General features: G+C 38.6%; 1 protein-coding gene and 3 pseudogenes across 1 annotated transcript; 2 read left to right on the forward strand and 2 right to left on the reverse strand.

The window, feature by feature from the left end:
- The window catches only part of LOC127669298 (zinc finger protein 431-like), a 5,844-nt pseudogene extending 184 nt beyond the window's left edge, over nt 1–5,660 (forward strand).
- Nucleotides 5,661–5,671: 11 nt separating this feature from the next.
- On the forward strand, nt 5,672–7,248 carry LOC127669299 (frataxin, mitochondrial-like; annotated as a pseudogene).
- Nucleotides 7,249–37,681: 30,433 nt separating this feature from the next.
- Nucleotides 37,682–39,175, reverse strand: LOC127669300 (frataxin, mitochondrial-like; annotated as a pseudogene).
- A 2,508-nt stretch (nt 39,176–41,683) lies between these two features.
- On the reverse strand, nt 41,684–48,939 carry LOC127670023 (zinc finger protein 431-like). The gene is made up of 3 exons (XM_052164315.1): nt 48,930–48,939; nt 41,953–42,072; nt 41,684–41,748 (listed from the first exon to the last, which is right to left on the reverse strand). The coding sequence occupies exons 1-3, from the start codon at nt 48,937–48,939 to the stop codon at nt 41,684–41,686; spliced, it is 195 nt and encodes a 64-aa protein (XP_052020275.1).
- Nucleotides 48,940–69,530: the final 20,591 nt, after the last annotated feature.

Here is a 69,530-nt window from a genome sequence, read left to right on the forward strand (position 1 = left end):
CTACCTAGTTCCATACCCAATACCAATCCTATAATTCTTGTTTTAGCAACTGTGTAATATTTATAAGTCTGTCTTTGTATCTTTTATAAACAGTGACACCATGTATGTTGTGTGATTTTATTAATTATATTATATTGCTGTTCTTATGAAAAATGATAGACCTCTACCTAATTTCATCTTCTGAAAATTTACTATATCATGTCATGTGTTCCTTTTTAAAAGCCCCTTCAAGACCTGAGATGCTTTTGTTTAGAAGATTTAATCACAACAGGAGAGAAGTAAGTTCGAACAAAAAAGTTACTAAAACAGGGATTTTTGCTGCCAGACAGAACCTGGAAGTATTCTTTCTCTTTTGGAAGAATGTCAAAAATATCAAGAATTGAGATGGCAAAGAGCATAGAGAACACTGAGCTGTTCTTTTTTTTTGTTTTGTTTTGTTTTGGTTTTTTTTGTTTTTGTTTTTGTTTTTTTGTTGTTGTTGTTTTTGTTGTTTTTTCAAGACAAGGTTTCTCTGTATAGCCCTGGCTGTCCTGGAACTCACTCTGTAGACCAGGCTGGCCTGGAACACAAAAATCCGCCTGCCATTGCCTCCCAGAGTGCTGGGATTACAGGCCTGCGCCACCATCGTCCAACTTGAGCTGTTCTTTTAGGACCTGTAACTTGAAAGTGATGCAGACATCGGAAGCTAAGGTTGTAGGATGTCAGTGAAAATAGACTTCATAAAAAATTTCTAGATATTTTGTGACAAAATGATTCTTATTACACCCATATCCTGAGAAATTAAGTAAGACAGAATTAAAAAATAGTGGACTAATTTCTTAGATGCAATAATAAATCTGTTTAATTGTTATTATTAGTGACTCATTCAGGATTACAGTGAAAAGAAGCAACAAGTGCAGAATCAAATACAAACTCTAATTTTTCAGATAAACAGCACTAGGTAGTTTCAGATGACACTTGGAAATGGCCTAAAACGTGTCCTAAGAGTAACACTTCCTCCTGCTAACCTTTAAATTAGTAGAATGAGTAAGCAAAGGGAATTCGAGTCCCAGATAGAAACTTCATATAAAATGTATTGCAACTATGGTCCTAGTGTGTGCTATATTCCAACCCAATTTGGAAGCTGAACTTTGCAAGGTCATCCATGTTGTACTGGTTCTGGAAACAAGAAAGATGCAAAATTCAAAGTCATATATTTTTTTTTCCTCTATGGTTTTTGTTCAGCATTGTTCTAGCTATCTATGTTTGGCAGAGTCAGAACCCCAGTTTAAGAAAAAAAAACAACTGTGAGTTCCTTGCATGAAGGTTTGAGTATGAAGCCTGAGTTGCATTTTAGGAACACAATATGTTGAAATACTAAGCTATGAGAGATCTGCCATGGAGAGATGGATATAGGAAATGGATTTACCTAAACTAATAGAAGTATGTGCGGTTACAGGCATAGGGCCATCTAAACCCTTTGAAACTGAAGCCCCATTGACTGAGACAGAGCCACAGGATTTGGTGTTTGGGCTCCTTGGTCCAGTCTTCTCTCACTGTGTACGTATTCCTCTCTATTGAAATTGGAAAGGGTATTCTTTACAATTTGCAATTGTATGCTGGGAAGATATCACTTCTTTTCAGATTTTACAATGGCAGTGGAGAGATTACTGTGTCAGAAGAGACTTTGGACAATTGGACCATGTACAAGCTGTTGCAGACTATTAGGATCATTGAAGTTAAACTAAATGAATTTTCATCTGCGATGACCATGAGCCTATAGTAGCCAGAGGCAAAATGTAGTTGGTTGAATGAAGAAGCTTCTGCATAGATGATGTCTTTGAACTTTTGTGTCTTTCTTTAAGGACCTCACAGAAACTTTTCTAGGAGCCTTTTTACATTTCTTATTGGGAATGGGATTTGGGTATCTGTAGACTCAACCCATTTTCTGGTTGTGTGTGTGTGTGTGTGTGTGTGTGTGTGTGTGTCTACTGTGTTCTGATTGAAACTGACTAGTCAGCTTTTTTCTCATGCTGTCATCTCTTCATGACATGATAGACTCTATCCCTAAATCACATAAGAAACAGTAGAAGCAGTTGCTATTCAGTGCTAAGCTATTTTGTTATCCTGATGTTTTTACCTTTTTTGGTTTTGTTATTTCTGAAGTTGAAGTTTCAATGACTTTTTCTATCTTTTTAATTCATTTGATTGATTTTGGCAGGGAAATTAGGGTCTTATTATATTCCTCTGGCTGTCCTGAAACTCATTGCATCAGTCAGGATGATATCCAACTCAATGAGATAACTCCTACATCTGCCTCCAGAATTCTGAGATCAAAAACATGAGCTAATACACCCACCTTGCCCATTATTTTTTCCTAGTTAGTAATTGTTCATACATTTTCTCTGATGTGTGTTCAGTACAGTTTACTTCTCTCTCTCTCTCTCTCTCTCTCTCTCTCTCTCTCTCTCTCTCTCTCTCTCTCCTCTGTCTTTCTGTCTCTGTGTGTGTGTGTGTGTGTGTGTATTTGTCTGTCTCTCTTTGTCTCTCTGTTAGTTGGCATTTCTCTTGCAAGCCTATATACTATTCCAATGACACAGAAATGACAGGGGTGAACATTATTATTCAGTTTCCTTCTGAAATAATTTTTGCAATTACATTAATACTTCTGTGTCAAAAAATCAGTGGGGCAGGACCAGAATTATATAAATATATTGACAGTGAGGCATACATTTAAAGTGATATTGGCATCGTGATTTGTATTATACACCTGTATGGGATATTTTAGAATGCAGTGACCTATGATGATGTGTGTGTAAACTTCACTCCGGAAGAGTGGACTTTACTGGATCCTTCACAGAAGAGTCTCTACAGAGATGTAATGCTGGAGACCTACAGGAATCTCACTGCTATAGGTAAGACAGTGAATTTCCTTTCACCTTTTAAAATAAAAGGACAATTGTTTCTTTGATATCATTGCTGTTCTGTGATTTCAATTGAGAATGGCGAATAATGAGGTAAATTAATCAGGTATGGGTCTAAGGTTCACTGGAGATACTAACTTAAATTTTCCCCAATTTCCAATAATCTGTTATAAATTTTCTGTTACTATATTTTAGGCTACAGTTGGAAAGATGACAATATCAAAGACTATTTTCAAAGTTCTAGAAGACATGGAAGGTAATCTTCGTGTGCAAGTTGGTTTGAATATGCCTCTGAAGCAATTTTAATGTTCCTTTGAAGTTTTAAAGAACAGCAACAATATAAAAAAGCACAGCTTTAAGTATATCAAAGATTATTAAATTCTCACAAAACCAAGTCCCTCAATTTGAGGTATCTGATTTGTATTTCCAGTGCATTGTTGTAAGGAGGATATAATCAATGCCTTAATCAATACTAGCATTTGTGTCATAGCCCCATTCGATTATGCTATAGAAATGGTTATCAGTTTAATCCCATACCAGTTTGATATTGCAAAATGTATATGCATTGAATAGGTGATAAGTATATGTGGAAAGCCTTCTAATAGGTAAATACCCTGTAGTAAAGCTGGTGCTACTTATATACTTGTAGTGACATTGCTAACTTTAAGTGAGAAGGAGATAGTTTATGAAAGACAAGAATGTTGTTTTGGAGAAATCTCAATCCCTTGCCTCAGGTCTATGATGAAGACAGTGTCAACCTTTGTAAAATGCAATGTGGAACCCTTTCTTTTTCTTCTTCTAATAGAATAGGTATATTCTAAGTAACAATTAGTATAAGCGTTGTGAGCATAGGGATATTGAAAGAAGCAATGTACTCCTCTCTCTCTTAGTACAATTAGAGGATATGTAGTAGTCCCCACATTGAGTAGAGTTTTTTAATGCGATGCTAGTTACACTTATTTGGTTTTCCAATTTCATAGGGTTCGTCCACAAACTCACACTGCAGAAAATCCCTACAATACCAGGAATGTGGAAATTCTTCTATTTGTCCTGGTTCACATTGTAAATGCAGTATACAAATATATTGTATACTACACTAAAGGGAAATTTATGAATGTTCTCAGTGTGGTAAAGTTCTGAGCTTTTGTAATTTTCTTCAATAGGTGAAAAATTTCATCTAGATAAAGGATGCTATAAATGTGAGCAATATAATAAATTCAAAACAACCCATAACATAGGGGAATGCCATGAATGTAAACAAAGTGATTCCTCCTTACCATTAGACTAAATTGTAAAATTAATTTGTATAGATTGAAAGACCCATTAGTGTAATTAATGTGGTAAACCGTTTTCATGTGCCAATTGTCTTTGCAGGCATGAAAGAAGTCATAGTGGAAAGAAACCCTATGCATGTAACCAATGTGGTAAAGCCTTTTCATGTCATCATAGTCTCCAAATACATAAAAGAAGCCATACCGGAGAGAAACTCTATGAATGTAATCATTGTAATAAAGGCTTTCCATATCCCAGTGCTCTCCGAATACATAAAAGGATACACAGTGGAGAGAAACCCTATGAATGTAAACAGTGTGGTAAAGCCTTTGCATGTCATAGTTCTCTTCAAAGGCATGAAAGAATACATACTGGTGAGAAACCTTATGAATGTAGCCAATGTGGTAAAACCTTTACACATTATGATAGTCTCCAAATACATAAAAGAACTCACAGTGGAGAAAAACCATATGGGTGTAATCAATGTGGTAAAGACTTTGTAAGTCAGAGTTGTCTCCTAGAACATAAAAGAACACATACTGGAGAGAAACCCTATGAATGTAACCAATGTGGTAAAGCCTTTGCATGTTCCAAGAGTCTCCAAATACATCAAAGAGCACACACTGGAGAGAAACCCTATGAATGTAACCAATGTGGTAAAGCCTTTGCATATCACAGTGTTCTCCGAACTCATAAAAGAACACACACTGGAGAGAAACCCTATGAATGTAACCAATGTGGTAAAGCTTTTACATATTACAGTGGTCTCCAAATACATAAAAGAACACACACTGGAGAGAAGCCCTATGAATGTAAGCAATGCGGTAAAGCCTTTGCATGTAGCAGTCATTTTCAAAGGCATAAAAGAATTCATACTGGAGAGAAACCCTATAATTGTAATCAGTGTGGTAAAGCCTTTGCAAGTAAAAGTAATCTCCAAATTCATAAAAGAGCACACACTAGAGAGAAACCCCATGGATATAATCAATGCTAAAAAGACTTTGTAAGTCCGAGTCATCTCTTAGAACATAAAAGAATACATACTGGAAAGAAACCCTATGAATGTACCAAATATGGTAAAGCCTTTCCATATTACAGTGGTCTCCGAGTATATAAAAGAACACACCCTGGAAGGAGACCCTCTGAATGTGATTAATGTAGTAAAGCCTTTGCACATCATAATAGTCTCCAAATATATAAAAGAACACATAGTGGAAAGAAACCCTGTGAATACAACCAATGTGGTAAAGCATTTCTATATTTCAGTGGTCTCCAAATACATAAAAGAATACACAAACAGGAGACAAACTATATGAATGTAATCAGTGCAATAAAGTCTTTGTACATCAGAATTACCTTCTCCTATATAAAAGAACACATACTGGAGAGAAATCCAATGAGTGTTATCAATGTGATAAAGCTTTTCTACGACTGAGACAGCTAGAATGTAAAACAATACATACATACCAGAGAGAAACCCTATGAGTGTAACGAATATGGTAAAATCTTTGCATGTCATTATCATCTTTGGAAACATGAATGAATTCATACTACAAGAAGCTGTATGAATGTATTTGATATGATGAACTTTTGTACAATTACATACTTGTCATCATGAAAGAATTCAAACTGGAACGAAATTCTATGAATATGAGCAATGTGCTAAGGCCTTTGTGTTATGGGCCACTGAAATTCAACACTATTCAATGACCAGGTCAATATAAATGTCAAGAACTTATTTCAATGAAGCTACTACTGACTAATCAGGGCACATGATCAAATTCAGCAGCTGAACTGTGCCACAAACACTCCTGTCGCTGAACCAGAATATTAAAAAAAAAAAAAAAAACAACAAAAAACAACTTTTTAGCCTGAAAATCAAAAACATCTGTACTATTATGTATATATTTTTTCATCTCTCAGGATTTAGGAATAAGGGATGTCCTTATGTAGCTAATCTATGTCCACTGATGCAGAATATAGGTTTTGCAGCCTAACCAATAATATCTATTTGTTCTTTTGTATTTAGGAACAGTCATTATATTTTGAGAAATAACAGACAAATAGCATAAGCTGTGATTAGGAAGAGTCATGTTTAGGGGAACAAAAGATAAAAAGTAGAAGCTGGTCTGGTATTTGGAAGTCTCCATCTCCTCTAGACCCTGGAGAGATAAACTTAGCCTTACCCTATGATGGCATGGAGACTGATAAAAAAGAGGCAATACCTAAGACAAGTTTCTTTTGCTTCTTCCTAATGTTTGTATATTATAGTCATCTTCAATAACATAAAAGGATACATATTAAGGAAGAACCCTATAAATGTAATCAATATCATAATCCTCCTTCACTATAGTTACCTACAAATACATAAAAGAACACACACTTGTGAGAAACAGTATGAATGTAACCAATGTGGTAAAGTCTTTCCACAACATAGTCATCTCCTAATCTATAAAAGAATACACAGAGAGCTGCCACCTAACAGGAGCAGCATGTGTGTGCTGCAGGCTTTTTGCCATGTTTGTGTAGTGGATCCACCTGGCTCAAGCAGGAGGGAGCTGATTGAGGCTGTGGTCACGGCCAACGCAGCCTGCCCCCCTTCACAAAGTCCATTTGATCCTCCGCTACCTGAGTCAGACTCTGAACAACAAAAACCAGACAGTCTGCATGGTGCATTTGAGGAACTCAAGATGTTGGACAATAGAAGCACTCTAAAAGAGATAGCTCATCAAAGACTCATAGAAGAGATGCTGAATGCCCTGGCAGTTCTTTGAAGCCCTTGCAAACAAACCCTATCCCCTGGAGGACTATGATGTCTCCTTTGAGGGTGGCATGCTCACCATTAAGCTGAGCGGGGACCTAGGAAACTCCATAATCAACAAGCAGAACCCAAAGAAGCAAATCCAGCTATCTTCTCCCTCCAGTAGCCCCAAACACTATGACTGGACTGGGAAAAACTGGGTGTAGTCCCATAGCAGTGTGTCTGCATGAGCTGCTGGCCAGGTTGCTGACTGAAGCATTAAGCACCAAATTGGACTTGTCTTCATTGGCCTATTCTGGAAAAGGCACTTGAATGCATGCCAAATTTAAAGATGTGAAAAAGTATCAGGCAAAGACCTAGCCTCCTTCTGTAACTGATTGTCCGGTTTCCCATGCCTGCTTCTGAAGACAGTCACACTGTGTGTGACAGCCTGTGAAAAAAGTACATTACCTCACCTTCTCCCAAAAATGCACACTGGAGAGAAATTCTAAGAATGTAACCAGTGTGTTAAAGACTTAGCATTTCTTAGTGGTCTACAAATACTTAAAAGAACACATACTATTTAGAAACTCTACAAATGTAGTCAATGTGATAAAGCCTTTTAAAACACAACACACATATCTATGAATTCATAAAAGTACACATACTGAACATGTGTGCCTACAGATCAGCAATGTAGGAAAGCCTTTGTATGTACCGGTAGTCATTAAAATTATGACAAAAAAGCCATACTCCAGGGAAACACCATGAATGTAGTCAGTGTGGTAAAGGTTTGCACTTCATGGTAACTTTATACAAGAGTAAAACCTTTAGCATGTAATCAGTCTGTTAAAGACTCTGTATATCACAATAGCCTTTGAAGACCTGAGAGAACTAAATGGAATCTATAAATATAAAGGCTTTGGTAAGATCATTAGCCAACATACTGATTTTCACTTATACAAGATTATGCTGGGATAAGCATGTGACAAGTGTCTATAATCTATTCAACCATTATGATGTTCCTCCTTATTTTGTTTCTACTTGCAAGCTCGTATAGACAAAAGCCCTGTAAATTTAATGAATAAGGTATATTTTTATATACCTTTTATATTTCACAATTCTCTTCAATTACATGAAAAACATCATCTAGGTATAAAGCTTTATGGATGTGTATTAGTGCCTTATCTTTTGCTGTAAAATAGAATATCAAAAGCAACTTATAAAGCAGTTTAATTTGATGCATGTTTCCAGAGGGATATGGGATCAGGGTGACAATGGCAATGTAAAAAATGTCACATGTCAGCTAAAACAGGAAGTTCTGAGCTCATCTCAGCAAGCTGAAGCATGAAGCAGAGAGTGGAAACTAGAAATGGTGTGTTGATGTAAAACTCTCAAGCCCATTCCCAGTGACATATTTACTTCAGCAGGGCAATATTTCTTAAATCTCTCCAATGGAAACCAGCAACTGAGGAGGACTGATTTTTCTGACTTGAAGCCTACATGCTTCCTGTCTCTTATCTTACATGAACCAATACATGATGAAGAAAAACTCAGTAGGTAAGCTTTCAGGTGCCTTAACACCTGAGTTACTGGAATGAATCCTTACAGAAGAAAAACATCATGGGATGTCATTGTGTCTCTGTGTGTGTATGTATGTGTACATTAATGCTGGTTTCCATGAATGTTGAACACTTTGATATTCTTGTAGGAGGAATTCAAGGAAGTTGTTAAAAGCCTGACTTGGTCCTGGGTATGAAATTATCTTAACTGCTCAGCCAGGTCTCTAGTCTTGTAAATATTTTAAAGACTTTATATGTCTTCATGATGTCAGGACATTCAGGAAAGAACTCATACAGGAGAAAAACCCTATTCTTGTAAACAATTTGATACAGGCTTTAGATCTCATAGTTGTCTTCAATTTCAAGAAAAAAAATCAAACGTGTTTTAAAACTTTTCATATTAGTTTTGAAGGAAGTGAATAATTTACCATATTCATTCAAGTGTAATGGAAGAGATCTCAGATTCTTGTGCTGTTCTGTATGGCCGTGAAAGGGACAGCTTAACATGGTTCCCACCCATGGAGCAGGGCTAGCAGGGTGTTGACCTCCACAAGTGTTGACAGTTGCTGTGGACCTAGGGCTTATTTGTATAATGATGTACATAATTTACTTCATGTTTCTCCTTTTGGAAATATTTTCCCTCCCAAGGTTACTGGGTAATGTTCTTCCTGCCAAGGATATTGACTACATGATAATTAGAAACAGCATGAGTCCAGGGAACAAGGGTGTGTATATGTTCCTCAGCAAAAATGCTAAATGCTGTGACCTTCAAGGCAGCTGTTAAGGATGTGGGAAAGAAATTTGCAAATGCAAACTCAAAAATATATAATTTCTTTTTTTTAATTATTTTTCCTTTATTGATATATATATATTTTATTTACATTTCAAATGTTTTCCCCTTTTCTGAGTCCCCACTTCCCGCAAGACCCATAAGCCCTCTTCCCTCCCCCTGTTCCTCCATCTACCCCTTCCCACTTTCCTGTTCTGGTATTCCCCTATACTGTTGCATTGAGTCTTTTCAGAACCAGGGGCCACTCCTCCATTATTTTTGGACATCATTTAATATGTGGATTATGTCTTGGGTATTCAAAGTTTCTAAGCTAATATCCACTTATCAGTGAGTACATACCATGATTTATCTTTTGAGACTGTGTTACCACACTTAGTATGATGTTCTCCAAAATATATGATTTCATAACTATGGAAAATATAAAAATTCAGTGTAATTGTATGAGGGGCTTCATAGAGCTAAAATAACAAAGACAACTACAATAATAATGAGCTTCTCAGAGAGATATAAAAGTAGGGTAGTTCCTGAGTTTAAGGGCAGCCTGGAACAGAGAGAGGTTTGGCACAGATTCGGTGAGAATGGTAATTTCAGGATGGGATCCCACACAGGTAGCTAATTGTCTCTGCTTACAAAGTTAGGCAGATCTTTGAATTCAGTTGCTATGTTAAAAAATGTACTTGATGTCATTTCTAAGAATCAAGGGGATAAGATCATAAGACAGTGATTTGTTGGATAATCAAAAGGGAATCTCGGGTGGACTATGGAGTTTATATGAAAATAAAAGACTAATTTGGTTTGCAAAAACTGAGTTGTCTGGTGATTTTCACAAAGCTCTCTCAAGCAGAACACTTTTTGGATGTGGTGGTGTATGAGTGTGCATATGGTATAGACCAAGTGTTATAATCTACAAAACACTATAGCTTCTACCCATGATTGACTTTCAATTTGAAGCCCTGTCTCCTAAGGGAATTATTTAGAAATGCTAGATAATATAGTAGCAATGGGGTTCATTTAAGGAAAAATAAATGTGTGTGTGTGTGTGTGTGTGTGTGTGTGTGTGTGTGCATGTGTGTAATGTTATTATGAGTTTTTAGTGCCATGACACATATCTGCAGGAAGAGAGGTTTGTGGGGTCTATTTGGACATCTTTATATGATAATCAATATTAGGTTGCCAGCTTTGCACACCACAGATAGTTCCCAGTGAGCTATCTCTCTCATGATACTAGAATAAGATTAGTTGAAACATTACAATATCAGTAAACATTGTGTTCTTCTCAGAATGTAAACATTGTCATCTAAGAATGGAGAAAACAAGATAATTGAAATAATAAATCCTATTTGTAAATGAAAATGGTATGTTGCTATCTTTTGGAGGGAATGTGTTTGCTTATTGTTAAGAGTAAACAACTGTTCATAACAATTGCTCAGAACCAGAAATGAATGCCAGAGAATTGTCACAGTAAAGGGTAAAGTTTGTTGTTTCTAAGCCTGATGACCTGAGTTTAATGTCTGGGAGACCCATATTACTCCTACAGATGTTTCTCTTCTTTTCAGATTATAACACTTGGCCTGTACCATATGCACACTCACACACCACCACATCCAAAAAGTAACTTTTAAACCCAAAAAAGGGCCAGTGAGATCACTTGAACCAAATCACTTCCTGGGATTCATTTGTAGAACTCACAAAGGCAAAATAGATACTAGACACCAGTAAGTTGTCCTCTACCTGTTGCATGCACACCATAACACAGGTATATGTATACAAACACATTTCAAATATTTTAATTGTATAATATTAACAAAGTAATAACCCAATTAATGAGAATACATAAATTGATTTGCCAGATTAAATTATTATAGAATTTCAAGATGTACTGCTATTCTTCAAAACAATGAAGGTTCCTTTGTGAATGTATCTTTTCATTCTCCAATTCAAAAGATAGGTTATTTTAAAAATACATCTCAGCTAGCCTTAAAGGTATGTTTCTGTAGTCCTAACACCTGAAAGACAGACTTGACTATGTGAAGATATCCTATCTCAAAAGTATTCTAAAAATGAAGAGTTTATCTTAAATTATGAAAAAATTTCTAATATAATCTGACTGGACTCTGACTGACTCAAAGGTAACATTTTGTTATCTTTTGTCACGTTAGAAAACTGTATTAATGCCGGGCAGTGGTAGCACATGTCTGTGATCCCAGCACTCTGAGAGGCAGAGGCAGGCAGATTTCTGAGTTCGAGGCCAGCCCGGTCTACAGAGTGAGTTCCAGGACAGCCAGGGCTATACAGAGAAACCCTGTCTCGACAAAACCAAAGCCAAAAAGAAAACTGTATTAATAATAAGAATAAGCAGTGTGTAGAGACCATTTACAGAGGTGCATAAAACTATTGAATCCTTCGACAAATGTCTAGCAGGGCCTACATCATCTTCAAGTGATAGGAGACAGAATAGTAATGGAACATCTTCATCCTTTGCATTATAAGCAGATGTATGAGAGCTGCAGGTTTAGTTGTAATGCTCACATTGCATACCCAAGTTTGGTTCCTAGAACCCACATCAGATGATGCAGGTTTGCCCGTATTCTCAATTCTAGGACAACTCATGCATTTTTCTGACCGCTTAGAGCACCAGTTATGCAAATGGTGAAAAGGCACATGCATTTTGATTTCCTATTGTAAAAAGGGTTTTCTTTGTGTATGTCATGTAAAAAAAAAATTGAAATCCATTTAACTTAGGCAGATAAAGTTGTACACTGTGTATACCAAGTGCATTCCTGGTATCAGAATAAGCCAGAAGAGTGTCTTATCCCCCATGATTGGACTTATAGACAGTTTTGAACTTTTTTAGGTGCTGGAAATCAAAGATAAGCCCTGTGGATAAGGAGCCAATGCTCTTCTGGACTGAACCCTCTATTCATTACCATGAGCACTGTCACTAATAGCACTAATAGTTGCTCCAATGTTCATCATTTCCTCAGCCCTGATAACTCAGAAGAAATAGAAGTTATAGCCTCAAAAAAGTAACTTTAATTTGGTGGTTAAAGTCGTTTTACAGCCCAAATCTCCACAAAATAGAGAAGAAAGGAGAAAAAGTGAGAGAAACTGATGATACAAATCTCTAAATAAAGAGTGGTTGCCCACTTGGATGTTGTAAATAGCAGCAGTGGGAACTTACAAGTACACATGCATATGTACTTCTGCTGGAGGTTATGCCTATTTTAAGAAGTTAAACGATATTGCAGGCATGAATACCAACATCTCTGAAGGGGATTGTATATTTTTATTCTAAATAGTTAAAATACAGGACAGTCTAAACTCTTAACCTATCAAAATTATTTATAAGACTAAAGTATCTTTTACTCTTAACAATTTACTTTGCTTTTTATAATTCATAACGTCCATTTTCTTCTATAAGCATTAAGCTGAGTAAATAAAGTAATTGACAGCATATAATATATATTCTAAACTTTTTTTTTGCATTGGTACATTTTTTTATTCGATATATGTTTTATTTACATTTCAAATGATTTCCCCTTTTCTAGTCCCCCACTCCCCGAAGGTCCCGTAAGCCCCCTTCTCTCCCCCTGTCCTCCCACCCACCCCTTGCCACTTCCACGTTCTGGTTTTGCCGAATACTGCTTCACTGAGTCTTTCTAGAACAAGGGGCCACTCCTCCTTTCTTCTTGTACCTCATTTGATGTGTGGATTATGTTTTGGGTATTCCAGTTTTCTAGGTTAATATCCACTTATTAATGAGTGCATACCATGATTCCCCTTTTGAGTCTGGTTTACCTCACTTAGTATGATGTTCTCTAGCTCCATCCATTTGCGTAAGAATTTCATGAATTCATTGTTTCTAACGGCTGAATAGTACTGCATTGTGTACATATACCGCATTTTTTGCATCCACTCTTCTGTTGAGGGATACCTGGGTTCTTTCCAGCATCTGGCAATTATAAATAGGGCTGCTATGAACATAGTAGAGCATGTATCCTTATTAAAAGGTGGGGAATCCTCTGGGTATATGCCCAGGAGTGGTATAGCAGGATCTTCTGGAAGTGAGGTGCCCAGTTTTCTGAGGAACCGCCAGACTGATTTCCAGAGTGGTTGTACCAATTTGCAACCCCACCAGCAGTGGAGGAGTGTTTCTCTTTCTCCACACCCTCTCCAACACCTGCTGTCTCCTGAATTTTTAATCTTAGCCATTCTGACTGGTGTAAGGTGAAATCTCAGGGTTGTTTTGATTTGCATTTCCCTAATGACTAATGAAGTTGAGCATTTTTTATGATACTTCTCCGCCATCCAAAGTTCTTCAGGTGAGAATTCTTTGTTTAACTCTGTACCCCATTTTTTAATAGGGTTGTTTGGTTTTCTGGAGTCTAACTTCTTGAGTTCTTTATATATATTGGATATTAGCACTCTATCTGATGTAGGATTGGTGAAGATCTTTTCCCAATTTGTTGGTTGCCGATTTGTCCTCTTGATGGTGTCCTTTGCCTTACAGAAACTTTGTAAATTTATGAGGTCCCATTTGTCAATTCTTGATGTTAGAGCATACACTATTGGTGTTCTGTTCAGAAACTTTCTCCCTGTACCGATGTCCTCAAGGGTCTTCCCCAGTTTCTTTTCTATTAGCTTCAGAGTGTCTGACTTTTTGTGGAGGTCCTTGATCCATTTGGATTTGAGCTTAGTACAAGGAGACAAGGATGGATCAATTCGCATTCTTCTGCATGCTGACCTCCAGATGAACCAGCACCATTTGTTGAAAAGGCTATCTTTTTTCCATTGGATGTTTTCAGCCTCTTTGTCGAGGATCAAGTGGCTATAGGTGTGTGGGTTCATTTCTGGATCTTCAATCCTGTTCCATTAATCCTCCTGCCTGTCACTGTACCAATACCATGCAATTTTTAACACTATTGCTCTATAGTATTGCTTGAGGTCAGGGATACTGATTCCCCCAGAATTTCTTTTGTTGCTGAGAATAGTTTTAGCTATCCTGGGTTTTTTGTTATTCCAGATGAATTTGATAATTGCTCTTTCTAACTCTGTGAAGAATTGAGTTGGGATTTTGATGGGTATTGCATTGAATCTGTATATTGCTTTTGGCAAAATGGCCATTTTAACTATATTGATTCTACCGATCCATGAGCATGGGACGTTTTCCCATTTTTTGAGGTCTTCTTCCATTTCCTTCTTCAGAGTCTTGAAGTTCTTGTCATACAGATCTTTCACATGTTTGGTAAGAGTCACCCCAAGATACTTTATACTGTTTGTGGCTGTTGTGAAGGGGGTCATTTCCCTAATTTCTTTCTCAGCCTGCTTATCCTTTGAGTATAGGAAGGCCACTGATTTGCTTGAGTTGATTTTATAACCTGCCACTTTGCTGAAGTTGTTTATCAGCTATAGGAGTTCTCTAGTGGAGTTTTTTGGGTCACTTAGGTAGACTATCATGTCATTTGCAAATAATGATAGTTTGACTTCTTCCTTTCCAATTTGTATCCCTTTGACCTCCTTATGTTGTCGAATTGCCTGAGCTAGTACCTCAAGTACAATATTGAAAAGATAAGGAGAAAGGGGGCAGCCTTGTCTAGTCTCTGATTTTAGTGGGATTGCTTCAAGTTTCTCTCCATTTAGTTAGATGCTGGCTACCGGTTTGCTGTATATTGCTTTTACTATGTTTAGGTATGGGCCTTGAATTCCTGTTCTTTCCAAGACTTTAAGTATGAAAGGATGCTGAATTTTGTCAAATGCTTTTTCAGCATCCAATGAAATGACCATGTGGTTTTTTCTTTGAGTTTGTTTATGTAGTGGATTGCATTGATGTATTTCCATATATTGAACCAACCCTGCATTCCCGGGATAAAGCCTACTTGATCATGGTGGATGATCGTTTTGATGTGTTCTTGGATTCGGTTGGCAAGAATTTTATTGAGTATTTTTGCATCGATGTTCATAAGGGAAATTGGTCTGAAGTTCTCTTTCTTTGTTGGATCTTTGTGTGGTTTTGGTATCAATGTAATTGTGGCTTCGTTGAAGGAATTGGGTAGTGTTCCTTCTGTTTCTATTTTGTGGAATAGTTTGAAGAGTATTGGTGTTAACTCTTCTTTGAAGGTCTGATAGAATTCTGCACTGAAACCATCTGGTTCTGTGCTTTTTTTGGTTGGAAGACTTTCTGTGACTCCTTCTATTACTTTAGGCATTATGGGACTGTTTAGATAGATGATCTATTTGGTCCTGATTTAATTTTGGTATTTGGTATCTGTCAAGGAAATTGTCCATTTCCTCCAGATTCTCCAGTTGTGTTGAGTACAGGCTCTTGTAGTAGTATCTGATGATTTTTTGGATTTCCTCAGTTTCCGTTGTTATATCTCCCTTTTCATTTCTAAGTTTGTTAATTTGGATACTTTCTCTGTGCCCTTTGGTCAGTCTGGCTAAGGGTTTATCTATCTTGTTGATTTTCTCAAAGAACCAGCTCCTGGTTTTGTTGAATTTTTGTATGGTTCTCTTTGTTTCTACTAGATTGATTTCAGCCCTGAGTTTGATAATTTCCTGCCTTCTACTCCTCCTGGGGAAATAGCTTCTTTTTGTTCCAGGGCTTTCAGGTGTGTCATTAAGCTGGTAATGTATGCTCTCTCCATTTTCTTTTTGGAGGCACTCAGGGCTATGAGTTTTCCTCTTAGCACTGCTTTCATTGTGTCCCATAGATTTGGGTATGTTGTGTCTTCATTTTCATTGTGTTCTAAAAAGTCTTTAATTTCTTTCTTTATTTCTTCCTTGACCAAGGTATCATTGAGTAGAATATTGTTCAGTTTCCACGTGTATGTGGGTTTTCTGTTGTTTTTGTTGCTATTGAAGACCACTTTTACTCCATAGTGATCCGATAGGAGGCATGGGATGAGTTCAATCTTCTTATATTTGTTGAGGTCTGTCTTGTGACCAATTAAATGGTCGATTTTGGAGAAGGTACCATGAGGTGCTGAGAAAAAGGTATATTCTTTTGCTTTAGGATAGAATGTTCTATATATATCTGTTAAATCTAATTGGTCCAAAGCTTCAATGAGTTTCATTGTGTCGCTGTTTAGTTTCTGTTTTCCTGATCGGTCCATTGAGGAAAGTGCAGTGTTGAAGTCACCCACAATTATTGTGTTAGGTGCAATGTGTGCTTTGAGCTTTAATAAAGTTTCTTTTACGAAAGAGGGTTCCCTTGCATTTGGAGCCTACATGTTCAAGATTGAGAGTTCTTCTTGTTGTATTTTTCCTTTGACCAGCAAGAAGTGTCCCTCAGAGTCTCTTTTGATGATTTTGGGTTGAAAGTCAATTTTATCTGATATTAAAATAGCTACTCCAGCTTGTTTCCTGAGACCATTTGCTTGTAAAATTGTCTTCCAGCCTTTTACTCTAAGGTAGTGTTTGTCTTTGACCCTGAGGTGTGTTTCCTGTAAGCAGCAAAATGTAGGGTCCTGTTTACGTATCCAGTCAGTTAGTCTATGTCTTTTTATTGGGGCATTGAGTCCATTGATGTTAAGAGATATTAAGGAATAGTGATTGTTACTTCCTGTCATTTTTGACGTTATTTTTTAAATTTGAATGCTTAACTTCTTTTGGGTTTGATGAAAGGTTACTATCTTGCTTTTTCCAGGGTGAAGTTTCCCTCCTTGTATTTGTATTTTCCTCCTATTATCCTTTGTAGGGTGGGTTTGTGGATAGATATTGGGTAAACTTGGTTTTGTCATGGAATATCTTAGTTTCTCCATCTATGGTGATTGATAGTTTTGCTGGATATAGTAGTTTTGGCTGGCATTTGTTTTCTCTTAGAGTCTGCATGAGATCTGCCCAGGATCTTCTAGCCTTCATAGTCTCAGGTGAAAAGTCTGCTGTGATTCTGATAGGTCTTCCTTTATATGTTACTTGGCCTTTTTCTCTTACTGCCTTTAATATTCTTTCTTTGTTTAGTACATTTGGTGTTTTGATTATTATGTGACGGGAAATATTTCTGTTCTGGTCCAGTCTGTTTGGAGTTCTGTAAGCTTCTTGTATATTCATGGGCATCTCTCTCTTTAGGTTAGGGAAGTTTTCTTCCATAATTTTATTGAAGATATTTGCTGGCCCTTTAAGTTATAAATGTTCACTCTCATCTATGCCTATAATCCTTAGGTTTGGTCTTCTCATTGTGTCCTGGATTTCGTGGATATTTTGAGTTACAAGCTTTTTGCATTTTGCATTTTCTTTAACTGTTCAGTCCATAGTTTCTATGGTATCTTTAGCATCTGAGATTCTTTCTTCGATCTCTTGTATTTTGTTGTTGATATTTGCATCTCTGTCCCCTGATTTCTTCCCAAGGCTTTCTATCTCCAAAGTTGTCTCCCTTTGAGTTTTCTTAGTTGTTTCTACTTCTGATTTTAGATCCTGGATGGTTTTGCTTAGCTCCTTCACTTGCTTGTTTGTGCTTTTCTGTAATTCTTTAAGAGATTTTTGTGTTTCCTCTTTCATGACCTCAGCCTGTTGACCAAAGGTCTCCTGTATTTCTTTAAATGTTTTTTGCGTTTCCTCATTATTGACTTTTGCATTCTCCTGGATTTCTTTCAATGATTTTTGTGTTTGCCTTGCAAGGGCTTCTAACTTTTGATCCATTTTCTCCTGAATTTCTTTAAGTATGTCCTTCATGTGTTCCTGTACCAGCATCATGACCAGTGATTTTAAATCCAAATCTTGTTTTACTGGTGTGATGGGGTATCCTGGACATGCTGGTAAAGGGGAATTGGGTTCAGATGTTGCCATATTGCCTTGATTTCTGTTAGTGACGTTCCTTCGTTTGCCTTTTGCCATCTAGTTCTCACTGGTGTTAGTTGGTCTTGTCAATGCTGGACTCACCAGTGCAAGCTGCCCCTTCCAGGTGGCCTCTGGTACACAGCTTACCTCCTGCACTGCCTGGAGACAGGGTGCTGTTGCCCAGGTTGTTCAGATCCCGAAGCAGCCACCTGAAGGCTCCTTCTGTGGCCTGCTGGATTCACCGGAGCACACAGACTTCTCCCCGCTGGCTGCCCGGAAGCCCCTCTTGCCTCTTGCAAGACCTGGAGATGTGGTGTTGCCACGCAGGCTGATCTGGATCCGGAAGCGGAGAGATCTGAGGGATCCAGCCAGAGGCCTCAGGACTGGAACCTAAGCACCATGCCACAGGAGCAAGCTGTGCTGTGAGCTCCCAGACTGCCTCTGGGTGCACACCAGGTCTCCCGCACTTCCTAGAGACCGAGTGCTGTGGCCCAGGCTGTTCAGATACCAAAGCAGGCACCTGAAGGCTCCTGCTGAGGCCAGCTAGATTCACCTGAGCACACCGACTTCTCCCTGCTGGCCGCCTGGAAGTCCCTCTTGCCTCTTGCAGGACCCAGAGATGAGCGGGTCTTTCTTTAGTGACAGAATCCGGAGGTGGAGGTGCCAGAAGATGAGAAAGATAGGAAAAATAGGAGGTAGAAAGTATGAAAGCTGTAATTGGGAGGTCTTGCACAAGGTATGTCTTATGCCAAGTAAACTTCTTAAGAAAAGCATCTTGTGTAGGGGGAGAGAGAACTGAAATAGGGGAAGGATCTCTGGAGCAAGTTAGAAACCTAGAAAAATGTAAATTTCAAGAAACATATGAAGGTGACTCTATTCTCCTAACAATGGAGATTATAGATCCTGAAATGTATTGCCCTGTACTTCAGTAAGACTTGCAATCAAAGGACTGTGACACCAGTCCAGCCACAAAGCCATAGACCAACAATTTCTCCTGCCAACAAGATATGCATGGGAAAAGTTGGAACAGAAATTGATAGAATGCCCAACCAAAAGACTGGCCCAGCTTGAAACCCATGCCATGAGAGAGAGCCTACCCTTTATACTATTAGTGATATTCTGCTATTCTTCCAGACAGGTGCTTAGCATAACTGTCATCTGTGAGGCTTTACTCAGCAACTGATGGAAACGCTTGCAGAGACCAATAACCAAATATTAGGCAGAGCGTGGAGAATTATATGGAAAGGGGGGAATGAAGGAATGAAGAACCCAGAGAGTTCAAGGACACAAGAACACATACAGAACCAACTTCTCTGGGCATACTAGAGAAGGAAATGGCTTTGGTGTCTATAAGAACAAACTCCTCTGGCCCTGCTATACAAACAGTCAACCCAGGCATAATGGGGCAAGGGATTCTGGATGTAAAGGATGAATGCCTTAATTGTTCTCTGGGAAATTTTAAGCAACTCATGATGATTAAGTTGTATCAGGAAATATTTGAAGTAGGAAATGTTTTTGAGAAATGTGAAACTTTAGTAGTTAAGAGAATTGACTAAAGGAAATGTAACACTGGGTCTGGGTCACTAAGGACATGGATATCCACAGAAAATACAAGTGATAAGATGGAGGAAAAAAGAGCTGGGTCTACTGGACTAGTGAGCAGTGGTGAGAGTCCACAGGAGGGGAGATCTCTGTTAATAGACAATTCAGACAAGAAATATTATTGTGGAAAACTGTTGCTGGAATTTACAACCCCAATAATCCCATATAATAAACACACATTCCAGGCTGGAGAGATGGCTCAGTGGTTAAGAGCACTTATTGCTCTTCCAGAGGTCCTACGCTCAAATCCCAGCAACCAAATGGTGGCTCACAACCATCTATAATGAGATCTGCTGCCTTCCTCTGGGGTGTCTGAAGACAGCTACAGTGTACTTACATATAATAAATACATAGTTCTTTAAAACACACACACATGGGCTGGAGAGATGGCTCAGTGGTTAAGAGCACCGACTGCTCTTTCAAAGGTCCTGAGTTCAATTCCCAGCAACCACATGGTGGCTAACAACCATCTGTAATGGGATCCTGTGCTCTCTTCTGGTGTATCTAAAGACAGCTACAGTGTACTCATATACACAAAATAAATAATTCTTTAAAAAAATAAATAAAACACACACACACACATTCCAGTTATTACAATTATAAGCTATAATCCTGGGTTGGGCAGATAAACAGTACACTAACGTATTTTCCAGCTATAAGATCCTTGCTACTTATGGTTTATTCTGGCTACATTGTACTGTCCTCTTGTTCCTGCTCCCTCTCTCTCCCATTCCCCCCCCCTCTATCTACATGTTCATGGCCAGCCTCCTCCCTCCCTCTCTCTCTCTCTCTCTCTCTCTCTCTCTCTCCCTCTCCCTCTCTCTCTCTCTCTCTTTCTTTCTCTCCTCTCTCCCTCCCTTTCTCTGTTTCTGTTTGTCTGTTTGCACGGACTGCAGAGGCACCCCATTCCCCCACACCTCACTGCAAATTCAACAAACATATTCCTTCTCCTCTTTATTTTTACAAAACACAACACTAAGCACTAGTAAGTCCTTTACATCTTCAATTCTACTCTTTAACACGAGAGTTTAATATTGGATTGCTACCTAACACATGAGATGCAACTTCCACAAAATTAATTCCAACTGTACCTCATACCTTAGAAACTAGGATTCTCCAAGTTTAGCATCCTGCCAACGATATTTAGACACACACACACACACACACACACACACACACACACACACAAGACTCTGGGCAGATGCAGGTCTCACAGTGAAGTTATTCAAAGGCTGTCTCTGGGTTCAGGAGTGGTAACATCACAAGGGACTCTACAGATGGCAGCAGGTTCCCACCTACGGGGGGGGGCGGGAAGTGGGGAAGGGGCGGGGGAGAAGACTCACCAACCCAGCTCTCTCAACCCCCTGCTTCTCCACACTGTTAGCAATAACCTGTGCTCACCGTGTTGAAACTTTGGAGCTTGCCTGATTGCAACTCATAGCACTTAGTAGCAGAGATCAGAGCATAGCCCACCAAACCACTCAAGCAGGCACACAGAAGAACCTTCCTCCTCTTTGACTGGCAGGTCCGTTTGAAGAGTCTGATTGGCCAGTGTGCTTTGAGTGACATGAGCACCTCCCCTAGGGTTCAAGCTTGCTGGAATTACACAACTGATTGCTTCCTGTCCGAGACTTCCAAATCTAGAGGCAGACCGTTTTGAATCTTCAGGGATTTGCACTTCAGTAGTATTTTTGTCTGTCCTCCAATAGCTTACTCATCTGTCTTTCAACCCGGGTCCAGAGAGGACCCATCACTCATGTTTATACTGCCAAGCTGCCAGCTTCAGGCCTTTCTGGGCATTGAGCTTGTGCTAACCAGGACTTCAAAGATTGCTTGAGCTCCCCTCACAGGACTCAGTAGGCACTTCCCATTCTTCCTCCTGGAAACTAGGTAGATAGTATGCATAGCCTAGTACTCAACTTGCAGTGGTGTTATTAATCTGTCCTTCAAATGGAAGCGTGCTCAGAATATTAACAATTGAAGAGAGATTTTTAGGAAACAAGAGTTGTTTTGCTTGTGGCTTCATGCTGGGTTCAGAGTAACTGCAGCTACTTCTCACCTGGTGGGTATGAGACAAGCCTGATTTGTATGGAGTGTGAAACATGCACAGATCTGTTAAGGACATTTCACTGCTTTTTGTTTGAGTAGGTAAAAGGCAACTGTCTTTCTTCAGGAATTACTTTGATTAAAAATCAATTTTTATCTATACCATTTAAAACAATGGTGTGAAGTGTTGAGGATTTTGTGGTCAACAAGATCTATTGGCTATGTAAAGACATATCTTTTTATGTCTCAGGCTGTCTCAGAGCTGATCTCAAGTAACAGGATCAGTGCATTCGTAACCAGCCTGTTCATAGACAAAAGAAGCATTATTGTGAGGTTAGAATAGCTCAGCAAAGCTGTTACTCTGAAAACAGTGTCCACAGTACTAATAGGAGACTTTTCCTTCATGTTTTCTGAATCTGTGTTCTCTGTCCTTTGTATATGTGTGATTTGTAGCATTGATACATCTAACTGTTAGATCATCCATCATGATTAGCAGGGAATACTGGATCCTGAGAAATCTATCTTCACAGTGTCATCTACTTGATTATCAGCTAAGACCTTGTGGTAGAAGTAGAACATTCTGGAGGCATTTCTATCAATCATTTTTATAATTTACATTTTTATAGTTTCTGCTGACTTTGAGTAAAAATGTCTGTTAATACCTCTGCTTGTACATTGTGACCACTTCAGAAGTGGATATAACTTAGTGTGCTTAACAGTAAGCAAACCATCTTTGTGAATGTGTCCATACTTTCTCAGAAAAATCCCAATGATTTCTTTCTTGAAGGAAATCGGTTCTTTGGAAATAACTCCTCACTTTCCTGCCTGCCATAGGGTGGGAGAGGGAGGGTGGCAGGAGGAAGAGGAATCTTTCTCGGATCTTCTGTCTTGACTGTTCTAAAGGCTATTTTTGGTTGTCTTGTTTCCTCAGATATCTCTTTAATTGTTCATAATCTGGGGACTCTTTCATTTGTGGAATTAATAACTCTACTGCAAGTTGAATAATGACCTGTGCAAGTTATCAATCTTGATGCCAGAAGGAAGGGAAGGTGCTTATTGAGTGCTGTGATGGGAACTCAGGTAAGCTCTGTTGTCTGGACTTGATGACTGCAAAGTCTCTACTGACAAGCATTAGGAGCAGGCAGCTGAGCAACAGGAGCTAGAGTGGTGGGTTCTCTTCAGGAGCTGATGGAAAGACAGATTGATAGGCTATTAGAGGACTGGTATAGGTGTTGAAGTCTATTTATCTAAACTTGTTCCTTGGCATTACTTCTTAGAAATAACTACAGCCATTTTGCTTCAATTCTGCCAGCCATACTATATTGCTGATTCAAAAATAAAAATAATGAATATAGCTTGATTGTATGTCACAGAAAAATAGTTTGGCTCAGAGCAAGGTCAAATTGACCATATATCCAGCCATGCCCAGAGGTTTGTTATCATATTTTGAGAACTGCTCTCCTTGGAAAATTCCCCAGTTGCAGCCTTCACTCAGGGCTCAGAAAGGGATGAGCTTGAACTATTATATCTCAATTACTAAGGAAATATAGAAAAAAGACAGAAGACCCCATAGCCTCACCAGGACCTGCTTATGAGTTCATTATGGTTTTTTGTTTGTTTGTTTGTTTTCTTTTCCTATATATGTTGGGGATTGGTTCTTATTCTCTGAATTGATTTGGTTCCCAAAATCAGGAATCAACCTATCCAAACACTGAAGGTCTTTGTCTCCAATTGATTCCCAATAGATATTGGCCAGTGCCTGAGCAGAGAGGGAGAGAGAGAGAGAGAGAGAGAGAGAGAGAGAGAGAGAGAGAGAGAGAGAGAGAGAGAGAGAGAGAGAGAAAGAGAGAGAGAGAGAGAGAGAGAGAGAGATATGCAGAGTGGCAGAAAGGCAGAGAGACCGGACTTCTAGGAGAAACACCATGATACGGTAGGAGCCAGATCAGATTTAGAGCTGCAGGAGACAGCCAACGAGCCATGTAAGAATTCAAGTCAGTGGCCACTGGCCACTTCCATGTTCAACCTGGGATAGCAAGTGGAGGCTGAAACTGTTCAGCCTTTGAGCTAGTCATGACATTTAAAAAGTAAGCTAATAGATGTGTGTCTTTCATTCACAGATCCAGAGGGCTCTGCTGAGTGTTTGGAAGCTCATGGCCCATTGGGATCCAAAGCAGAGTAGCAAAACTCCAGAAAATATATATAGCTGACCCTAAATAATATATAGATGCACAGCTTTCAGATGCCAAGTCTGATATGTTTGCTGTTCTAATTGGTCAGTCCTTAGGTGTGTATTTAATACAGCATCCCTGTCTGACAGACATCATTGTTTATGCGGTTTGTGGGGTGACTCCTGAACCCCAACTCAAGTGTTACTGAAATGACAATATCTGCAGATCTGAAAAAGGTCAGCCCCTCTACCCCCACCCCTTCAGATGCTGTGTCCCTTTAGTACCCTAACTCTGTGGGAGTTGCTCTTGTTACTCAATACTCACTGCCTAATGAGGGCCTCAAGTCAGACCTGCCAGTCAGAGGAAGAGGAGGTTCTTCCAGATGCCATGCTGCAGTTTCTTTTCTGTAGCTATGCAGGTTGTAAAAGGTATCTCATGTGTCGGGTCACAATCCAATATTAAGCTACAAGGAAACTAGTATAATTGATAAGGTAAAGGATTTATCAATGCTTAAGGAATAGTTAAGTGACACCATGTAGAATGTAGCTATGGGAAGCCTGCCTCTGAATTACCCCACAGATAAGTAGTATGCTAACCAACCTGTTAGAGATTAGGATACTAGCACTGATACACATTTCATTACCAAGATTGACCAGAAATTTGTCTCTAAGCCATAACAAAGTAGTAACTCTGAGTTACAAACAGCCACCAGCCTCATATCAAAGAACAGGCCACTAACAACATGTTCAAGGGGGCTTTATTAGGGCCTGGTGTGCCATAAAGGTCCAGTTTTCTTCTTGAGAAAAAGCATAGTTCTGTCACATGGACAAGACTACATCAGATGACAACCATTTGAAAAGGAAAAAAACAATGCTGTGTTGAGGGCTGGCCTAATTAAGTCTTTCTTCATGGCTCTCATGTATGAAAAAGGAGCATAGCTCCTTCTCAAACCCAAAAAATTGCTTGCCAGAGCCAGTAACAGCCTGAAGCCTAGGTCTTGGGATCTTTCCCTAAGGCCATGATGTTTTGAGAATAAAACAGAGCTCTTTCTCTGAAGCCAGGAATATGCTTGGAGTTGGAAATGGTTTGGGGGTCCCTGCCTTTCTGGAGGATTGCTTCAGATCCTCAGAACCCAGCTTTTCCCACTACATGGAACTGTAGTTATCAGTCCCAAGCCTACTGTAGGCTTGGTTGGTAATGTTTTTGAGATACCCTGTGTTCCCCTTGTGCCACATTGTTTTATTAGATTCCTCATGATTTTGTCCCAGTGCATGATCATTTCTGCTAACTTCATAGAAGGGTCCTATTTCCTACCACTTCCCCCCTGTAAATAGTATACAAAATGGTACTCTTCTTATGATAATAGTTTTTATTAATTTATTTATTTTAAATCCTGACCACAACTTCTAATCCCTTCCTCTTATGTCATCTGGAAGTCATCCTCCTGTTCTCCCTTTCTCCTCAGAATAGGCTCAGAAGAAGGGAGGCCTTCCATGGATAACAGCCCATCTTAGCATATGAAGTTGTAGTCAGACTAAGCACATCTATTATGCCTAAGCAAGGCAGCCCAGTTAAAGGGAAGGGATCCAAATGCAGGTAATATAGATCCTGCTCTTAGGAGTTCCACCTGAAGACCAAGCTGCATCACTGTTATATATGTGCCTAGGGCCTATGTCTGTCCCATGTATGCTCTCTGGTGGTTCAGACTTGCTAGGCCCCTATATGTCCAGAGAAGTTGGTTCTGTATTGTTCTTGTGTCCTTGAACTCTCTGGGTTCTTCATTCCTTCATTCCCCCTCTTCCATATAATTCTCCACACTCTGCCTAATATTTGGTTATTGGTCTCTGCAAGCATTTCCATCAGTTGCTGAGTAAAGCCTCACAGATGACAGTTATGCTAAGCACCTGTCTGGAAGAATAGCAGAATATCACTAATAGTATAAAGGGTAGGCTCTCTCTCATGGCATGGGTTTCAAGCTGGGCCAGTCTTTTGGTTGGGCATTCTATCAATTTCTGTTCCAACTTTTCCCATGCATATCTTGTTGGCAGGAGAAATTGTTGGTCTATGGCTTTGTGGCTGGACTGGTGTCACAGTCCTTTGATTGCAAGTCTTACTTAAGTACAGGGCAATACATTTCAGGATCTATATTCTCCATTGTTAGGAGTTTTAACTAGAGTCACCCTCATATGTTTCTGGAAATTTACATTTTTCTAGGTTTCTAACTTGCTCCAGAGATCCTTCCCCTATTTCAGTTCTCTCTCCCCCTACACAAGATGCTTTTCTTAAGAAGTTTACTTGGCATAAGACATACCTTGTGCAAGACCTCCCAATTACAGCTTTCATACTTTCTACCTCCTATTTTTCCTATCTTTCTCATCTTCTGGCACCTCCACCTCCGGATTCTGTCACTAAAGAAAGACCCGCTCATCTCTGGCTCCTGCAAGAGGCAAGAGGGGCTTCCGGGCGGCCAGCAGGGAGAAGTTGGTGTGCTCAGGTGAATCCAGCGGGCCCCAGCAGGAGCCTTCAGGTGCCTGCTTTGGGATCTGAGCAGCCTGGGCCACAGCACTTGGTCTCCAGGAAGTGCGGGAGACTTGGTGTGCACCCAGAGGCAGTCTGGGAGCTCACAGCACAGCTTGCTCCTGTGGCAAGGTGCTTAGGTTCCAGTTCTGAGGCCTCTGGCGGGAGCCCTCAGATCTCTCCGCTTCTGAATCCAGATCAGCCTGGGTAGCAACACCACATCTCCAGGTCTTCCAAGAGGCAAGAGGGGCTTCCGGGCAGCCAGCGGGGAGAAGTCTGTGTGCTCCTGTGAATCCAGCAGGCCACAGCAGGAGCCTTCAGGTGGCTGCTTCGGGATCTGAACAACCTGGGCAACAGCACCATGTCTCCAGGCAGTGCAGGAGGTAAGCTGTGCACCAGAGGCCACCTGGGAAGGGGCAGCTTGCACTGGTGAGTCCAGCACTGACAAGACCAACTAACACCAGTGAGAACTAGATGGCAAAAGGCAAATGCAGGAACATCACTAACAGAAATCAAGGCAATATGGCAACATCTGAACCCAATTCTCCTTTAACAGCATGTCCTGGATACCCCATCACACCAGTAAAACAAGATTTGGATTTAAAATCACTGGTCATGATACTGGTACAGGAACACATGAAGGACATACTTAAAGAAATTCAGGAGAAAATGGATCAAAAGTTAGAAGCCCTTGCAAGGGAAACACAAAAATCATTGAAAGAAATACAGGAGAATGCAAAAGCCAATAATGAGGAAACGCAAAAATCACTTAAAGAAATACAGGAGAACTTTGGTCAACAGGCTGAGGTCATGAAAGAGGAAACACAAAAATCTCTTAAAGAATTACAGGAAAGCACAAACAAGCAAGTGAAGGAGCTAAGCAAAACCATCCAGGATCTAAAATCAGAGTAGAAACAACTAAGAAAACTCAAAGGGAGACAACTTTGGAGATAGAAAGCCTTCGGAAGAAATCAGGGGACAGAGATGCAAATATCAACAACAGAATACAAGAGTTCGAAGAAAGAATCTCAGATGCTAAAGATACCATAGAAACCATGGACTCAACAGTTAAAGAAAATGCAAAATTCAAAAAGCTTGTAACCCAAAATATCCAGGAAATCCAGGACACAATGAGAAGACCAAACCAAAGGATTATAGGCATTGGTGAGAGTGAGGATTTACAACTTAAAGGGCCAGCAAATATCTTCAATAAAATTATGGAAGAAAACTTTCCTAACCTAAAGAGAGAGATGCCCATGAATATACAAGAAGCCTACAGAACTCCAAACAGACTGGACCAGAACAGAAATACCTCCAGTCACATAATATTCAAAACCCCAAATATACTAAACAAAGAAAGAATATTAAAGACAGTAAGAGAAAAAGGCCAAGTAACATATAAAGGAAGACCTATCAGAATCACACCAGACTTCTCACCAGAGACCATGAAGGCTAGAAGATCCTGGGCAGATCTCATGCAGACTCTAAAAGAACACAAATGCCAGCCAAAACTACTATATCCAGGAAAACTATCAATCCCTGTAGATGGAGAAACTAAGATATTCCATGACAAAACCAAGTTTACCCAATATCTATCCACAAACCCACCCTACAAAGGATAATAGGAGGAAAACACAAAATACAAGGAGGGAAACTTCACCCTGGAAAAAGCAAGATACTAACCTTTCATCAAACCCAAAAGAAGTTAACCAATCAAATTTAAAAAATAACGTCAAAAATGACAGGAAGTAACAATCACTATTCCTTAATATCTCTTAACATCAATGGACTCAATGCCCCAATAAAAAGACATAGACTAACTGACTGGATACGTAAACAGGACCCTACATTTTGCTGCTTACAGGAAACACACCTCAGGGTCAAAGACAAACACTACCTTACAGTAAAAGGCTGGAAGACAATTTTACAAGCAAATGGTCTCAGGAAACAAGCTGGAGTAGCCATTTTAATATCAGATAAAATTGACTTTCAACCCAAAGTCATCAAAAGAGACTCTGAGGGACACTTCTTGCTGGTCAAAGGAAAAATACAACAACAAGAACTCTCAATCTTGAACATCTATGCTCCAAATGCAAGGGCACCCTCTTTCGTAAAAGAAACTTTATTAAAGCTCAAAGCACACATTGCACCTAACACAATAATTGTGGGTGACTTCAACACTGCACTTTCCTCAATGGACCGATCAGGAAAACAGAAAATAAACAGCGACACAATGAAACTAATTGAAGCTTTGGACCAATTAGATTTTACAGAAATATATAGAACATTCTATCCTAAAGCAAAAGAATATACCTTTTTATCAGCACCTCATGGTACCTTCTCCAAAATCAACCATATAATTGGTCACAAGACAGACCTCAACAAATATAAGAAGATTGAACTCATCCCATGCCTCCTATCAGATCACTATGGAGTAAAAGTGGTCTTCAATAGCAACAAAAACAACAGAAAACCCACATACAGGTGGAAACTGAACAATATTCTACTCAATGATACCTTGGTCAAGGAAGAAATAAAGAAAGAAATTAAAGACTTTTTAGAACACAATGAAAATGAAGACACAACATACCCAAATCTATGGGACACAATGAAAGCAGTGCTAAGAGGAAAACTCATAGCCCTGAGGGCCTCCAAAAAGAAAATGGAGAGAGCATACATTACCAGCTTAATGACACACCTGAAAGCCCTGGAACAAAAAGAAGCTATTTAACCCAGGATGAGTAGAAGGCAGGAAATCATCAAACTCAGGGCCGACATCAATCAAGTAGAAACAAAAAGAACCATACAAAGAATCAACAAAACCAGGAGCTCGTTCTTTGAGAAAATCAACAAGATAGATAAACCCTTAGCCAGACTGACCAAAGGGCACAGAGAAAGTAACCAAATTAACAAACTTAGAAATGAAAAGGGAGACATAACAACAGAAACTGAGGTAATCCAAAAAATCATCAGATCCTACTACAAGAGCCTATACTCAACACAACTGGAGAATCTGGAGGAAATGGACAATTTCCTTGACAGATACCAAATATCAAAATTAAATCAGGACCAAATAGATGATCTATCTAAACAGTCCCATAATGCCTAAAGTAATAGAAGGAGTCACAGAAAGTCTTCCAACCAAAAAAAGCACAGGACCAGATGGTTTCAGTGCAGAATTCTATCAGACCTGCAAAGAAGAATTAACACCAATACTCTTCAAACTATTCCACAAAATAGAAACAGAAGGAACACTACCCAATTCCTTCTACGAAGCCATAATTACATTGATACCAAAACCACACAAAGATCCAACAAAGAAAGAGAACTTCAGACCAATTTCCCTTATGAATATCGATGCAAAAATACTCAATAAAATTCTTGCCAACCGAATCCAAGAACACATCAAAATGATCATCCACCATGATCAAGTAGGCTTTATCCCGGGAATGCAGGGTTGGTTCAATATACGGAAATCCATCAATGCAATCCACTACATAAACAAACTCAAAGAAAAAAACCACATGGTCATTTCATTGGATGCTGAAAAAGCATTTGACAAAATTCAGCATCCTTTCATGCTTAAAGTCTTGGAAAGAACAGGAATTCAAGGCCCATACCTAAACATAGTAAAAGCAATATACAGCAAACCGGTAGCCAGCATCAAACTAAATGGAGAGAAACTTGAAGCAATCCCACTAAAATCAGGGACTAGACAAGGCTGCCCCCTTTCTCCTTATCTTTTCAATATTGTACTTGAGGTACTAGCTCAGGCAATTCGACAACATAAGGAGGTCAAAGGGATACAATTTGGAAAGGAAGAAGTCAAACTATCATTATTTGCAGATGACATGATAGTCTACCTAAGTGACCCAAAAAACTCCACTAGAGAACTCCTACAGCTGATAAACAACTTCAGCAAAGTGGCAGGTTATAAAATCAACTCAAGCAAATCAGTGTCCTTCCTATACTCAAAGGATAAGCAGGCTGAGAAAGAAATTAGGGAAATGACCCCCTTCACAATAGCCACAAACAGTATAAAGTATCTTGGGGTGACTCTTACCAAACATGTGAAAGATCTGTATGACAAGATCTTCAAAACTCTGAAGAAGGAAATGGAAGAAGACCTCAAAAAATGGGAAAACCTCCCATGCTCATGGATCGGTAGAATCAATATAGTTAAAATGGCCATTTTGCCTAAAGCAGTATACAGATTCAATGCAATACCCATCAAAATCCCAACTCAATTCTTCACAGAGATAGAAATAGCAATTAGCAAATTCATCTGGAATAACAAAAAACCCAGGATAGCTAAAACTATTCTCAGCAACAAAAGAAATTCTGGGGGAATCAGTATCCCTGACCTCAAGCAATACTACAGAGCAATAGTGTTAAAAACTGCATGGTATTGGTACAGTGACAGGCAGGCAGATCAATGAAACAGGATTGAAGATCCAGAAATGAACCCACACACCTATGGCCACTTGATCCTCAACAAAGAGAATGAAAACATCCAATGGAAAAAAGATAGCCTTTTCAACAAATGGTGCTGGTTCAACTGGAGGTCAGCATGCAGAAGAATGCGAATTGATCCATCCTTGTCTCTTTGTACTAAGCTCAAATCCAAATGGATCAAGGACATCCACATAAAGTCAGACACTCTGAAGCTAATAGAAAACAAACTGGAGAAGACCCTTGAGGACATCAGTACAGGGAGAAAGTTTCTGAACAGAACACTAATAGCGTATGCTCTAAGATCTAGAATTGACAAATGGGACCTCATAAAATTACAAAGTTTCTGTAAGGCAAAGGACACCATCAAGTGGACAAATCGGCAACCAACAAATTGGGAAAAGATCTTCACCAATCCTACATCAGATAGAGTGCTAATATCCAATATATATAAAGAACTCAAGAAGTTAGACTCCAGAAAACCAAACAACCCTATTAAAAATGGGGTACAGAGTTAAACAAAGAATTCTCACCTGAAGAACTTTGGATGGCGGAGAAGCATCTTAAAAAATGCTCAACTTCATTAGTCATTAGGGAAATGCAAATCAAAACAACCGTGAGATTTCACCTTACACCAGTCAGAATGGCTAAGATTAAAAATTCAGGAGACAGCAGGTGTTGGAGAGGGTGTGGAGAAAGAGAAACACTCCTCCACTGCTGGTGGGGTCGCAAATTGGTACAACCACTCTGGAAATCAGTCTGGCGGTTCCTCAGAAAACTGGGCACCTCACTTCCAGAAGATCCTGCTATACCACTCCTGGGCATATACCCAGAGGATTCCCCACCTTGTAATAAGGATACATGCTCTACTATGTTCATAGCAGCCCTATTTATAATTGCCAGATGCTGGAAAGAACCCAGGTATCCCTCAACAGAAGAGTGGATGCAAAAAATGAGGTATATCTACACAATGGAGTACTATTCAGCCATTAGAAACAATGAATTCATGAAATTCTTAGGCAAATGGTTGGAGCTAGGAAACATCATACTAAGTGAGGTAACCGAAACTCAAAAGGTGAATCATGGTATGCACTCATTAATAAGTGGATATTAACCTAGAAAACTGGAATACCCAAAACATAACCCACACATCAAATGAGGTACAAGAAGAAAGGAGGAGTGGCCCCTTGTTCTGGAAAGATTCAGTGAAGAAGTATTCGGCAAAACCAGAACAGGGAAGTGGCAAGGTGTGGGTGGGAGGACAGGGGAAGAGAAGCGGGCTTACGGGACTTTCGGGGAGTGGGGGGCTAGAAAAGGGGAAATCATTTGAAATGTAAATAAAATAAGTATCGAATAAAAAAAATGTACCAATGCAAAAAAATAGTTTAGATTATATATTATATGCTCTCAATTACTTTCTATATTTACTCAGCTTAATGCTTATAGAAGAAAATGGATGTTATGAATTATAAAAAGCAAAGTAAATTGTTAAGAGTAAAAGATACTTTAGTCTTATAAATAATTTTGATAGTTTAAGAGTTTAGACTGCCCTGTATTCTAACTATTTAGAAAAAAAATACAATCCCATTCAGAGATGTTGGTATTCATGCCTGCAATTTCGTTTAACTTCTTAAAATAGGCATAACCTCCAGCAGAAGTACATATGCATGTGTACTTGTAAGTTCCCATTGCTGCTATTTACAACATCCAAGTGGGCAACCACTCTTTATTTAGAGATTTGTATCGTCAGTTTCTCTCACTTTTTCTCCTTTCTTCTCTATTTTGTGGAGATTTGGGCTGTAAAACGACTTTAACCACCAAATTAAAGTTACTTTTTTGAGGCTATAACTTCTATTTCTTCTGGGTTGTCAGGGCTGAGGTAATGATGAACATTGGAGCAACTATTAGTGCTATTAGTGACAATGCTCATGGTAATGAATAGAGGGTTCAGTCCAGAAGAGCATTGGCTCCTTATCCACAGGGCTTATCTTTGATTTCCAGCACCTAGAAAAGTTCAAAACTGTCTATAAGTCCAATCATGGGGGATCAGACACTCTTCTGGCCTATTCTGATACCAGGAATGCACTTGGTATACACAGTGTACAACTTTATCTGCCTAAGTTAAATGGATTTCAATTTTTTTTTACATGACATACACAAAGAAAACCCTTTTTACAATAGGGAATCAAAATGCATGTGCCTTTTCACCATTTGCATAACTGGCGCTCTAAGCGGTCAGAAAAATGCATGAGTTGTCCTAGAATTGAGAATACGGGCAAACCTGCATCATCTGATGTGGGTTCTAGGAACCAAACTTGGGTATGCAATGTGAGCAATACAACTAAACCTGCAGCTCTCATACATCTGCTTATAATGCAAAGGATGAAGATGTTCCATTACTATTCTGTCTCCTATCACTTGAAGATGATGTAGGCCCTGCTAGACATTTGTCGAAGGATTCAATAGTTTTATGCGCCTCTGTAAATGGTCTCTACACACTGCTTATTTTTATTATTAATACAGTTTTCTTTTGGACTTTGGTTTTGTCGAGACAAGGTTTCTCTGTATAGCCCTGGCTGTCCTGGAACTCACTCTGTAGACCAGGCTGGCCTCGAACTCAGAAATCTGCCTGCCTCTGCCTCTCAGAGTGCTGGGATCACAGACGTGTGCCACCACTGCCCGGCATTAATACAGTTTTCTAACGTGACAAAAGATAACAAAATGTTACCTTTGAGTCAGTCAGAGTCCAGTCAGATTATATTAGAAATTTTTTCATAATTTAAGATATACTCTTCATTTTTAGAATACTTTTGAGACAGGATATCTTCACATAGTCAAGTCTGTCTTTCAGGTGTTAGGACTACAGAAACATACCTTTAAGGCTAGCTGAGATGTATTTTTAAAATAACCTATCTTTTGAATTGGAGAATGAAAAGATACATTCACAAAGGAACCTTCATTGTTTTGAAGAATAGCAGTACATCTTGAAATTCTACAATAATTTAATCTGGCAAATCAATTTATGTATTCTCATTAATTGGGTTATTACTTTGTTAATATTATACAATTAAAATATTTGAGCTGTGTTTGTGTATATACACCTGTGCCATGGTGTATATGCAACAGGTAGAGGACAACTTACTGGTGTCTAGTATCTATTTTGCCTTTGTGAGTTCTACAAATGAATCCCAGGAAGTGATTTGGTTCAAGTGATCTCACTGACCCTTTTTTGGGTTTAAAAGTTACTTTTTGGATGTGGTGGTGTGTGAGTGTGCATATGGTACTGGCCAAGTGTTATAATCTGAAAAGAAGAGAAACATCTGTAGGAGTAATATGGTTCTCCCAGACATTAAACTCAGGTTATCAGGCTTAGAAACAACCAACTTTACCCTTTACTGAGACAATTCTCTGGCATTCATTTCTGGTTCTGAGCAATTGTTATGAACAGTTGTTTACTCTTAACAATAAGCAAACACATTCCCTCCAAAAGATAGCAACATACCATTTTCATTTACAAATAGGATTTATTATTTCAATTATCTTGTTTTCTCCATTCTTAGATGACAAGGTTTACATTCTGAGAAGAACACAATGTTTTACTGATATTGTAATGTTTCAACTAATCTTATTCCAGTATCATGAGAGAGATAGCTCACTGGGAACTATCTGTGGTGTGCAAAGCTGGCAACCTAATATTGATCATCATATAAAGATGTCCAAATAGACCCCACAAACCTCTCTTCCTGCAGATATGTGTCATGGCACTAAAAACTCATAATAACATTACACACACACACACACACACACACACACATTTATTTTTCCTTAAATGAACCCCATTGCTACTATATTATCTAGCATTTCTAAATAATTCCCTTAGGAGACAGGGCTTCAAATTGAAAGTCAATCATGGGTAGAAGCTATAGTGTTATGTAGATTATAACACTTGGTCTATACCATATGCACACTCATACACCACCACATCCAGAAAGTGTTCTGCTTGAGAGAGCTTGGTGAAAATCACCAGACAACTCAGTTTTTGCAAACCAAATTAGTCTTTTATTTTCATATAAACTCCATAGTCCACCCGAGATTCCCTTTTGATTATCCAACAAATCACTGTCTTATGATCTTATCCCCTTGATTCTTAGAAATGACATCAAGTACATTCTTTAACGTAGCAACTGAATTCAAAGATCTGCCTAACTTTGTAAGCAGAGACAATTAGCTACCTGTGTGGGATCCCATCCTGAAATTACCATTCTCACTGAATCGGTGCCAAACATCTCTCTGTTCCAGGCTGCCCTTAAACTCAGGAACTACCTACTTTTATATCTCTCTGAGAAGCTCATTATTATTGTAGTTGTCTTTGTTATTTTAGCTCTATGAAGCCCCTCATACAATTACACTGAATTTTTATATTTTCCATAGTTATGAAATCATATATTTTGGAGAACATCATACTAAGTGAGGTAACACAGTCTCAAAAGATCAATCATGGTATGCACTCACTGATAAGTGGATATTAGCTTAGAAACTTTGAATACCCAAGACATAATCCACATATTAAATGATGTCCAAAATAATGGAGGAGTGGCCCCTGGTTCTGAAAAGACTCAATGCAACAGTATAGGGGAATACCAGAACAGGAAAGTGGGAAGGGGTAGATGGAGGAACAGGGGGAGGGAAGAGGGCTTATGGGTCTTGCGGGGAGTGGGGACTCAGAAAAGGGGAAATCATTTGAAATGTAAATAATATATATATCAATAAAGGAAAAATAATTAAAAAAAAAGAAATTATATATTTTTGAGTTTGCATTTGCAAATTTCTTTCCCACATCCTTAACAGCTGTCTTGAAGGTCACAGCATTTAGCATTTTTGCTGAGGAACATATACACACCCTTGTTCCCTGGACTCATGCTGTTTCTAATTATCATGTAGTCAATATCCTTGGCAGGAAGAACATTACCCAGTAACCTTGGGAGGGAAAATATTTCCAAAAGGAGAAACATGAAGTAAATTATGTACATCATTATACAAATAAGAGCTAGGTCCACAGGAACTGTCAACACTTGTGGAGGCCAACACCCTACTAGCCCGGCTCCATGGGTGGGAACCATGTTAAGCTGTCCCTTTCATGGCCATACAGAACAGCACAAGAATCTGAGATCTCTTCCATTACACTTGAATGAATATGGTAAATTATTCACTTCCTTCAAATCTAATATGAAAAATTTTAAAACACGATTGATTTTTTTTCTTGAAATTGAAGACAACTATGAGATCTAAAGCCTGTATCAAATTGTTTAAAAGAATAGGGTTTTTCTCTTGTATGAGTTCTTTCCTAAATGTCCTGACATCATGAAGACATATAAAGTCTTTAAAATATTTACAAGACTAGAGACCTGGCTGAGCAGTTAAGATAATTTCATACCCAGGACCAAGTCAGGCTTTTAACAACTTCCTTGAATTCCTCCTACAAGAATATCAAAGTGTTCAACATTCATGGAAACCAGCATTAATGTACACATACATACACACACAGAGACACAATGACATCCCATGATGTTTTTCTTCTGTAAGGATTCATTCCAGTAACTCAGGTGTTAAGGCACCTGAAAGCTTACCTACTGAGTTTTTCTTCATCATGTATTGGTTCATGTAAGATAAGAGACAGGAAGCATGTAGGCTTCAAGTCAGAAAAATCAGTCCTCCTCAGTTGGTGGTTTCCATTGGAGAGATTTAAGAAATATTGCCCTGCTGAAGTAAATATGTCACTGGGAATGGGCTTGAGAGTTTTACATCAACACACCATTTCTAGTTTCCACTCTCTGCTTCATGCTTCAGCTTGCTGATATGAGCTCAGAACTTCCTGTTTTAGCTGACATGTGACATTTTTTACATTGCCATTGTCACCCTGATCCCATATCCCTCTGGAAACATACATCAAATTAAACTGCTTTATAAGTTGCTTTTGATATTCTATTTTACAGCAAAAGATAAGGCACTGATACACATCCATAAAGCTTTACACCTAGATGATGTTTTTCATGTAATTGAAGAGAATTGTAAAATATAAAAGGTATATAAAAATATACCTTATTCATTAAATTTACAGGGCTTTTGTCTATACGAGCTTGCAAGTAGAAACCAAATAAGGAGGAACATCATAATGGTTGAATAGATTATAGACACTTGTCACATGCTTATCCCAGCATAATCTTGTATAAGTGAAAATCAGTATGTTGACTAATGATCTTACCAAAGCCTTTATATTTATAGATTCCATTTAGTTCTCTCAGGTCTTCAAAGGCTATTGTGATATACACAGTCTTTAACAGACTGATTACATGCTAAAGGTTTTACTCTTGTATAAAGTTACCATGAAGTGCAAACCTTTACCACACTGACTACATTCATGGTGTTTCCCTGGAGTATGGCTTTTTTGTCATAATTTTAATGACCACTGGTACATACAAAGGCTTTCCCACATTGCTGGTCTGTAGGCACACATCTTCAGTATGTGTTCTTTTATGAATTCATAGATATGTGCGTTGTGTTTTAAAAGGCTTTATCACATTGACTACATTTGTAGAGTTTCTAAACAGTATGTGTTCTTTTAAGTATTTGTAGACCACTAAGAAATGCTAAGTCTTTAACACACTGGTTACATTCTAAGAATTTCTCTCCAGTGTGCATTTTTGGGAGAAGGTGAGGTAATGTACTTTTTTCACAGGCTGTCACACACAGTGTGACTGTCTTCAGAAGCAGGCATAGGAAACCGGACAATCAGTTACAGAAGGAGGCTAGGTCTTTGCCTGATACTTTTTCACATCTTTAAATTTGGCATGCATTCAAGTGCCTTTTCCAGAATAGGCCAATGAAGACAAGTCCAATTTGGTGCTTAATGCTTCAGTCAGCAACCTGGCCAGCAGCTCATGCAGACACACTGCTATGGGACTACACCCAGTTTTTCCCAGTCCAGTCATAGTGTTTGGGGCTACTGGAGGGAGAAGATAGCTGGATTTGCTTCTTTGGGTTCTGCTTGTTGATTATGTAGTTTCCTAGGTCCCCGCTCAGCTTAATGGTGAGCATGCCACCCTCAAAGGAGACATCATAGTCCTCCAGGGGATAGGGTTTGTTCGCAAGGGCTTCAAAGAACTGCCAGGGCATTCAGCATCTCTTCTATGAGTCTTTGATGAGCATCTCTTTTAGAGTGCTTCTGTTGTCCAACATCTTGAGTTCCTCAAATGCACCATGCAGACTGTCTACTTTTTGTTGTTCAGAGTCTGACTCAGGTAGTGGAGGCTCAAATGGACTTTGTGGATGGGGGCAGGCTGCGTTGGCCGTGACCACAGCCTCAATCAGCTCCCTCCTGCTTGAGCCAGGTGGATCCACTACACAAACATGGCAAAAAGCCTGCAGCACACACATGCTGCTCCTGTTAGGTGGCAGCTCTGTGTGTATTCTTTTATAGATTAGGAGATGATATGTTGTGGAAAGACTTTACCACATTGGTTACATTCATACTGTTTCTCACAGTGTGTGTTCTTTTATGTATTTGTAGGTAACTATAGTGAAGGAGGATTATGATATTGATTACATTTATAGGGTTCTTCTCTAATATGTATCCTTTTATGTTATTGAAGATGACTATAATATACAAACATTAGGAAGAAGAAAAAGAAACTTGTCTTAGGTATTGCCTCTTTTTTTATCAGTCTCCATGCCATCATAGGGTAAGGCTAAGTTTATCTCTCCAGGGTCTAGAGGAGATGGAGACTTCCAAATACCAGACCAGCTCCTATTTTTTATCTTTTGTTCCCCTAAACATGACTCTTCCTAATCACAGCTTATGCTATTTGTCTTTTGTTCCTCAAAATATAATGACTGTTCCTAAATACAAAAGAACAAATAGATATTATTGGTTGGGCTGCAAAACCTATATTCTGCATCAGTTGACATAGATTAGCTACATAAGGACATCCCTTATTCCTAAATCCTGAGAGATGAAAAAATATATACATAATAGTGCAGATGTTTTTTGATTTTCAGGCTAAAAAGTTGTTTTTTGTTTTTTGTTTAGTAGTAGTAGCTTGATTGAAATAAGTTCTTGACATTTATATTGACCTGGTCATTGAATAGTGTTGAATCTCAGTGGCCCATAACACAAAGGCCTTAGCACATTGCTCATATTCATAGAATTTCTCTCCAGTTTGAATTCTTTCATGATGACAAGTATGTAATTTTACAAAAGTTCACCATATCAAATACATTCATACAGCTTCTTGTAGTATGAATTCATTCATGTTTCCAAAGATGATAATGACATGCAAAGATTTTACCATATTCGTTACACTCATAGGGTTTCTCTCTGGTATGTATGTATTGTTTTACATTCTAGCTGTCTCAGTCTTAGAAAAGCTTTATCACATTGATAACATTCATAGGGTTTCTCTCCAGTATGTGTTCTTTTATATAGGAGAAGGTAATTCTGATGTACAAAGACTTTATTGCACTGATTACATTCATATAGTTTGTCTCCTGTTTGTGTGTTCTTTTATGTATTTGGAGACCACTGAAATATAGAAATGCTTTACCACATTGGTTGTATTCACAGGGTTTCTTTCCACTATGTGTTCTTTTATATATTTGGAGACTATTATGATGTGCAAAGGCTTTACTACATTAATCACATTCAGAGGGTCTCCTTCCAGGGTGTGTTCTTTTATATACTCGGAGACCACTGTAATATGGAAAGGCTTTACCACATTGGGTACATTCATAGGGTTTCTTTCCAGTATGTCTTCTTTCATGTTCTAAGAGATGACTCTGACTTACAAAGTCTTTTCAGCATTGATTATATCCACGGGGTTTCTCTCTAGTGTGTGTTCTTTTATGAATTTGGAGATTAATTTTACTTGCAAAGGCTTTACCACACTGGTTACAATTATAGGGTTTCTCTCCAGTATGAATTCTTTTATGCCTTTGAAAATGACTGCTACATGCAAAGGCTTTACCACATTGCTTACATTCATAGGGCTTCGCTCCAGTGTGTGTTCTTTTATGTATTTGGAGACCACTGTAATATGTAAAAGCTTTACCACATTGGTTACATTCATAGGGTTTCTCTCCAGTGTGTGTTCTTTTATGAGTTCGGAGAACACTGTGATATGCAAAGGCTTTACCACATTGGTTACATTCATAGGGTTTTTCTCCAGTGTGTGCTCTTTGATGTATTTGGAGACTCTAGGAACATGCAAAGGCTTTGCCACATTGGTTACATTCACAGGGTTTCTCTCCAGTATGTGTTCTTTTATGTTCTAGGAGACAACTCTGACTTACAAAGTCTTTACCACATTGATTACACCCATATGGTTTTTCTCCACTGTGAGTTCTTTTATGTATTTGGAGACTATCATAATGTGTAAAGGTTTTACCACATTGGCTACATTCATAAGGTTTCTCACCAGTATGTATTCTTTCATGCCTTTGAAGAGAACTATGACATGCAAAGGCTTTACCACACTGTTTACATTCATAGGGTTTCTCTCCACTGTGTATCCTTTTATGTATTCGGAGAGCACTGGGATATGGAAAGCCTTTATTACAATGATTACATTCATAGAGTTTCTCTCCAGTATGGCTTCTTTTATGTATTTGAAGACTATGATGACATGAAAAGGCTTTACCACATTGGTTACATGCATAGGGTTTCTCTCCACTATGACTTCTTTCATGCCTGCAAAGACAATTGGCACATGAAAACGGTTTACCACATTAATTACACTAATGGGTCTTTCAATCTATACAAATTAATTTTACAATTTAGTCTAATGGTAAGGAGGAATCACTTTGTTTACATTCATGGCATTCCCCTATGTTATGGGTTGTTTTGAATTTATTATATTGCTCACATTTATAGCATCCTTTATCTAGATGAAATTTTTCACCTATTGAAGAAAATTACAAAAGCTCAGAACTTTACCACACTGAGAACATTCATAAATTTCCCTTTAGTTTAGAATACAATATATTTGTATACTGCATTTACAATGTGAACCAGGACAAATAGAAGAATTTGCACATTCCTGGTACTGTAGGGATTTTCTGCAGTGTGAGTTTGTGGACGAACCCTATGAAATTGGAAAACCAAATAAGTGTAACTAGCATCACATTAAAAAACTCTACTCAATGTGGGGACTACTACATATCCTCTAATTGTACCAAGAGAGAGAGGAGTACATTGCTTCTTTCAATATCCCTATGCTCACAACGCTTATACTAATTGTTACTTAGAATATACCTATTCTATTAAAAGAAGAAAAAGAAAGGGTTCCACATTGCATTTTACAAAGGTTGACACTGTCTTCATCATAGACCTGAGGCAAGGGATTGAGATTTCTCCAAAACAACATTCTTGTCTTTCATAAACTGTCCCCTTCTCACTTAAAGTTAGCAATGTCACTGCAAGTATATAAGTAGCACCAGCTTTACTACGGGCTATTTACCTATTAGAAGGCTTTCCACATATACTTATCACCTATTCAATGCATATACATTTTGCAATATCAAACTGGTATGGGATTAAACTGATAACCATTTCTATAGCATAATTGAATGGGGCTATGACACAAATGCTAGTATTGATTAAGGCACTGATTATATCCTCCTTACAACAATGCACTGGAAATACAAATCAGATACCTCAAATTGAGGTACATGGTTTTGTGAGAATTTAATAATTATTGATATACTTAAAGCTGTGCTTTTTTATATTGTTGCTGTTCTTTAAAACTTCAAAGGAACATTCAAATTGCTTCAGAGGCATATTCAAACCAACTTGCACATGAAGATTACCTTCCATGTCTTCTAGAACTTTGAAAATAGTCTTTGATATTGTTATCTTCCCAACTGTAGCCTAAAATATAGTAACAGAAAATTTATAACAGATTATTGGAAATTGGGGAAAATTTAAGTTAGTTTCTCCAGTGAACCTTAGACCCATACCTAATTAATTTACCTCATTATTCGCCATTCTCAATTGAAATCACAGAACAGCAATGATACCAAAGAAACAATTGTCCTTTTATTTTAAAAAGTGAAAGGAAATTCACTGTCTTACCTATAGCAGTGAGATTCCTGTAGGTCTCGAGCATCACATCTCTGTAGAGACTCTTCTGTGAAGGATCCAGTAAAGTCCACTCTTCCGGAGTGAAGTTTACACACACATCATCATAGGTCACTGCATTCTAAAATATCCCATACAGGTGTATAATACAAATCATGATGCCAATATCACTTTAAATGTATGCCTCACTGTCAATATATTTATATAATTCTAGTCCTGCCCCACTGATTTTTTGACACAGAAGTATTACTGTAATTGCAAAAATTATTTCAGAAGGAAACTGAATAATAATGTTCACCCCTGTCATTTCTGTGTCATTGGAATAGTATATAGGCTTGCAAGAGAAATGCCAACTAACAGAGAGACAAAGAGAGACAGACAAACACACACACACACACACACACACACACACACAGAAAGACAGAGGGGAGAGAGAGAGAGAGAGAGAGAGAGAGAGAGAGGTAAACTGTACTGAACACACATCAGAGAAAATGTATGAACAATTACTAACTAGGAAAAAATAATGGGCAAGGTGGGTGTATTAGCTCATGCTTTTGATCTCAGAATTCTGGAGGCAGATGTAGGAGTTATCTCATTGAGTTGGATATCATCCTGACTGATGCAATGAGTTTCAGGACAGCCAGAGGAATATAATAAGACCCTAATTTCCCTGCCAAAATCAATCAAATGAATTAAAAAGATAGAAAAAGTCATTGAAACTTCAACTTCAGAAATAACAAAACCAAAAAATGTAAAAACATCAGGATAACAAAATAGCTTAGCACTGAATAGCAACTGCTTCTACTGTTTCTTATGTGATTTCGGGATAGAGTCTATCATGTCATGAAGAGATGACAGCATGAGAAAAAAGCTGACTAGTCAGTTTCAATCAGAACACAGTACACACACACACACACACACACACACACACACACACACACAACCAGAAAATGGGTTGAGTCTACAGATACCCAAATCCCATTCCCAATAAGAAATGTAAAAAGGCTCCTAGAAAAGTTTCTGTGAGGTCCTTTAAGAAAGACACAAAAGTTCAAAGACATCATCTATGCAGAAGCTTCTTCATTCAACCAACTACATTCTGCCTCTGGCTACTATAGGCTCATGGTCATCGCAGATGAAAATTCATTTAGTTTAACTTCAATGATCCTAATAGTCTGCAACAGCTTGTACATGGTCCAATTGTCCAAAGTCTCTTCTGATACAGTAATCTCTCCACTGCCATAACTTGTAAAATCTGAAAAGAAGTGATATCTTCCCAGCATACAATTGCAAATTGTAAAGAATACCCTTTCCAATTTCAATAGAGAGGAATATGTACACAGTGAGAGAAGACTGGACCAAGGAGCCCAAACACCAAATCCTGTGGCTCTGTCTCAGTCAATGGGGCTTCAGTTTCAAAGGGTTTAGATGGCCCTATGCCTGCAACCGCACATACTTCTATTAGTTTAGGTAAATCCATTTCCTATATCCATCTCTCCATGGCAGATCTCTCATAGCTTAGTATTTCAACATATTGTGTTCTCAAAATGCAGCTCAGGCTTCATACTCAAACCTTCATGCAAGGAACTCACAGTTTTTTGTTTTTTTCTTAAACTGGGGTTCTGACTCTGCCAAACATAGATAGCTAGAACAATGCTGAACAAAAACCATATAGGAAAAAAAAATATATGACTTTGAATTTTGCATCGTTCTTGCTTCCAGAACCAGTACAACATGGATGACCTTGCAAAGTTAAGCTTCCAAACTGGGTTGGAATATAGCACACACTAGGACCACAGTTGCAATACATTTTATATGAAGTTTCTATCTGGGACTCGAATTCCCTTTGCTTACTCATTCTACTAATTTAAAGTTTAGCAGGAGGGAGTGTTACTCTTAGGACACGTTTTAGGCCATTTCCAAGTGTCATCTGAAACTACCTAGTGCTGTTTATCTGAAAAATCAGAGTTTGTATTTGATTCTGCTCTTGTTGCTTCTTTTCACTGTAATCCTGAATGAGTCACTAATAATAACAATTAAACAGATTTATTATTGCATCTAAGAAATTAGTCCACTATTTTTTAATTCTGTCTTACTCAATTTCTCAGGATATGGGTGTAATAAGAAACATTTTGTCACAAAATATCTAGAAATTTTTTATGAAGTCTATTTTCACTGACATCCTACAACCTCAGCTTCCGATGTCTGCATCACTTTCAAGTTACAGGTCCTAAAAGAACAGCTCAAGTCGGGCGGTGGTGGTGCAGGCCTGTAATCCCAGCACTCTGGGAGGCAATGGCAGGCAGATTTTTGTGTTCCAGGCCAGCCTGGTCTACAGAGTGAGTTCCAGGACAGCCAGGGCTATACAGAGAAACCCTGTCTCGAAAAAACAACAACAACCCCCCCCCAAAAAAACAAAAAAACAAAAAATAAACAAAAAAAAGAACAGCTCAGTGTTCTCTATGCTCTTTGCCATCTCAATTCTTGATATTTTTGACATTCTTCCAAAAGAGAAAGAATACTTCCAGGTTCTGTCTGGCAGCAAAAATCCCTGTTTTAGTACCTTTTTTTGTTCTAACTTACTTCTCTCCTGTTGTGATTAAATCTTCTAAACAAAAGCATCTCAGGTATTGAAGGGGCTTTTAAAAAACACATGACATGATATAGTAAATTTTCAGAAGATGAAATTAGGTAGAGGTCTATCATTTTTCATAGGAACAGCAATATAATATAATTAATAAAATCACACAACATACATGGTGTCACTGTTTATAAAAGATACAAAGACAGACTTATAAATATTACACAGTTGCTAAAACAAGAATTATAGGATTGGTATTGGGTATGGAACTAGGTAGGATGCTTCCAGACCTTCCCCATTCTGTTACTTGAGACCCAATACTCGAGGTTTACTCTAACGAGCAGCTTCCTCTCCCCATGTCTGTAACTTCTGTCCATTCCCATCTGCATTTCTCTTCCAGATCTATCTGTAACTGAGTCCTCAACAAAAGGCAGAGAACCCCTTCTCAACCAACAGGCCATGCCTGCCAGGAGACTAAGTAGACTGTCAAAAGACCTACTACACTATCTGATATCCTAGACCCTACTCTCACAGTTGCTCTTAACCCTAGAATAGAATACTGGAGGAAGGTTCCTCTTCCTTTCCATGCCTCTTACAGATACCACAAATGATCTCCATCTGCCCTTCTTTTACTTCCTCATCTCTGTCTAAGCCAAGTGCTATGGGCAGATACGCCTGCTATGTACATGTCCCACTTGCCAGAAAACTAAGGTGTCTGTTCAAAGACCTACCCCACTATCTGTTACCCCAGATGCAATTGTAACAGTAGATCCTAGCACTGGACTAGAACACCAGAGGCAGCCTCAAGTCTCCCTTGTCTATATCTTTTTTTTTTTTTGTACTGCTATGATCATATTTTCATGGTCTCCCCTTACTCCAGGTTACAACAGCACAAACATTCTTCCTTGAACACACCTGGAAAGCAGATGGGTATAAAAGGCAACACTAGCCAACAGACACTCTGAAAATCCATAGACTAAAAAGAAACCCAGGAAGAAAACTCCCAGGAATACAAGACAAACCTCAGAAATTAGCACCTAGACCTTTATACTCACCTCAAATGCAAATGCCTACACACGAGCATAGGGACATAATCAATAACGGCCAGGGAAATATGTCATCAACTGAGCCAAGCTATTCTATGACAGCAGGCCCTGAATACTCTAACATAGCTGAAAACAAAGAAAAAGACCTTAAAACTAACTATTTAAAGATGATGGAGGTCCCTAAAGAGGAAATGCTAAGTCCTGTAATGATATCAAGGAAATGAAATCAAACAATGAAGAGAAAAACCAAAGAAAACAGGAAAGAGTAAACAGTTCAAAGAAACACATGAAGTTGTTCAAGGTCTAAAAACAGAAATAGAAGCAATAAAGAAAGCAGAAACTAACAGAATCCTGTAAATGAAAATTTTTGAATTGCAACAAAGAACTACAGAAACATGGTTCAACCACAAAATAGAAAAGGAAGAATCGAAAACACAATAGAAATGGATACATCAGGCAACAAAAATGTTAATTCTCAAAACTTACTGGCACAAAATATTCACGAACTCTGGGAAAAAAAATCTCAAATAACAGGAATAGAGGAAGAAGAAGTGTATCAGCACAAAGGTCTGGAAAATATTTTCAATAAGTTCATAAAGGAAAATTTTCCTCACCTAAAGAATATGATGTCTATGAGGGTACAAGAAGCATACAAAATACTAAATGGATTGTTCCAGAAAAGAAAGTCCCATTACCACATAATAATCAAAATACTAAACATTCAGAACAAAGAAAGAATATGAAAAACTGAAATGGGAAGCCAAAACAAGCAAACAAAACAAAACAAAAAACATATTTGCAAACCTATTTGAATTATACATGTCTTCTCAACACTCTGAAAGCCAAGACCTGGAGTGTACATATGGTGTACACTTTAAAAAACTACAGATGCTAGATGAGATTAGTACAGGCAAAATTTTTCAATCACCATAAATGGAAAAAATAATATATTCCCTGATAAAGTCAGATTTAAATACTATCTGTTTAAACAGCCCTACACAAGGTGCTAGAAGGAAAAATTCTAATCCAAGGTGGTTAACTACAAAAATGAACCAAAGGAAATAAATAATTTCACATTATCAGCAAAACCAAAAGAAAGCACACAAACACACCATACTCACATACATACTACCACCACAACTACTACCACCATCACAACCAACAGCAACAAAATATGAAAAATTAAAAATCATAGCCTGGTAGTGGTGGCACACACCTTTAATCCCAGTACTTGGGAGGCAGAGGCAAGTGGATTACTGAGTTCAAGGCCAGCCTGGTCTACAGAATGAGTTCCAGGACAGTCAAGGCTACACAGAGAAACTCTGTCTCCAAATAAATAAATAAACAAATAAATAAATTTAAAATCACTGTTCATTGATATCTCTCAATATCAATGACTCAATTCTCCAATAAATAGACACAGGTAAACAGAATGGATGCTAAATCAGAATCAGCCTTCATTGCATACAAGAAATACAATCCAAAATCAAGGATACACATTACCTCACTGTACAGGGTTGGAAAGTTATTCCAAGCAAATGTACCTAAGAATTAAGCTATTTTAGTCTATTTTAGTCTATTTGTCTCTTTTATCTAATAAAAGAGACAAATAAAAATTAATCAAAAGAGATAGGGAAGGATTCTATATATTCAAAATAAAGTGTACTAAGACAATATTTCAATTATTAACATCTATGACCTATATATAAGAGCTCCTATGCTTGTAAAAGAAACATTTCTGCCATACATTGATCCTCACACTGATTGTCACAGACTTCAATCACTCTCACCAATGAACAGGTCCTCCAGATAAAAACTAAACAGAGAAAATTTCCAGCGAATAAACCTTAAAATGGAAATGAGCCCAACTGATATTTCCAGAACAATCATCCCCAAAACAAAAGAATATACCCTACTCTCAGCAACATTTGGAATTTCCTCCAAAATGAATGTCATATGTGAACACAATGCAAATTTTATCAGATACAAGAATACTGAAATAACCCCCTGTGTCCTATCAGACCACCATGGATGAAACCTACAAAGCATGAAAAACAGAAACATAAGAAAGCTGAAAAACAAGCCGGGCGGTGGTAGCACACGCCTGTAATCCCAGCACTTGGGAGGCAGAGGCAGGTGGATTTCTGAGTTTGAGGCCAGCCTGGTCTACAGAGTGAGTTTCAGGACAGCCAGGGCTACACAGAGAAACCCTGTCTCGAAAAAAAAAAAAAAAAACAACAACAACAAAACAAAACAAAAAAAAAAGAAAGCTGAAAAACTCATGGAAACTATATAACTCTCTACAGAATAAAGAATGGGTGAAGATAGAAATTAAAAAGAAAGAATTTTAAAGATGAAGACAGAAATAAAAAAAGAATTTTAAAGATGAAGATAAAAATAAAAAAACAAAATAAAAGATTTTCTAGAATTCCATGAAAATGAATATACATTTTCAAACTTATGGGATACCAGGAAAGTAGTGATAAGCAAACACTTGGTAGCACTAAGTGCAAACATAAAAAATAACTAGAGAGAACTCTTACTAGCAACTTAATAGCACAACTGACAGCCCTAGAGCTGAGGATTTGTCCACTTCAAGTCCCAGCTATATTACTCTTGGGCATATACCCAAAATACATTCCATCCTATCACAAGAACACTAGCTCAACTATGTACATAGGGGCTTTAATAATACGAAGTAGAAACTTAAAACAAGCTAGATTTCTCTCAGATTCTTTTTATTTATTTACTTATTTATTCATTTCTATCCCAATATAAGCACCACTCTCTTCCCAGTACCCCTCACACAGATCATACCCCCACTCTGCCTCCATTCTTCCAGAATAGACCAGCTTTGACAATCAGGAGAGACTAAATCAATGTAAGCAACAAATGGTGGTCAGTACTAAGAAGGACTGAAAGGGGTTGGCAAGATACCAAGCAATGGGGGCTGCTGGTTATGACAGCCAGTGATTAGAGAAATTGCTCAGCAAACTTGTTTCTGAGGGAACAAAGTTTGAGACAATAGGACAGTCACTTCCTATGGCTAACAAAATCTCTGAGCTCTAATTTAATGCTTAAGGGCCAGTGAGAAAGAAAAGGAAAGAGAGAAAATTAATACACATACACATAAATAGAGAGACTGAAGCAAAATGAAGATTCTAATAACACCAAACATATAAATACATATATGCAAATGTATATATGTAGAGATAAACAGGCAAACAGACAGATGGATGGGTAGACAAATACACATTCACACACTGAATGGATGGAGCAAACTTCCAAATAGCGGGCTCAAAGCATTTCAAAATGCACATATGTACACATATGCAATTATATACATATATCCATATACACATACCTTATGGGTAGATGGAACAAAGTTCCAACAAGCAGCTTCCAAGCATTTCATATATATATACATATAAGCATATGAACTATACACACTTACCCATATATATATACACATACAGACACACACGCATATACACATATACACACATATATATACATACACAAGTTGGAGCATAGAGCAAGGGCCAACAACCACACCCACACAAGATTTATACTTATGCAAATATACAGATTTGATGGAGTGAACAAAGTTCCAACATATTCACATACAAACTTTATATATATACATATGTAGTTTTGAAATATGAAACAAGGTTCCAAAACGTAATTGTTTTTCCATAGTTTATATATCCCAGTAAAATCTTTCAAGGAGTGTAAAATTACAATGTGATTATGTTCTAGTTTTCTTCTACTGCATGACAGTGAAAAAAGAGTATGTTCCCCAATAAGTTATGAGAAAAACATAAGGGAAGTACAAGCACTCCCAAGAACCCACATGCCTTCATAATCAAGCAGCTTGTTACAGATAGATTAACAAAGTATGAGTAAACAAAGTAAAGAATTCTTGGACAATTTCTGTGGGAAGCCATCCTGAGCTATTCAGATTTAACGCTTACTCACGGCCCTAAGGTGGTGGCTGCTAAAATATGAGAACAATTAACTAGAGTCTTCCCCATGAGCTGTCGGTGCGAGAAGAGTGCAAGTTCCTGCCCGCTTTAACTCCGGGTGTCCCCACCGGACGACCTCCTCGCTTCCTGCTTCGATCACTAGGGGTGTCTCCACCCTTCCCTCCTTTGTTCTTGTGTGAAGGTCAATTCCTTCTCTGTAAGCCTTAAAACTCGTTTACCTCCCCGACATTAAATGAGGCTTTGGCACAACCCAGATTGACTGACTTTGTTAGTGTGCTTGGCCTCCCTTCTCTCTTCCCCCCATTTTTGACCCTCAGGTAGTGCCTCTTCGGGACCCAGGAATAACTGGACCTGCTGGACGGGTCAAATTTCCCTTAATGGCAGGTAGCACTCTGCATTTACAAAAAAAGATTAATTATTGTATTATTTATCTTTAAAAGTAATTTAATGATAATATTTTTAAATTATACAAATCTAAACTTATATATAAAACTTGTATCTATTTTAAATCATCAGAATACACATCTCTAATCAGCAATGCTTACTAAATCATATTAGGAAGCTGAGGGCAAAACTGGGTATAAGAAATCAATCATCTGCCAGGCAGTGGTGGTGCACGCCTTTAATCCCAGCACTTAGGAGGCAGAGGCAGGTGAGTTCCTGAGTTCAAGGCAAGCCTAGGCTACAGAATAAGTTCCAGGACAGCCAGGGCTACACAGAAAAACCCTGTCTCAGAAAAAAAGAAAGAAAGAAAGAAATCAATCATCAACAGCCTAGCCTAAGTGACAGTCACATCATCAGCCAGTGCTGATCCTACAACTTAAAAAGTCTCTGCCTTTCTAAACTTTCAAATTGTTCCCTAAGATTTTTTCAGATCAGAGCAAGTAGTAAAAACATCTTAACCTAGCTTAACTAACAATTTTATTTTTGCCAAATGCTTTCTAAGGGTGGTGGTCATTGCTGACAATTCTACATCTCTAAGTTCCTTCCTAGAGTGAAGATTGAATCATTAATCTGCTCCAGCAGCAATGTCTAAAAGAGATCAACCATTACTACTACAAGGGCCAAAGATGCTGCGCAGTGAGGGGTGAATTCTCCTATAAAATTTTCATACATTTCTTAGATTAAGAGAGATAGGAGGGCAACAAGCAGAGCAAAACTCTACCAAGGTACAAGCATCATGGCTGTGCTAAAACGTATGCTACATTCCAGGAATTCCAAAGCAGTTTGTCATTCATCCTTCATGTACCTTAGAAATATTCCATGATAAAACCAAATTTAAACAATATCACCATTTTGGATAGAACTTTAAATACCATACTTTTTTTTGGGGGGGGGGTTTCAAGACAGGGTTTTTCTGTGTAATACTGGCTATCCTGGAACTCACTCTGTAGACCAGGCTGGCCTTGAATTCAGAAATTTGCCTCCCTCTGCCTCCCAAGTGCTCGGATTCCAGGAGTGTGCCACCACCGCTGTGAATTTGTTTTAAGTTTCTCTCTGTTTCGCTTGATACTGGCTACAGGCTTGCTGGATATTGTGTTGAGAAAGAAAGAAAGAAAGAAAGAAAGAAAGAAAGAAAGAAAGAAAGAAAGAAAGAAAGAAAGAAAGAAAGAAAGAAAGAAAGAAAGAAAGAAAGAAAGAAAGAAACAAAGAAAGAAACAAAGAAAGAAAGAAAGAAAGAAAGAAGCAAAGAAAGAAAGAAAAAGAAAAAGAAAAGATAGAACAAGATAGAAAAACTAACTAAAAGGCATAAAGATAGTACTCAAATGAAAATAATCAGAAATGAAAAGGGAAAGAGAATAACAGAAATTAAGAAAATTCAAAGAATCATTAGATTCTACTTCAAAAACCTATACTCTACAAAATTAGAAGCTCCAAACAAAATGGATAATTTTGTATACAAATAATACCTACCACTGTTAAATTAAGATAAGATAAATTATATAAATACTGCTATAACCCCTAAAGAAATACAAGCAGTCATTAAAAGTTTCCCAACCAAAAACAGGCCAAGGCCAGAAGGTTTTAGCACACAATTCTTCCAGAAATAGAGAAGAGTTAATAGCAATACTCCTCAAACTATTCCACAAATAGAAACAGAAGGAACTTTGCCAACCTCAATTTGTAAGGACACAGATACCTTGATACCTAAACTAAACAAAGACTCAACAGAGAAAGAATTTCAGACCAATTCCCTTATGAACATGCATAGAAAAATAATAAAATACTAGCAACACATTATCATCTCATTAGATACTGATAAAAATATGACAATATCCAACACTCCTTCAAGTTATAAGTCTTAGAGAGCAGGGATGCAAGGCACATACCTAAACACAATAAAAGCAATATACAGAAAGCCAACAGTCAACATCAAATTAAAGGGGAGAAACTTAAAGCAAACACAAAAATGGAAGACAAGATAAGGAAGTGCACTCTCCCTGTACCTTTTCAATATAGTACTTAAAGTTCTAGCTAGAGCAATCAGACAACCAAAGGAGATCAAGAGGATACACATTTCAAAAATGTCAATGTATTGCTATTCACAGATGATATGATAGTATACATAATTCAACCAGCTAAAAAACACCTACAACTAAGAATATGGATATAAAACTAACTCAAAATAATCAGTAACCCTCCTTTATTCAAATGACAATTGGACTCTGGAAGACATCAGGGAAACAACACCTTTCACAATAGCCCCAAATAATACAAAATACTTTGGTCTAACTCTAACCAACAGTGAAAGACATGTATGATAAGAACTTTTAGTTTCTAAAGAAATAAATTGAGGAAGATATCAGAAGATGGAATGATCTTCCATGATCATGGATTGGTAGGATTAACATGATGTGTTTGGTCTCAGAAGCAAGGTCAACCTGAAATATGCATTATGCATCTCTGGTGTTCTAGTGTATAGATGGTGTTGCTCTTTCTTGCATGCTTGACTGTTTTGCTTTTTTTTTTTTTTTTTTTTTTTTTTTTTTTTTTGGTTTTTCAAGAGAAAGATTTCTCTGTGTAGCCCTGGCTGTCCAGGAACTCATTCTGTAGACCAGGCTGGCCTCAAACTCAGAAATCCACCTGCCTTCACCTCCCAAGTGCTGGGATTAAAGGTGTGTGCCACTGCTACCCAGCTTGTTTTGCCTTTTTAAATAGCACGGTAGTCCTCAAATATAACTTTGGTAAAAAAAAATTTGGGTAAGGGATTGAGGCCATTACTAGAGAAGGAAATGGCTTTGATGTCTATAAGAACAAAGTGCTTCATCCCTGGCCAAAGAGTCAACCAGGCATAACGGAAAAAGGTTTCTAGATGTGGAGTCTGAATGCCTTAATTGTTCTCTGGGAAAGTTTAGCCAACTCATGATGATTATGTTGTATCAGGAAATATTTGAAGTAGGAAATGATTTTGAGAAATGTGAAATTTTAGTAGTTAAGAGCATTGAATACATCAAGGAAAACAACACTGGGCCTGGGTCTCTAAGGACATGGATAGTCATAGAAAATATAAGTCATAAGACAGAGGAAGAAAGAGCTGGGTCTACTGGACTAGTGAGCAATGGTGAGAGCCCCCAGGAGTGAAGATCTCTATTAATAAAAAATTAATTTATTTAATAAAAAATTTAATCCAGAAATATTATTGGGGAAAACTGTTGCTGGAATTTAGAACCCTAATAAGCCCATATAATAAACACACAATCCAGTTATTATAATTATAAGCTATAAGCCTAGACTGGGTAGACATAACACTATTATTAACTTATGCGCCAGCTGTAAGACACCTTACAGCTTGTGGTTCCATCTGGCCTCATGGTTCTGATCCAGCATGGCTTCCCACTACTCCTCTTCTTCAGTCCTCTTTCCTTCCCCTTTATCCTCTTCTGCTTCTCTACCTGCCCCCACTCTCAAACCTCCAGTCCCAGCTTTCCCCTCCACTGCCCAATCACAGGCTCTAGCTTTTATTGACCAGTTAAAATGGAGAGAAGGCTCATATGAGATCACCTGAGTACATGATGGTCTGCATGTCAGAGGCAACCTCTTTTGAGGAAGCAGAATTAACATCAGAACACAAATAGCATCAGGACAACCCCCAACTGAAAACTGCAAGATATAAATATAATAAAAAAGATAAAAGCATGGATAGAAGAAATGGACCCTGTGAGGGCGTCCTTGGATTAGTGAATTGCCTTCCTGGAAAGAATGATACATATTGATTTGACTCCATGGCATTGTTTGCCTAAGGAATTTAGGTTACAAGTTCTAGGAGATAAAATTCAGGCTTGTGCAGGAGTCCTGGGGGAAGCTGTAAGAGAAATTAATACATCATTTCGAAAAGAGTTTGAAAAGCATGGTAGAAATGGATACTTTGATGAGCTTAATACAGAGGTTTTGCAAATTTTGACAAGTTAAAAATATTAACATTACCTTGACCCGTTTAGCTCCTTTATATTCTCATGATAATGCTGTAACCGCAAGTTTATGCACAGATGACCTGTGATTTGGAGCTTTTTCTGACAGATAAAAGTTAATGTATAACTTTTTTGTGTGTTTTGTTTTTGTTTTGTCTTTTTGAGACAGGGTTGCCCTGGCTGTTCTGGAACTCACTCTGTAGACCACTCTAGAGACCTCGAACTCAGAAATCTACCTGCCTCTGCCTCCCAAGTGCTGGGATTAAAGGCGTGCGTCACCACTGCTCGGCAATGTATAACTTACTTTAGAAGAGACACTTAACTGTGACTTTGTGTGTGCATTATGTTTTCCAGTGACATAGTTACATATACTTTTTCAGAAAGAATAATGAAGGAAAATTATAAAAAGGCTTTTGTTTATGTATTATTGTATAACAAAAAGTTTTGTAACTAATACAAGACTGAGGTGAACTCAGAGAGAAGAGAAACCTGAAAGCGATTGAGATAGAGATGGGGGGGCGGGGGAAGAGACTGAAAGCTGTCTCCAAGAACAGTTTCAGAACAGCAATAAGTCAATCACCTGTCAGCTAACTTGCAACTGCACCATTGCCTGAGACTCTGAGTTTGCACCTATACAATCCTCCCATTCTCTAGAACCCCAAAACGAGTGAGGCTAGTTGTTAGCATTTTACCAAAGCAATCTACAGATTCAATGCAATTCCCACTAGAATTCAAACACAATTCACAGACCTTGAAAGAACAATTCTCAACTCATATGGAAAAACAACAGCAAAAACAAACAAACAAACAGACAAACAAACAAAAAACAAAAAAACAGGATACCTAAAACAATACTGTATAATAAAAGAACTTCTGTAGGTATCGTAGGTATCATCATCCCTGATTTCAATCTGTACTACAGAACAGTAGTAATAAAAACTACATGATATTAGGATCAAAACACAGGTTGATCAATGGAATCAAATCAAAAACCCTAAAATAAATCCACACAACTATGGACACTTGATTTTTCACAAAGAAGGCAAAATCATACAATGGAAAAAAATCATCTTCAACAGTTGTTTCTGGTCTAACAGTACATCTGCATGTAGAAGAATGCATATAGATCCATATTTATCACTGTGTACAAAACACACTTCCAAGTGGATCAAAGACCTCAAGATAAATCCAGATACACTAAATATAATAAAAGAGAAGTTGGGAAATAGCTTACAATATTTTGGTGTTTCATTTCAGACCCTGGGACAAGGGAGTAAGGTGTATATTTTCCATAACAAAGGCAGACCTAGCCTCCAGGTTCTCCCAGGATCCCTCAGTCCCTACGTGGCATAGCCTGTCCCCTCTCCTGAACATTCAAGCCATCCCAAGGGCTGGGCTCCGCTTCCTCCCAGAGGTTCTTCCCTTTCTAGACATTTTGTTCTCCCCACTCTCTTTTATTTTTCTCTTTAAGACCCACCTATACACCTCCTAGCCATATACCTAAAAGATGCTCCACAAGGGCATCTGTGCCACTATGTTCATAGCAGCTTTCTTTACAATAGGCAAAAACTGGAAACGACCCAAATGCTAGTCAACCAAAGAATGTATACAGAATTAAGACCCAAAAGAACATGCACAGTATGAACTCACTTAAAAGTGGATATTATCCATAAAGTACAGGATTTACAAACTATACTCCATAGACCCAAAGAAGCTAACCAAGAAGAAAAGCCTAAGAAAAGAAGCTGGGTACAGGGAGTACTTAGGACCACAAGGGGCCTTACACGTGGCAGTATATGGCTGCTGGTTCCCATATGCACCCAAGAAAGATCCAACACTCAAAGTCCAAAAATGAGCTCCCGATGCTAATCTCCCAGTACTTGGCAGTGACCCTGTACTCACCATGTTGCCACTTCAGCGCTTTCCTGATTGCCCCTCACAGCACCAAGCAGGTATCAGAGGATAGCACTGCCAACCACTCAAGCAGGCTCAGCAACTAAATAGAACAAACCTCTTCGCACCCGAAAAAACCGTCCTCCTCTTTGACTGGCAGGTCTGTCTGAAGTGTCTGATTGGCCAGTGTGTCTTGAGTGACATGAGCATCTCCCATAGAGTTTAAGCTTGCTGAAGGTAAACAGTTGCGGGGTTCCGGGCCCAGATTGCAGGTCTACAGCTAGACCATTTCCGAATCCTCAGGGATTTGCATTTCGGTGGCGTTTTGCCTGTTCCAGTACCTTACAAATCTGTCTTCCCGCCCAGGCCCAGAAAGGACCCACCATTCCAGTTTGCACTGCTCAGCTGCCAGGTCCTCCTTTTTCTGGGCATTGAACCAGGTTTGGATTTCAGAGATTGCCTGAGCTCCCCTCATAGCACTCAGTAGGGACTTCTTCCTCCTGGAATTAAGGTAGCTAGCATACACAGGCCATTACTTAACTTGCAGTGGAGTTATTAATCTGCCCGACAAGTGGAAGGGTGCTCAGAATATTAACAGTTGAAGAGATTTTAGGAAACAAGAAGTTTTTGGGTGCCCTACCCCGCCCCCGTGGCTTCATGCTGAGTTCAGGAAAACTGCTGGTACTTCACACCTGGTAAGTATGAGAAAAGCCTAGGGGAGAAGCAGGGACCTGATAGTAGAGCACTAATGTTAAGTAGCATAACTTCCACAGTGGTAAGGTGAAAAAACAACAGTAGTTTTAGTGAAGGTTCTCCAGATGAACAAAACTGATAAAATGAATCTCTGTATATGTCAAAAGTGGAATTATTAGAATGGCTTGCAGGTTGTGGTCCAACTAGTCTTAACACTGGCTTGTTAATTTTACCAAGGGAAAATTGAAGAATCCAGTGGTGGTTCAGTCTGTAGCTGAATTCTCAGTTCATCTTCAGAATATACCAGAATTCCAATGAAGTAAGCTCTATTGCCATTAAAAATGAACTTGCTACTCAGAGGTAGAACAAGATACCATCTTCAATGCCCTTTATATAATCTAGGCTACCACAAGAAACTGTGGTCTAGATTAAATGTGGATCTCATAACCTAAAAATATCCAGATTAATCAAGGGTTTTCCCACTTCAAAGGTTGTAATTAAGAATAATTCCCCACAGTACCCAAACTCTTGGTTTTAGTTAATAACACATGTAGTCAGTTTCATTACCAAGAATATCCATCACATCAGCCAAGACAGAATGACTAAGGAAGAATCTCCCCCACCCCCACCACCCAATGGCAGGCAAGGAGAGCATTGGAATCATTTCCAAAGCAATGATTTCCTTCAAGGAAAGAAGCACTGAAATTTTACTGAGGTAGTCTGGATACATTTACATATAGGTTTGCCTACCCCTATAAACGCTGAGTCAAATCCTCTGCTGAATGTGGTTGCAGTGTCACAGCAGAAATGTTTAGGGGCATTCTTAGATCAAAGTCAGCAGAAACATATGTAAATTCTAAAACTGATGGATAGATATGCCTCTGGAATGGTCACTTTTAACTAAAAGGTCTTAGCTGAGAATCCAGTAAATAACACAGTGAAAGACTGCTCAGGAGCTATTGCTCCCTGTTAATTATGATGAATGATCTAACAAATTGGTCAATGCCACAGTTTTCTCATTTACAAAGGAAAGAGAACACAAATTCAGAAAATATCAAAGAAAAGTCGCCTGTAGGAACCTTGTACATTTTTCTTAGAGGAACAGCTTTGCTGAATTATTCTAAGCTCACAGTAAGGCTACTTTAGCCTTTAATCTGACTGACTCAGAGGAAGACCACAGCTGCTTCCATGAAGGACATGAAAGACATCATTTTAACTAGCTCTGACTGCTGTCTCAGGGCTGTGACATCACTCTATAGAATTATATATTTTAAGCTATATTTTTATTTTTAAGTATATATGGGTGTTTGCCTGTATGTGTCTGTGTACAGTAACAACAGAGGCCAAACAAAGGGAGGAGATGCCAGAGACTGGAGTCCCAGCAAATTGTTAGCTACAATGTTTTTTCTGGGGATGGAAACTGAGTCTTCAATAACAGGACCCAATTGCTCTTAAATGCTGAGCTAGCACTCTAGTCACTTTGTAAAAAAAATGTTTTTATACATTTTAATTAAAATGTATACATCACTTTCACCTTTTCAGTCCTCTCTCAAACTTTCCACAGATTCCTCCCAGACATTTTTTCCTTGTCAAGTATGTGTGAATAAGTATGCTCAAAAATATGAATAAAACTTGCTGAACGCATTTCTGTTAGTTGTGTGTATATGGTTTCAGGACTGACAAAGATGCATTGGATAGCCAAAAACAGAGCTCATCTTTGCCTGAGAATAATGCTCCCACAAGCAGGAGATATCCACTCTTTAATGAACAACAGGTTGTTGAGGGCACAAAAGTTTTTATATCCACAGATCACTAGGGAAACCAGGAATGTCAAATACACAGGGTCCTATTCTCAGTGAAAGAGAAGAAATACCTGCATCCTTAGGTAAGATCTCACATGTACTTTATGGCCTGCTGACCTCTATGCTAAATTCTAGGGCTTTTAGCTATAGAACCCACCCTCATTGTCACATGTGCTTGGAAAAGCAGTATCTATGTAGTCACATCTTAAGCATTATTATACACTTGGAACTGGACTGACTGGACTTATTGTTGCCTGGAAATTATTCCCCAGTTGTACAGTGTTTTAAATATGCTGGTAATGAACTGCGTAATATTAGACTCCCCGAAGTCTGATCCAGATTGATAGTCAATCTGCATTGGGTTATCACTCTCATCTCTTAGCATACTTCGAATCTCTTTCTGACACCTGCAGGGATGCCCTCAACAGAAGTCAGAACCACAAATGACTTAGAATTCTGTGGACAGGAAACACTATCAGGAATAGAAAACCTGTGGTAGAAAATATCTTAGACCATATAATCAGTCACAAAGCAAGCCTCAACAGATACAAAAAGTTTGAAGGAATCCCTTGCATTTAATGACATCACCATGGATGAGAGCTGGACTTTAGCAGTAACAGAAACAATAAAAATCCTACCAACTCATGTAAACTGAAGAACTCTCTACTCAATGACCACTGGGTCAAAGAAGAGATAAATATAGAAATTAAATGTAGTATAACCAATTTAAGCTTATCCCTGACTAGCTTACAAAAAAAATGAGATGAAAACTGTGGTCATTTTATTCTGCTTTGACAATTACTGGGTGGTGACACCCAGTCTAATCTACTAAATGCTAGCCTAGCTACCTGCCAAGTGGTGAATGAATGTATTCGAAGAACCAGCCTCGATATGGAGAGGGGTTTGGATAGAACAAGGTTTGAGAGAAGTGAAAACAAATTGTGGGTCCAAGGTGGAGGACTTGCTATGCTGGAGACAGCTTTCCAGCCTGCTTTCTCTCTGTTTTGCATTCTTTCTGTCTGATACTCTTTCTCTGCAGATCTCCAGGCAGCTTTCCGCTTCTGCTCCTGCCAGTTCTCCAAGAGGTCTCTCTTGCTATTCTAAACAATTCTCTGGATAACTCAACTCCTGCAGACCATAAGCCCTTCCCTATATTTTACATATCAATCCATCTATTTACCCCAGGTTTCCTTTTGATTATCCAAGAATAGGCATCTGGTGATCCCAACCCCTTTATTCTTAGGAGACAGCAGGCACACGCTTTCTTTTAACACCCCAAAAGAATTTCTGAGAACTACTTGCTACAGTTAGGCACAGACGATAAACTAACTGGGTGGAACCCTGCCTTGAAATTACCATTTCTACTACACCTGGCCCTGGACTCAATGTGTCCAAGGCTGATCTGAACTAAGGAATCTGCTTGCCTTTGTATCTTTCTGACTAGATTGCTCATAGTGTAACTAGTTACCTTTGTGGGCGTTTTTTGTTGTTGTTGTTTTGGTCTGGTGTGTGTGTGTGTGTGTGTGTGTGTGTGTGTGTGTGTAAAAAGGATGAGTAGAAGAACTGGACCCAGCAAGGGGTCCTTGGATTAGTAAATTGCCCTTCCGAAAAGATTGGAACACACTGATTTGACCCTCTGGCTTTGCCTGTCTAAGGAATTTTTTTTTTTTTTTTTTTTTTTTTTTTTTTGGTTTTTAAAGTAGAAGTTCTTAGAGATACAATTTGGGCTGTGAAGGAGCCCTGAGGGAAGCTGCAAAAAGAATTAAGATAGCATTTGAAAAAAGAGTTTGCACAGCATTGTAGAAATGGATGTTTGGATGAACATAATACAGAGATTTTGTAAACTAAGACAAGTTAAACGTATTAACATTACCCCAACCTGTTTAGCACTTTTGTGTTCTTATGATAATGCTGTAACTGCAAGTTTATGCCCAGATAACTAGTGATTTGGAGCTTTTTCTGATAGTTAAAATTTAATGTATAACTTGCTTTAGCAGACACTGAACTGTGACTTTGTGTATGCATTATATCATCTAGTAACATAGTCATAAAGAGTTTTTAGGAAAAGGAATGGGCTTAAGGAAATTACAAAAAAGGCTTTTGTATGTATATTATTGTATAACAAAAAGTGTGAAACCAATAAAAGACTGAGGTGAATTCAGAGAGAAGAAAAACCTGTATGTGTGTGTGTGAGAGAGAGAAAGATTATAAGTTGTTTCTGAAAGCAGTTTTAGAACAGCAATGAGTTGCCTGTCAGTTTGCATATGCATCATTGCCTGAGACTGATTTTGAACCTATCTAATCTTCCCGTTCTCAAGAATCCCAAAATGACTGAGGCTGGTCCTTGGCATCTTAACAACCACAACAACAACAACAACAACAACAAAAGTCCCCCTACATATTCACTGCAATTTCCATCAGAATTCCAACACAATTGGATACCTTAAAAAAAATTCTCATCCTCTATGGACAGAAAAAAACAAAACAGAATACCTAAAACAATCCTGTATAATAGAATTTCTAGATTTCTGGAGGTATCGCCATCCTTGATTGCAAGCTGTACTACAGAACAATAGTAATAATAGCTGTATGGTAATAGTATAGAAACAGACAGGTTGATCAATGGAATCAAATGAAAGATCTTGAAATGAACCCACACAACCACAGACACTTGATTTTTCACAAAGAGAGCAAATCATACAATGGAAAAAAGAAAGCATCTTCAACATATATTTCTGGTCTTACTTGAGGTCTGCATGTAGAAGAATGCAAATAGATCCACATTAATCACTGTGTACAAAACAATTCCAAGGAGATCAAAGACCTCAACATAAATACAGATACACTAAATCTAATAGAAAAAGTCGGAAATAGCCTTCAATGCTTTGGTGTTTGGTTTCAGACTCTGGGCCAAGGTAGTGAGGTACATTTTGCACACCAAACCTGACCTGGCCTTCAGGTTCTCCCAGCATCCCTCAGTCCCTACCTGGCATAGCAGATCCTCTATCCTTACCTCCACCCCAGGCAATGGGCTGCATTTCTCCCCAGAGATTCTTCCCTATATAATCTAGACATTATTTTCTCTCCACTCTTTCTTCTCCTCTTTCTTTTCTTTCTCTCTTCACATGTGCTTTCTCTTCCCCCTTTCTTTTTTCTCTATTCCCATGTTGTTCCCATCGTAACTTTCCTGGCCTTGGTCCTGGGAACCAGTGAATTTACCTGTGAGCAGCTTCCCAGTAAATCTTCCTTTAATATAATCTAATAGTATAAATTGAGTCATTTTACCAGTGAAAATATAACTTATCAATTGTTATAGGACACAACATCCTGAAGAGAAGATTACAGAATTTGTTGAATCCTCTGACATTACTTCCTTTTATATGAAAATATTTCTAATTTACAGTAATCCAAATCTTTCTGTGCTATGCATCAATTTACATGAAAGAAATGATGTCTAACTTTGAAAGCATAGGTGTCAAAAATGTACCATTTAACAATATGAATAAATAAGCAATAGAACAATTGCAGTGTTTGACAACATAGCATTAAAAAAGATTGATTTATGTCCATATTATGGACTTACTAAAACACATTCAGTTAAATTGACAGTTATATGCACATACTCTCATTAGACTTTTTCTTTTTGATATTACTAACTTGGTTAACTCTACAGCACTGAGCTTGTTCAAATGAACATTGTTCATATCTGTGCTCTTTTCTGTAAAGGCTTATGACTTCATCCACATTGGGGTTGCTGAAATGAACATCTTTGGTATCATTGCTCTTTCCTTTTTTTTAAATTTTTATTTATTTACTCTTTTAATCTTTTTTTATAATCCAGACCTTATCCTGTGGGAAGCCATTAGAGACCCTCTCTTCGGCTGCGGGCAAAGGTCCTGAGTAAAACAAAGGAGAGCCTCTCCGGTAATTGCGGTGGAAGGAAGTCCTGAGATAACTGCGGCAGGCTCCAGCCTGTGCAAACACGTGTTGTCTCCACCAGAGGACCCTTATCTCTTCCTGCTGAAACTGCTAAGATTGCCCTTCCTTCCTTTGTCCTTGCCTTGAGGCACGTCCCTCCTGAAAGCCTTAAAACCTGTGTACCCCCGAACATTAAACGAGACCTCGACAACTGAATCCTCTCTGCCTGGTCTCCGTTCTTTTCTTCCCCCCCCCCTCTTTTGACCCGCAGGGAGTACCCCTTCGGAACCCTGGAATAACTGACCCACCAGACGGGACGGGTTACATTATCCCTCTCCCAGTCCACCCTCCTACTGTTCCACATCTTACACCTCCTCCTTCCTCCCACCCCCACCCTCACCCCACTGGACTTCCTCACTTCCTGGAGCCCCAAGTCTCTCAAGGTTTAGGTGCATCTTCTCTGCCTAAGTCCAGACCTGGCACTCTTTTGCTGTATATGTGTTGGGAGCCTCATATCAGCTGGTGTATGCTGCCTATTTGGTGGTTCATTGTCTGTGAGATCCCTGGGATCAGTCATCCTGAGTGAGGTAACTCAGACCCAAAAGGATATGCATAGTAAGTACTCACCAACAAGTGAATATTAGCCAAAAAAGTACAGAATTCTCAGGATACAATCCAGAGAACTCAAGAAAGCTAAGAAGCTGAAGGGCCCAAGTGCGGATACTTCAATCCCACTTGGGAGGGGAAGAAAGCAATCATGGGAGTTGGGGTGGGGGTGGGGGGTGGAGAGGAGGAATCTGGGTGGGAAAGGCAATAGGAAGGGGAAGAGGGGAACATGATTAGCTATTGGGGGGGGGGTTGAGATGAGAACAAGACTGAAGTCCTGAGGGCCAGCAGAAAGAATGGAAACAGGCAACCTCAGAAGGTAGGAGGTGGGGGCACCCTCTAAATTGTACCAGAGACCTGGGAAGTGAGAGACGCTCAGGACTCAAAGAGAGGGTACCTTAGATGAAATGCCCTACATTGAGGAGAGGGAACTTGTAGAGTCCTGTGGGAAGCCATCCTGAGCTATTCGGACTTATGCTTACTCATGGCTCTAAGATGGAGGCTACTAAAATATGAGAATAATTAACTAGAGACTTCCCCATGAACTGTTGGTGTGAGAAGATTCCCGAGAATACCACAAGATGTTCCTGCCCTAACCGCGGAATGTACCTGCTGGCGTTAACTCCGGGTGTCCCCTCCAGGTGACCAGATGACCACCTCGCTTCCTGCTTCCATCTCTAGGGGTATCTCTGCCCTTCCCTCCTTTGTCTGGTGTGAAGGTTAATTCCTTCTCTGTAAGCCTTAAAACCCACTTACCTCCCCGAATTAAATGAAGCCTTGACACAACCCAGACTGACTCTGATTTTGTTAGCGTGCTTGACTTCCCTTTTCTCTCCCCCCCCATTTTTGACCCTCAGGTAGTGCCCCTTTGGGACCCGGGAATAACTGGACCTGCTGGACGGGTCAGAGTCCACCTCTAGTAGAAAGAAGGGTCAAAAAGTGAAGGGATGGGAATGCCATCCCATAGTCAAAAACTCTGACCCAGAATTGTTTCTGTGTGTAAGCACTGCAAGAACAAAAATGGAGAGGAGCCTAAGGAAAAGGGAGGTCAACAGGCCCAAATCAGGAACCAGCTCACGGGGTGGCCCCAAGGCCTGACATTATTACTGATGATGCTATGGTGTGCATGCAAGTAGGGGCCTAGGATGACTGCCCAATAAGTAGCTGAAAGAGTCAGGTACAGATATTTGTACCCAACCAATGGAGAGAAGCTATAGTTGAATTAAGGAAAAACTGGAAGAAGCTGAGGAGGAAGGTGATCCTATAGGAAGACCAACAGGCTCATCTATTTTCTGTCTAAGCATCTTGAAACCACTAAGTGCTGCCAGCCTGAAAACAGGTTGTTATGCTTGCATGCTTGCTTAAGCTAAATTGATTTTTAGAATTTTAGAATAAGGGTATGGAATGCTGATAATAAAATCGTTTTACCTGTTCTTAACCTGTCACCCTGAGTATACTAGAAACTATGTCTGGGACAAAATTATATGACCTAAATCTATGAAATCATGACTAGTTCTGAATCTGTATAAATAAAGTAATTTTCTGATTGCTAATGAGTCTGATTTGGAAAGCATCTTGATTTGTGATGCATCCTTCCACCTACCCAATCCTTACATCCTCTCTGGAACCCATTCATTGCTAGGACTGGGCCCTGGAAGCAGTGGTATATAAAGAAAATGTTATTTGAAATGTAACCTTATTCAATGCAATACCCATCAAAATCGCAACTCAATTCTTCACAGAGTTAGAAAGAGCAATTATCAAATTCATCTGGAACAACAAAAAACCCAGGATAGCTAAAACTATTCTCAGCAACAAAAGAAAATCTGGGGGAATCAGTATCCCTGACCTCAAGCAATACTACAGAGCAATAGTGTTAAAAACTGCATGGTATTGGTACAGTGACAGGCAGGAGGATCAATGGAACAGGATTGAAGATCCAGAAATGAACCCACACACATATGGCCACTTGATCCTCGACAAAGAGGCTGAAAACATACAATGGAAAAAAAGATAGCCTTTTCAACAAATGGTGCTGGTTCAACTGGAGGTCAGCATGTAGAAGAATGTGAATTGATCCATCCTTGTCTCCTTGTACTAAGCTCAAATCCAAATGGATCAAGGACCTCCACATAAAGCCAGACACTCTGAAGCTAATAGAAAAGAAACTGGGGAAGACCCTTGAGGACATCGGTACAGGGAGAAAGTTTCTGAATAGAACACCAATAGCGTATGCTCTAAGAGCAAGAATTGACAAATGGGACCTCATAAGGTTACAGAGTTTCTGTAAGGCAAAGGACACCATTAAGAGGACAGATCGGCAACCAACAAATTGGGAAAAGATCTTCACCAATCCTACATCAGATAGAGGGCTAATATCCAATAAATATAAAGAACTCAAGAAGTTAGACTCCAGAAAACCGAACAACTCTATTAAAAAATGGGGTACAGAGTTAAACAAAGAATTCTCACCTGAAGAACTTCGGATGGCGGAGAAGCATCTTAAAAAATGCTCAACTTCATTAGTCATTAGGGAAATGCAAATCAAAACAACCCTAAGATTTCATCTTACACCAGTCAGAATGGCTAAGATTAAAAATTCAGGAGACAGCAGGTGTTGGAGAGGATGTGGAGAAAGAGGAACACTCCTCCACTGCTGGTGGGGTTGCAAATTGGTACAACCACTCTGGAAAGCAGTCTGGCGGTTCCTCCGAAAACTGGGCACCTCACTTCCAGAAGATCCTGCTATACCACTCCTGGGCATATACCCAGAGGATTCCCCACCATGTAATAAGGATACATGCTCTACTATGTTCATAGCAGCCCTATTTATAATTGCCAGATGCTGGAAAGAACCCAGGTATCCCTCAACAGAAGAGTGGATGCAAAAAAATGTGGATATCTACACAATGGAGTACTATTCAGCCATTAGAAACAATGAATTCATGAAATTCTTAGGCAAATAGATGGAGCTAGAGAACATCATACTAAGTGAGGTAACCCAGACTCAAAAGGTGAATCATGGTATGCACTCACTAATAAGTGGTTATTAACCTAGAAAACTGGAATACCCAAAACATAATCCACACATCAAATGAGGTACAAGAAGAACGTAGGAGTGGTCCCTGGTTCTGGAAAGACTCAGTGAAACAGTATTCAGCAAAACCAGAACGGGGAACTGGGAAGGGGTGGGAGGGAGGACAGGGGAAGAGAAGGGGGCTTACGGGACTTTCGGGGAGTGGGGGGGCTAGAAAAGGGGAAATCATTTGAAATGTAAATAAATTATATCTAATAAAAAAAAAGAAGCAGGGAAGATCAGTAAGGACATGGCCACCTTTTGAGCAGCCTTAGAATTGCTATAGATTAACAGGTCTACATGGACTTAAAGGATATTTTGTTATTATATATTTGACTTTTTAAGTTCAAAACTATGGGAAATTGCTTTCTTTGTTCTTTCTGTTATGTTTCCCTATGCAGCTCAGGCCAGCCTCAAATACAATCCTCTTGTCTCAGCTTCCTGAGTTGTATGTGTATTAAAATTATATGTTTATACCAAATATATATATATATGTATATATATATATATATATATAAAATAAAAAATGCAAATTAAAAAAAACAAACAAAAAAACACCATATATTACAACTAATTCTATACTCCTTTTTTTCCATTTTTAAAATGTTTTCATGTAATCATTTTTTTTCCAGTCTAGACTGTACTCTTAACCCCAAAAAGATAAAGTGTGCAACATTGCAGTGTCCTACTGCAACACATACACCGCAGAGCAATGCCAGATAGTAATATAGGCATGTAAGAGAAAGTAACATTAGTTCAGAAAACATTACCTTAAAATAATTTCTCCACTGCTTCCAACCAAATCTTTATTCAGGCTTGTAACTTTCTGTATGCAGTCTTATGTTCCTTTTATCTTTCTTTTGACTACTTTGTGGGTTTCTTTTTGTTTTGTTTTGCTTTGCTTTTTATTTGTTTGTTTAATCTCTCTCCTGTCAATATTTTCTCTGGCTCAGCTCAGACTCCCCTGGTTCAGTTGTCACCATTTGTCTTCTCTTCTCAGTCTGCTAGTCCAACTCATGTACAACTGCTTCTATTTTCACTCTGCTCAATCACTTTTCTTCTCTACCCTACTCAATCTTATTTCTTCCTGCATCAACTGTTTTCTCTGACACTATTCTTCTGACTCCTGAACCATCCTCCTGCTTACTCCTCATTTCTACTACTCTCTCTCTTTCTCACAGTCTCTGTTGTCTTTTTATATACTACAGAGGCTATCAATATAAACTTGTTAATAGTTAATTATAGTAAAAAACAAGTTTTATGAAAGTGAGTAAATGTCTTTCAGTATAAAAACAAATACTGCTGTATACTCATCAACCCTTATCTCTCGTCTTTGTATTAACAGAGTACATGTCCCAATCCACCTTTCAATATGGTTGGGCATTCACCTTATTTACATCTAGTCGAATGTAGGTAGATGTGAAACATCTATTTCCAGGCAGGACTCATAGAGACCTTATGTAATTTTTGTTTAAAAACCAAACACAAACACGCAACTGTTGTTTAATCAAAAGATTGCATCCATATATATTTGGGCCTTGAAAATGAAAGTCAGTAGTGCACAAATATTCAGTTCTGCTTGTTTTTAATATCCTCAATCTGGAAACAATCTAAATATTATTTAATGGGTGAAATGTTAAGTATATTTAGTGCATCTGTATTACAGCATACCACTCAAGAACAGAAAGGGAAAGGTTTATGTATATGGATGAGAACAGTGATAAGTGTCAAAAAGTCAGCATCAGAAGTTCACATGATGTATGATTCTATGTATTTTTGTACAACTCCTGAAATAACAATGTTTTGAAGATAGGGAAAATACCTTTGATTGTTAAGGACTGGAATGTGGTAGGGAAGGAAGGTGAATGTAACTATGTAAAGGGTAAGACCATAGACATCCGTGTGGTGATAAAATAGTTATGTCTCAACTGAGGTAGCAGCTATATTGCTTCATATGTGTAAGAAAAGACTATAAATCTATGATTTGATATTACATTGGAGTAATGGAAGATAGATAAAGGAGGCATGGTACAGATCTGTTCTAATTTGCAACTTCTGAGACTCTAGAATAATTAAAAAATTAAATAAAACAAGATTCTACTGAGCATTCTCATTTTCATTCCATGTTGCTCCATGATCAGAGAGGACTCTGTAAAGACAATAATGGAAACAATCTACCATTCACTTGTGGTGTATTGTATAATTTTAGACATCACTGTAGATGAACTCTGAAAAAAGATAATAGATATTTCTTTCTCCTGAGTGCTGTGCTGGCTAAATTTTGTCAGTTTAAGACAAGCTATGATCATCTGTAAAGAGGAAAACGCAATTGAGAAAATGCTTCAATTTTTGTTGGCCTGTAAGCAAATCTGTGGATGCATGTTCTTGATTAATGGTTGATGTGGAATTGCACAGTCCTCTGTGGGTGGAGCCACTTCTGCACAAGTGTTTTTGGGTTGTATAAGAAAGCAAGCTGAAAGGGGAGGGGGGAATATTGGGAAAGATTTTACCATTGGCAATGTAAATTAAGACGATATTCAATGAAAGAAAGAAAGAGAGAGAGAGAGAGTGAGAGAGAGAGAGAGAAAAAGACAGAACGAAAGAAAGAAAGAAAGAAAGAAAGAAAGAAAGAAAGAAAGAAAGAAAGAAAGAAAGAAAGAAAGAAAGAAAGCAAGCTGAAAAACTCCTGGAAAGCAAGCCAGTAAGCATCGCTTCTTCATGATTCAGTTTCTGCTTCCAGGTTCCTGCCTTAAGCTCCTTCACTAATTTCCCTCAATTATGGATTGTGGACTATAAGATGAAATAAATCATTTCCTCCCCGGGTTGCTTTGTGTTTCTGGGATTTATGGTGACAACAGAAAGCATATATGTCAAGTTGAGATATTAAACTATGAAGTCAGGCCTTATGTGGGATGTTTCTATATGCAGTAGATAGTAGTTAACATATAAACTCACAACTTGTCAAAGTACAAAGACTGAGCCATCCATATTGTTATATCATTGAACTCTATGACTCAGGGACCATCACTGAAGACGGTATGGAAAGACTGTAAGAGCCTTGGAGAACCAGAAAAATAGTGTCTTCAGAACCATTGTCCTAATAAATTCAAAGGGGCTATAATTGACTCCACAATACCTACATAAGCTTAAGCTAGTCACTATGGAGGTAGAAATGATTCATGAGCTTCCACATCTCTTACAGTCTACTGCAAATAGAAAACTGAATTGGGCTTAAATAAAACTGAGCCTGCCAACATACACTCATGTACTGGGTAGAGGCTCACAGGTCCCCTATTCCTCCTTGTTCAACTATTTCAGACTGATGAATTCTAGGGAATGTATGGCCATTGCCTTCAGTTGTGAACCACATGGTGAACTCACCACTATTCTATGGGTAGTTCCAAATCTCTGGCCACACATTCTGGTCAAAACCAGAAAGCTACAAAGGAAAACGTAACATTGTGTGGAAATGTAGGAAAGGGATCTGTAGAGAAGAGGGGAGAAAGAAGAATAGCAAGTGTAAGAGTCAGATGAGAGAGCATGGGGGGGGGGAACAATACAC

Source organism: Apodemus sylvaticus, chromosome 19, assembly GCF_947179515.1.
Source record: "Apodemus sylvaticus chromosome 19, mApoSyl1.1, whole genome shotgun sequence".
NCBI lineage: Eukaryota > Metazoa > Chordata > Mammalia > Rodentia > Muridae > Apodemus > Apodemus sylvaticus.

Excerpts from the sequence above, each read along its gene's own strand:
- LOC127670023 (XM_052164315.1), bottom strand. Across the intron at positions 41,749-41,952 it reads CAGGAATCTCACTGCTATAG|GCTACAGTTGGGAAGATAAC; the intron begins GTAAGACAGTGA and ends ACTATATTTTAG.